The sequence below is a fragment of the Sceloporus occidentalis genome, unplaced genomic scaffold (genome assembly GCF_023333645.1).
Source record: "Sceloporus occidentalis isolate IW3139 unplaced genomic scaffold, rSceOcc1.0.p SCAF_43, whole genome shotgun sequence".
NCBI lineage: Eukaryota > Metazoa > Chordata > Lepidosauria > Squamata > Phrynosomatidae > Sceloporus > Sceloporus occidentalis.
In genome coordinates, this window is record NW_028317023.1 from 6,320,501 (window position 1) to 6,392,589 (window position 72,089).

The following is a 72,089-nucleotide window of genomic DNA, read 5'->3' on the forward strand; positions in this document are numbered from 1 at the left end:
GTGAGGCATTCTCTTATTATTATTATTATTATTTTTTATATAGCGCCATCAAATTCCATAGCGCTGTACAATGGGTAGACAGGACATAACAAGTAGCATGTAACATAACAAATTGACTAACAGAGACAACAGGTGAGGAGGGCTTACAATCTAGAGGGATTTAGGGTATATTACAGAATAGGTAAAAGGTAAAAGTGCCAATGTAAGGGATGGACCAGCCACACTAGTAAAAGTATTGCAGGAGAGGGACTAGGAAAGGTGAGCTAAAGAAATATGGGACAGTGTTAATGTGCATTGTTGTAAGCGTCCTTAAAGAAGTGGGTCTTGAGGGATTTTTTGAAGGAATAAAGGCACGGAGAAAAACAGATAGGCCGGGGGAGAGCATTCCAGAGGATAGGGGCAGCCCTTGAGAAATCTTGTAAGCGTGCATGAGAGAAATCAGAAGAGAGGATAGATGGATTGGATTGGATGAGCGGAGAGACCGGTTAGGAGTGTATTTAGAGATGAGTGAGGAGATGTAGGGAGGGGAACCGCTGTGAAGGGTTTTGAAAGTAAGAGTGAGGATTTTGAAATGAATCCTGAAGTGCACAGGAAGACGGACGTTAGTATAGCGAGGGGAGAGACGTTAGTAAAGCGATGTGAGAGGAAGATAAGTCTGGCAGCAGCATTCATGGTGGATGGTAGAGGGATGAAACGGTTAAGAGGGAGACCAGCTAAGACAGAGTTATTTCCCTTAAGGACATTTGTGCATGCTATGGGACAATGCATCAAGGAAGAGGAGATTTCACTTTTTTTCTGGCAGTGTCCTTTTGTACAGACTTTGTTGCAAACCCCCAAGAAAGAAATATCTCACCATTCAGTTTTAGATGGATTTTTCCCTGGAACTAACAAGGAGCATTAAAGAAGCCTGTTGTATTATGTGTTATGATAACAAAAATTTGAGGTCTGCTAGGAACTGCCTAATCCTGAGGAATGAACACTTCCCTGTCCAAGACTGTTGGAAGATAGTCTTCAGTTTACCTAAAGAGGAGAAGGACCGATTCCCAGACCTCCTTTCTTGAGCCAATAGCACCTGGATTTTTGCTTTAATCCTTTCCCCCTCCTACTGTTTACCTATCCCCCATCCCCAGGTATCATTCCTACCGTGATTTCAAAACTCAGTCTATGAATTCAAAACATGCAGAGTTTTCAATACACTTTAAGAATCCTAGGTAGAGATATGTAGATAAGATATCAAAGTATGTCACAATGCTACACAATGCCTGCTATTTTATATATTGCTTTGTACATTGTTAAATTTCATCCCACCTACATAAATCTATTTTAATATCATCAGAACATTTCTCTTCCACACGTGTACTTCTTTATGTTTATGATGAACAAAAATAAAATAAAATAACCACCTCCCAAGAATAGTCAGCAAAATAAATTATGCGTATGTTAATGTAGGTTTTCAATTCAGAGCAGGATTGATTCTAGACACTCTCATATCTACATAAGTCTATCCAGGGCTGACCTTTGGGCAAGGAGATTCAGGGAGCTGCCTCTGGCACCTAGATCATGTGGAAGCACCAGCAGCAGGGCTAGACTGGGGACAACTAAGTGGTCCTGGCATTTTAGGGTAGTTGATGCCATATATGTGGCTGCCAGCTGGATGCGAGTGGACGCACATCTCGGTTTTATACCGTTGCCGCATGGAGCATTGTGTATCTAGCTGACAGGCTCACACTGCAGGACCCAATCTGTAAATGAGTATTCACCCCTATTGGTCACTGGCCTTTGCCCAATGTGGGGGCCTGACCAGCTTCAGGTGCAAAAGATACCGCTTTAGTATATGGGGACACACATAAGAGGTCTACTCATACATTCGCAATCTAAATGTGGAAAAATAGCTCAACTGAGAGGCTTCATGCTTAAGGTGCTAGGGTAGTATACTCTCGAGGCCTGTACCAACTCAACAGAGTGCTCTACAGTGTTAATGGACCCCTGTCATGTGGCAGAAGAGCTGCTGCCCACCCTGACCTGCTGCCCTAGGCCTAGTTGGCCTAGACCAGGAAACAATCCTGCACTTAAGGTCCCCAAAAACCTAGAGCTACCCTTGAATGCCATGTCTCCAGAGCCCAATTAGGTATCGGATGCCCACGCTTGATTTACCAGGTCAGATAAACTTAATAAAATGTGACCTAGTGTCACGCTCAACAAACCAGAGGAAACACTGATGCAGGTTAGGACAACACCCCCTCGGGTTGAGACTTGTGGTTTCAAGCAGCTCTAGTGAGACCTTGGACAGTCTTGAAAGATACAGGCGCAGAGTAGGCAAGACAAGCCATAGTCAAGACAAGCTATAGTCAGGAAGCCAGCTTTCAGGGTATACCACATCCCTGTTGAGGTCAGGTAGTGTAACAAAGCTGAGGTCAGGTAGTCAAAAGACAGAATAGTCAGGATCAAGCCAGGTCAAATATGCTATGACAGGCACAGGTATGACCATAAGAGGACAAGGTGTAGAGGTTTACTGTGGTTTATATAGTGCTAGGTGAAAGGTAATGTTTAATAGTAACAACGTCATTTGGTACAGGATGTCTACTCATGGCCATCTTGTGTGGCGCGGCTGCAGGGATGGCCGTAGATGGCTACTGTAGTGAGCGTAAGCCAGGACAGATAAGGAGGACTTGTTGTGGGATGCTGCAGTGGAACAAGGATATCCCTGCCAGTGGACCAGAGAAACAGAACCCAAGGCACCAGCAGGAGGCCTACCTGTGTTTACATTTGGCATACAAATAACAGTATATATGTGCGAGTGTCCAGCTATGAATGTGTGGACTATAGTGTGAAATATATTTAAATGCAGGCGAAAACATTGTCCAATACTATGATACTTTGTAGTGCCATCAACGACCAGCACGCATTGACCTTTGCGCCCAAGCAGCATGTCTATGCCATCCTTGCCACCAAAAAAAAGATGAGTAGAAGAGAAAATCCTGGATGTGTGGAAGTGTGGAAGTGTGAAGCTATTTGTTCTTTAACTATATACCGTATTTGCTTGATTATAAGACGACCCCCCAAAATCTGAATATTAATTTAGGAAAAAAAGAAAAAGCCTGAATATAAGACGACCCTATAGGAAAAAAGTTTTACCAGTAAATGTTAATTCATGTAAACTATTACATTTTTTAATAAAAGCTATGATTGAGAAAAATATTTTTTTGTTTTTATTTCCTTGTATTTTCCAACCTGCCCCCCAGTTATGCACATCTGCCCCCAGGCTTGCCACTCCAATATGGCACTGTGGCCCATGATATGGGTTTTAACCCTCTATATGCCACTGTGCCCCATGATATGCCTTTTAACCCCCTTTGTGCCACTCTGCCTCCAGAAATGCCTTATACCCCTATATCCCATTCTGGCATTTAGGGGGTTAAAAGGCATATTATGGGGCACAGTGGCATGTAGGGAGGTATAAGGCATTTTAGGAGGCAGAGTGGCGTTAAGGGGGTTAAAAGGCACTCTGCCTCCAGAAATGACCTATGCCCCCATTTAACATCCCCCCACACACACACACACACACACACACACACACACACTTACAGGTGCTTCCAATTTCCTGTTGTATTGCCGGGGCAGCGGGTTGACGTCTACGCGATTCGCTGCAGCCGGAAGGAGGTGGAGTTGGCAGCGGGGGTTTGTCTGCATCCATCTCGCAGACCTTCCCCGGCACCGGTGCGGGGAACTCTGATCTCTGACAGTCGGGGAAGGTCTGCGCGATGGACGCAGACAACCCCCGCTGCCAGCCACGCCTCCTTCTGGCTGCAGCGTAAGTTGTCTATGCGGATCGCGTAGACGTCAACCCACTGCCCCGGCAATACAGCAGGAAATTGGAAGCACCGGTAAGTGTGTGTGGGGTGGGGGGGGTGTTAAATGGGGGGGAGACAGGAGGATCCAGGTCCCCTGCAGCGGTGCGGGGGATCTGGATCTTAGTCTCATAGTCAGACCTCTATTTGAGGTCTGATTATAAGACGACCCCGATTAGAAGACGAGGGGTATTTTTCAGAGCATTTGCTCTGAAAAAAACCTTGTCTTATAATCGAGCAAATACGGTATATTCTAGTGCATCTTACTTGTGAGTTCTGCTTGGCTTTTGCAGTTGCATTTAGCTTGGACACACAAGCGAATCCTGAGCTGGGGCGAATCTCCTAAGTGACATCTCTAAGTGAGGAGTTACAAGCAAAGAAGGAGAGTATATTCATTACTATTGCAAGGGGGAGCACTGTGTTTGTTTGTGTTGTGTTCAGTGTAAAGTTTTGTTGAAAAAAGCAAAAAAAAAAAGGGTAAGGGCTATTTCAGGTGTGTTGCTAATTAAGTAACCTTCTCTGTGAGTTCTGCTTGGCTTTTGCAGTTGCATTTAGCTTGGACACACAAGTGAATCCTGAGCTGGGGCGAATCTCCTAAGTGACATCTCTAAGTGAGGAGTTACAAGCAAAGAAGGAGTTAAAAAGCAAGAAGGAGGGTAAAGTATAAATCCTTGTGATTGCATATAATATATTTATATATATTTTGCGCCTTATTGTCTGTTTTTGCCAGTTATTGGAGCTATCCCCATTGCCAAGATGTCCTCCATGTTTGACAATGCGGTCAGGTGTACATCTTGCTCAATGTATGCAATCCTTGAGCAGCGCTTCGAGGGTGCATATTGCTGTGCGAGATGTGTGCGGGTTGCTCATTTGGAAGCACAAATCCTGAGTCTAGAGGAGCAACTGGCAACACTGAGATCTATTGACAACTTGGAGAGGAGTCTGCTGCTCACTGAGCAAGCTCTCTCGCAGGTAGAGGTGGGGGAGGATAGTGGGATGGAGGTACAGGACAGTCAGGCAGCTAGCTGGGTTACAGTTAGAAGGCGGGGTAGGGGGAAAAGCGCCAGGGAGGCTAGTCCTGATCTAGCACACCCCAACAAGTTTGCCCGGTTGGCAGATGAGGGGGATGTTAGTTCAGAGTTAGCAGTACTGCAGCAAGTCACTGCCTCTGACCACCAGAGGGGTGTCTGCTCCAGTAAGGAGGGAAGGAGGAGCGCAGGGCAGGCCAGACAGGTGCTGGTAGTGGGGGACTCAATTATTAGGGGGACAGACAGGGCGATCTGTCACAAAGACCGGGATCGCCGAACAGTGTGTTGTCTGCCTGGCGCTCGAGTTCGGCACATTGCGGATCGGGTTGACAGATTACTGGGAGGGGCTGGAGAAGACCCAGCAGTCATGGTGCACATTGGCACCAATGACAAAGTGAGAGGGAGGCGGAGTGTCCTTAAAAATGATTTCAGGGACTTAGGTAGCAAGCTTAAGGCAAGGACCTCCAAGGTAGTATTTTCTGAAATATTACCTGTACCACGTGCCACACCAGAGAGGCAGCGGGAGATTAGGGAGCTAAACAAGTGGCTCAGAAGCTGGTGTAGGAAGGAGGGGTTTGGGTTCATGGAGAACTGGGCCGACTTCTCTGTCGGATACAGGCTCTACGGTAGGGACGGGCTGCACCTCAATGGGGAGGGTGCAGCTGTGCTTGGGGAGAAGATGGTCAGAAGGGTGGAGGAGTGTTTAAACTAGGGAAAGGGGGGGAGGGAAACTACAATATAGAAGGGGAAGATAGTGTAGATAGAGAGCTGGGGCTTATAAATGTACCTGGGGGTGGAGCAGAGGGAGGGGTTAGAATAGTTAATAGGGATAGGCTTCATAGGGAAAAAAACCATACACCTCTAAATTGTATGCTTACTAATGCCAGAAGTCTGACCAATAAAACTGACGAACTGGAGTTAATAATGTCTGAAGAAAATTATGACATAGTGGGTATAACAGAGACATGGTTGGATGATAGCTATGACTGGGCGGTTAACATACAGGGGTATAGTCTATTCAGGAAGGATCGGAAAAAACGAAAAGGGGGAGGAGTTTGCCTTTATGTAAAGTCCAGCCTAAAGGCCACACTGCGGGAGAATATATGTGAGGGAAATGATAATGTGGAGTCATTATGGGTAGAAATATATGGAAAGAAAAATAATAAAATACTGATCGGGGTTTGCTATAAGCCACCAAATATAATGGAAGCAGCAGAAGATCAATTATTAAAGCAAATAAACAAGGCAGCTAATCACAATGAGGTGGTTATTATGGGGGACTTTAACTATCCCGACATAAACTGGGAAACCGAGACCTGTGAATCTCATAAAGGAAACCGGTTTCTGACTATAAGTAAGGATAATTATCTGTCCCAAATGGTACAGGACCCGACCAGAGGGGGCGCCCTACTGGACTTAATATTAACCAACAGACCTGACAGAGTAACTAATGTGCAGGTCAGGGGACATCTAGGAAATAGTGATCACAATATGATGCATTATAACTTGTCCTTCAATAAGGGAACTCTTAGAGGAGCCACAAGAACTATGCACTTTAGGAGGGCAAAGTTTGATCAACTAAGAGAAGCCCTTAACACTGTAAATTGGGAAAATGTCCTCAAAAACAAGAGTACAGACGCTCAATGGGAGATTTTTAAGAATATCTTAAATTCTCACTGTGAAAGGTACATACCGTATGGGAATAAAAGAGTCAGGAACAAGAGAAAACCAATGTGGATAAATAAAAATGTAAAGGGGGCAATAAATGGCAAAAAAAAGGCATTTAAGCTACTAAAACAGGAAGGCAGTGAGGAAGCACTAAAAAGCTATCGGGAAAAAAATAAAATATGTAAAAATCAGATAAAAGCAGCAAAATTGGAGACAGAAAGACTAATTGCCAAAGAGAGTAAAACAAACCCCAAAATGTTCTTTAACTATATAAATAGTAAAAAGGTTAACAATGAAAGCGTTGGCCCCTTAAAAAGTAATGAGGGAGAAGTTATAGACGGGGATCAGGAAAAAGCTAATCTATTAAATATATTCTTCTCTGCTGTATTCACAGAGGAAAATGAAATGCCAGGTAATATACAGCAGGATGAGATAAATGCCCCAGTACATGTCGCCTGTCTAACGCAGGAAGAAGTGCAGTGCCGCCTAAAAAAAATCAAAATAGACAAATCACCAGGTCCAGATGGCATTCACCCCCGCGTTCTAAGGGAGTTAAGTAATGTAATAGACAGACCCCTATTTCTAATATTCAAGGACTCTATAGTGACAGGGTCTGTTCCCCAGGACTGGCGCATAGCAAATGTTGTGCCAATATTCAAAAAGGGGACAAAAAGTGACCCGGGGAATTATAGGCCTGTTAGTTTAACTTCTGTTGTGTGTAAACTGTTTGAGGGTTTCCTAAGAGATGCTATTTTGGAGTATCTCAATGAAAATAAGTGTATGACTCCATATCAGCATGGGTTTACAAGGGATCGGTCCTGTCAAACTAACCTGATCAGCTTTTATGAGGAGGTGAGCTCAAGACTGGATCGGGGTGAATCGCTGGATGTCGTATATCTTGATTTTTCCAAAGCATTTGATACGGTGCCACATAAAAGGCTCGTACATAAAATGAGAATGCTTGGGCTGGGGGAGAATGTGTGTATGTGGGTAAGTAACTGGCTCAGTGATAGGAAACAGAGGGTGGTTATTAATGGTACATACTCTGAGTGGGTGACTGTTGCTAGTGGGGTACCACAGGGGTCAGTTTTGGGTCCTATTCTTTTTAATATATTTATTAATGACCTTGTAGAGGGATTGCATAGTAAAGTATCAATCTTTGCAGACGATACTAAGCTCTGTAACGTGGTTAACACAATAGAGGACAGCGCACGATTACAAATGGATCTGCATAGGTTGGAGGCTTGGGCTGGGATGTGGCAGATGAGGTTCAACACAGATAAATGTAAGGTTATGCACATGGGGAAGAAAAATCCAGGCTGGGAATATGTATTAAATGGGAAAACACTGGGGACGACTGACATGGAAAAGGACTTAGGAGTTTTAGTTAACAGTAAATTTACCTGTAGCGACCAGTGTCAGGCAGCTGCTGCTAAGGCAAATAAAATCATGGGGTGCATCAAAAGGGGCATAGATGCCCACGACAAGGAAATAATTCTACCCCTGTACAAGTCACTAGTCAGACCACACATGGAATACTGTGTACAGTACTGGGCACCAGTGTACAAGAAAGATATAGTGGAGCTGGAGAGGGTTCAAAGACGGGCAACCAGAGTAATAAGGGGAATGGGAGGACTACAGTACCCAGAAAGATTATCAGAATTGGGGTTATTTAGTTTGGAAAAAAGACGGCTTAGGGGGGACTTAATAACTATGTATAAATATATAAGGGGACAGTACAGAGATCACTCCCAGGACCTATTTATACCCAGGACTGTATCTATAACAAGGGGACATCCTCTACGGCTGGAGGAAAGAAGGTTTCTACACCAGCACAGACGGGGGTTCTTTACAGTAAGAGCGGTGAGATTATGGAACTCTCTGCCAGAGGAAGTGGTGATGGTAAACTCAATAAAAGAGTTCAAAAGGAGCCTGGACGTGTTTCTTGAAAGCAATAATATTACAAGTTATGGATATTAGATTAATAGGGACAGAACGTTGATCCAGGGATTTATTCTGATTGCCATATTTGGAGTCGGGAAGGAATTTTCCCCCTGGTATGGGGCAATTGGCATCTGCTTCATAAGGGTTTTTTGCCTTCCTCTGGATCAACACAGTAGGGACACAATATGTATATAGGTTGAACTTGATGGACTTTGGTCTTTTTTCAACCTTATGAACTATGTTACTATGTTACTATGTTACTTACCAGGGGAGCAGGGCACTAGGCCTGAAGGTGTCAGCCCTGGTATATAAACATAATCTGTGATGACCAAAAACCTACCGGTATTAAAGGCGCACATTTATAGAAATTAGATCCCCTAAGCATTAGAATGTAAACTCATAAGGCAGGGCCCTCCTTATCTTTTGCTCCTGCAAATCCAAAATGTTATTTTATGCACTACCTGTTATGTCTTGTTTTACGCATTGTATGCATATAGCTAATTTTACTTAATTTTCTAATATATTTTTATCTTGATATGTTTTCTTTATTATTTTAATTAGTCTATTGAAGGACACTTGACTAATAGTTAGCAACTATGACTGTCACCCTGCAACTATAATATTAAACACCAGGTGGCGGTAAATAACTTTATATGAATTTAAGGTCTAACAATGCAAATTGCTATTGTGTGGCCTACGACTATTGAAAATATAACGCCTGCTCTTTCTTTTCTACTCAACAAGTAGGAGGATATAGCAAAAGTTCTAACTTTAAAGTTAAAATTCATATTGTTTCCTGGAGTTGGGTATTACATAATATTTTGCACTTCAAAAATCTGTTTGGAATGTAATCATTAGCACACACATACTTTGAGTACTTTAAAGTCTAGAATGATTTTCTAAACTGGAAAAACCTCACATTGTTTCCCGTAGGCGCATAATTCACAAATATTTTTATACGACAAAGTCTGTTGGGAATGTAACTATTTAACCGTCTTGTACATTATTTATATAGGAAAATATATATCATAAATACAATGATATATCTCTTTTTTCAGTGCCTCATGTCAAGTTTTATGTAGTTGTTTTCCATATGAATGGGAATTTATTAGGGAAACCCCAAATAGGAATGGGAATATTTTGTTAGTAGTAAAAACAGTATTAATTAGTGAATTAACATGTGACTTCTATTAATTAGTTTGAAGGTCTAGTTAATGATAGTCCTATTCTTTTACATTATTGATATTTTTATTTTATTGGGGAAATACATACATCGTCTCCACCCTGAATTATTCATTTTTATAAGCATCGCCAGTTACAGACGATAAGAGAATAGTTTATAGCGGTCAAAGGCTCAAGAGATATTGAAAACAGAGTATGGAACAATCTTCCAGTAGAAGTATTGGTTGATAAAGTGAGGGAATTTAAACATACATGGGACAGGTATATGTCTCTTTTAAACATGACAAGGCCACAGGCCAAATAATGTAGGCTAAATGAGCAGGCTAGACTGATCAAATGTCACAAATCAGCTCTAAAATTATAGTTTATATGTGGCTACCCTACTTCTATAGTAATTTCTATTACACAATTTGCCTAGAGAGAGACATTTTCAAATGTGTGTGTTTAGCACCACACAACAAAAAACACAATGGATAAATATACAGAACTAAGGCATACAGAGTATAATTAAGGGTAATAGAGGGGAGTTAAGGTGTGGAATGATTAGGATAGATTTATAGAAAAATAGGATTAACAGACATGGATTTTGGTGTATTAGCAGATTAAAGCACATAACCAACATGGCTTGCAGGAGAGGGAAAACACCTAATATTAGTATGCATAAAGGCGTAAGAGACACACTACTTTATCATTCATTTTTAGACTCGATGTGTAAATTAATTTAGCATGTTGCCAAAAATGCACTGACCCAAGAGGCAAGGATTATGGGTCCTATACATTCATGGCCCCTGTCCGTAACCAGTCCCAGTGTAAAAGTTGTTAAGGTCCCACTATTATTTTAAGCACCAATACCAATGAGAGGGGCCTGTTTAACAAGGCTAATTATAATAGGATACATAACCAAAAACACCTAAAGCCGGTGGTTTAACAAGAACAAGAGCACTACTGGTTAAATGACTATTCCCTGTACTAAAGTTTAAAATCATCTGTAAAAAGACACACAGTCATACGTAATCCATTAATTCATTTTTTATCCACTAATTTTCATTTCATTTTGTGTATATTTTAGTCCACCGTGACTCAACAAACATAGGTAATTCACTAAGATCTTATGAATTCTCTCACACATACACATTCCTTTTTGTATCTTGCTTTGTATGGTGGCGTCATTCATATACCATCAATTATGGCAAGTAAAAAATCTTGGGTTTCTTTTTTTCTTTTATATGAAGGTTTTATTGATTTTGTGCTGCCTTGTGATACTTATTGTTGATGTGAATGCCTGGCTTGTTTTGTTACAAGTCACCAGAACACAGACATTTTCATTAGTTTCACATTATAGTGTCCAATCAATCCAAAATAGCTTAAAAAGTAATTTCCCTCTTGATTTGTCCCCTGCCACAATATCTGTTATACCGATTTCTTAGACGCAGTTGGGCAACTATAGTACTTGTACTTAGGAGCAGCTGGGATGTACATCTGAGTCTGATTGTGGCCCTTCGTGGCACACAGCAGGGCCTGCTTTAGACATTACTTACATGTATATTACAAGAACAAACAAAACATTATAGGTCAGCATAACACCAAGTTGACATGAGAAACAGTTAACATGAGAAACGTAGATTTGTAGCAAAAAGACAAACTCTTCTATAACAATGTCTTGTTAGAAACTGAACAGGACAGGGCTAAATAAGTTCTCTAGCTACTGCTGCTCTTCAGAATGGATTCTCAATTTTAAGTTGGAGCTTTTCAACATAAAACAAATTGAATTGTACTCCGCTGAACATATGGTGAGTGAATTAATATATTAAAAAAATATTGCATTGGTCCTAGACGGCATCTTAAGAAGTTTGCTTAAACATTTTAGTGGGCCCTCATATTGATACATTAAGATGTAGTCACATAAGCCTTCAAGACAACAGATGTGTCTTCTTCAGATTTAATCTGACTGCTAAAGTCTGATGACTCTCCATTTTAAATGTCATGATACAAGAAACTTCAAACTCACCGAGCATTGAGCTCAAAACTGTCCAAGTGCCCATACGTAACAATTACATAATGTTTATTTGCATAAGTGATATACGCATGCACATAAAACTTTTAAGTGGTGCTGTCCCCTTAATACCTAGTCTCCACTTGTATACTCTGGTGTCTTTTTTTATCTGCCCATTCCCTTTGTATTTAGAAATCCTGCACCACAATGATCACTTCGTTCCAACCGTAGAGGGAGGCATCTGCCCTTGTGATGTCCTTCTATTCTATTCACCATCAATCTGTCATTCTAATAAGGGCATGCGTTTGACATGAATCTACTTGCAACACATTCATTTAAGTTTAACAGCATGTCAGTGCTCAGACAGAGAAAGATAGGTTACCATTGCTTGCATCCAGACAATGGTTTTATATCCCCATGATGCCTAATTTCCTTGCATAAAGAAAGTTTTTCCCAATTTTAGAAGCACTGGCCAAGAAACCACAGCTGAACACTTAGGGAACTTGTTTTCTCTGCCGTCAATTGTTGTACATGTACATTGGGCATGCTAATCACAATGTTTAAAAGGTCACAGAGCTCTGTAGGGAACATTGGGGTTTTCCTTGATAAGCACTCAATTATTTCCTACTCAGATTGGTGGTTCTTTGAATTACCCTAATGGAGCATTAAGTGAACACAACAAGAATCACAGTAGATAGACTGTGATATGTTGCTGATTGTTACTTCAACTGATTGGTACTTTCTAAATCCAATCATTCTGTTTTAGAGGACTAGAAAAGTAGAAGTCACATGTTAATTCACTAAAGTGTTTATTCTCTGCTAAATGTCACTTTCTGAAAATGATTTCTTTGTTTGACTTTCAAGAAAAATCAATTCTCCTTCTTTCCTAGTTAATTGTTTTTGTCCTTCTCGCAGATGGCAAGTGAGTTGTTATTTTTTATTTTTAACAACTGACATCAACAGGAGGTATGAGTCTTCCCACATAGAGGGCACACTCTCACAATAGGACCCCTATTCAGTTTTAAATGCTTCATTAAGCTCAAAAACTGGTAAACTGTTACCACTGGAAGTCAATTAATACCAATAAAAAAATTCCAAAAAAGTTCACTCTGCTTTATCCAACCACCAAGCAGTTCTAACTTGCAAAAGCGGCCCTAGGAAGCTGACAGATGTAAAGGCATTTCACCCATATGTCTAATTAAGAATTTAGCACACAGGGTGGTATGCACTCAAAAAGGTTTGCATTGCAATTTTATGGTAATTAAATGCCCCCTTTTTTAGGAGACCTGGTAGACACAATAAATGCCCACTTAAGGCAACTGAAGCTTAAAAGGAAGGTATTTATAAAAGGCTGCAAAGGTAAAAATGTCATTAAAGTGTACATATTAGTGACATAATATCAAAACTGGGGCACCTCGTGCCTGGTAAGCACATATTGTACAAATGTACCTCTGTCTTTGTAGCCAAAACTGAATATGTTTTCACTGAAAAATCTCCAGGAATTGAGTAAAAATGGGGGGGATCACGTTCTGTAGCACCAGCTCTTCTACTCTGCATCCACTGCACTCTCCACGGTTGTTTCTATAAATCAAAGTCGTCATGTGATGAACTACTTGTTATGTCTTGTTTGCCTATTGCACGGCTCTGTAGAAGACAACAACACTATAGACATCGATAAATAATAACTTGGTAGTCTATCATTTCAGTCAGGATGTACTGTATGTGTTATTGGAACCAATCTCTATCTGCTTCCAAGTGCGTAATAATAATAGGTACTTAATGATTAGCAAACATAAACATGAAACATGAAATTGACCAGCTGGGGAATGCAAATAAAAAAAAAAACCTCCCTCTACCTTAGACAACAATGAGCCTAGACCAGGACAAATTTTCATCCATGCCGTGCTTAGCAGGCTAGCAAAGGGAAGACTGGGCTGGCAAGAAGCTCCATCAGAACCCGAGTGTCTCTTGCGTCTTGCATGCTAGTTATGTTGTGTATATTTAAAGTTACAAATAGATTTTTGGGGAGCAAACTGTGGCAATTATATATAAAAGACCCCCCAAAAAAGACCATAAAAATAAAGACTAGCTCCATTGGAGCACTTTCTGGCGTAAACCGACTAATTTAAGTGGCTTAACCAGGCAGACCCAGTTAAGCCACGTTCTAGGAACACAGAGAAACTTCTGCATGTGTTAATGTTAAAGTAAAGAGGGTTTATTTTTGTTGGTCTCATTTAACCTTCAGCAAAAGTTATAGGTCTAAGAATAAGCTCTGCAAAATTCCAGGAATTTTGAAAATGTGTGAAGAAGAATGAAAACTAAAAAATAGCTTGTTGAGTCCATATGGAATTGCAACATCATGAATAAATATGTTTTAAAAAAAACTGGGGGATACCTCATCACTTCCTGAAGAGTCTATGTACTGACATGGTTAAAGCAGACCTGTCATCTTAAAAATATAAAATATTAATCTCTTTAGCACCATCACGACAAAGCATGCACATATATGGGCTCACAATGCATTGGAAACGGATTAAACATTTTGTAAGATACATAAAAACTATTTCTTGGTACATAGGACATGTTTAATAAACATGTTCATAACCACTATTGCCAAGTCTCAAACCTCTGAAGTGCTCCTCTTTAGGGACAGTCTTTCTTTGGAGACAAATTCCTGTGTCCCTTCTTTCTCCTCTGATGTTTTCTAGTAGCTTAGATAGTGTTCTACAGCGCTAATAGTCACACTAACATGTACAGAAACAGCAGGATATGGAATTATACATTAAATCATGTAAATAAAATACTTTATACATCTTCTAGATGTCTCACCCAGTTAAATAAATAGCTGTCAATAAGTCACACGGTCACGTAAGAAATCCTAGTAAACAATTTGACTACAAGAATCAGCGAATCGCTAAAATAGAATGTTCATTATGACCCAATATGTTTGTATGTATAAATTTATTAAATGCTAACAGGTGTTCGTAATGCTTTACAGTTTATTGCATAAAAAATGCTAGGCATAATAAGTGCAGTTGTATCTGGGTACAATAGGTATGAAAACATTAGGAAAGGCGGTCTATGTCTTATACAGCTTACAGTCTAAATAGAAGTAGGGAGTGGGAAGATGTACACATACAATCAGGGAGTGGAGGTACTTTACAAGATTGCATGCCAAGTCAAAGATGCTACAATTAAAAAGCTGTCCCTTCAGAGGGTTGTTAAAGCTTGGTGATTGTCTGGTGTTAGGGAGTTCCAGACATATGGAACAGAGGTAGAAGACCTCTACCTGTAGTAGCTGTTAAAGGAGCAGATATACCCACTATGGATGAAGTATAGAGAGAGTGGTTAGGGATATGGAAGACTATCAGATATAAAATATAGGATGGGTGATTGCTAAAGAACCCTGAAGGTAAGAATTGGGATTTTGAAGGTGAGTCACTTTTTTGTAGTAATCCAGGGCATCGGTTTTCACATGGAGTAAAAAAAAAAAAAAAGAGTATGCTGGTGGCTGATTTCAGAAAAGGATTGTAGAGGAGAGATATGTGAAGCAGCTAGAATCCTATACATATGATTTGGATGTTTCCGGGTTAACATTTGATGATAGGTTCCTTTATTATCCATGTTCTGAAATCCCGCATTTGAGGAGGTCCTCTGACCACCTTGCAATGCTATTCGTGGACGTCTGAAATGCTGGAGGGTATAGATTTGTGGTCGGTACACTAAGTAGTTTCGGTATTTCATATTGCCACCCTATAGATTGTTGCTGTTTAATGTCACTACACATAGTCCATAGTAAAATATCACAGATTTGCTGATTACAACTTCTTTGAGCTTCTGACGCTTTTAGGCTAGGTTTCCACTTGTTTTTTTTTTGCTAAAAACGCCCATAAAAACGCCAATAGCGCCACCTGGCCTTTTTTTAGTGAAAAAACGTTGCAGCCAGATGTTAGCTGTTCTTCAATAGGAAATCGCAGAATTCCATATCCACTTGGCGTTTTTCTGTTCGGCGTTTTTTCAGTCCTCTTTGGCGTTTTTCTGCTTTTTTGGGCTCTGTGGCAGTTTTTCAAAATCGCAGCATGTTGACACTCTGGCGTTTTTTGCAAGGAAATCTTGGCGTTTTTCTCCAATAGAAGTCTATGGGAGAGAAAAAACGCCATGAAAAAGCCATATGGGTTTATTGCCTTGGCGTTTTTTATCTGTGTGAACTACGAGAAATAGGCTGGAAACAAACAGTTTCACACAAAACAAAGTTCATATTGAATTCTACACCATTTGGAACAAACATGCCATTACAAACAAACATACGCGACGCATCAACTGGATCCTGCGTGCCAAAAGCAACAGCAAACAATTTGCACCATCATTTGGGGCCAATCTTCCTAGAGGAGCAGACATTCGGAATAAAGTGACAAAAGGGTCCGCCGGGGCGTTTAAGTAGAACTCTACCAAGTAAATGACATCAGGGGGCAGATACTTGCCATTTATCCTAATCCCTTTTAGCTGGGTGAAACTTCTAACTTGTAAAGGCTGGAAAAACTGCCTAAGGTCAAAAAAAGCAATTTCCACAGAAAGGCTAAAACGCCAGAAAAAACTCCAGAAAAAAACGCCAAAACGCAGGAAAATGCAGTGGCAGTTTTCTTGGCGTTTTTCATCAAGAAAAAAAACGCAGGACAAAAACCCAAGTGGAAACCTAGCCTTACTTTAATTTTATGTCATATGGATGGATAGCTGCTACCATTTTGTAATTCAACCACATGCTTCGTCTCTTATGCCCAAGAGAATCTTATCCGCACTAATTTATGTGGGTACTTACGCATCTTATGTCAACTGTGTACCACTACAAGCGATGACACGATTATTTCTGTATGTAAACATTTTAATGAAATATTACGCACAAGGAACAACAGAACAGAAAGGAAATTGCACCTCTCCCTGAAGGGAAGTAATCACATGGAATATACAGTGTAAAACGAATGCCAACATTCATTTGATAAGCTATAATTTAATTACTCTTATTCTTATCATAAGTACATTTTACAACATAAAACAACACAATTTTCATACATAAATGTAGACAACCTGAGGGTTATTTAATGTACATGTTATACAAATATTGAAAGAAAACTTCTAGAATTAATAACATAAAACAAGTATTTGTGTATATTCCATATACAGTAAATAGGAAATTAACACTGTACAAAACGGGTCCTGTTAGTGTGTGGTGATTGCCTGTGTTTGGATATGTTAGTGTGTGTGTCTCGTAATGTTAGTTTGCGCGTGCTTGAATATATATATATATATATATATGTGTGTGTGTGTGTGTGTGTACTGAGTATGTTAGCTTGTGTCTGTTTATGTGTGTGGGTATGTTAACGTGTTCTAAGGGCGGGCCCAAGACATAATGCAGCCTGGGGCGAAGTTTAAAATGCCGCCCCCCCCTCTACCCTTCCTCTCCCTCCCTCCCTATTATCTACCCTCCCCCCTTTGTATTTCACTTGCCTTTCAGCAGTCCTGTGGTGACTCTCCCTGCTTTGCCACGACGCGCGCTACTTTACTGCTGAACGCTGGAAATTACGTCATATTCTGGCGCTCAGCATTACAAGCCGAGCTAGAGGGCTCGCAGAGGAGAGGGGCGCCGAGCGGGTACTGACAACTTGATAAGGGAAAACCACTCGGCGCCCCTCTCTCTCCTCCGCTTAAAAAAAAGGCGCTTGGGGCGGTGAAGTTCCGCCTCTTCAAAAGTGCAGCCTGGGGCAAATGCCCCACTCTGCTCCATGGTAGGGCAGGCCCTGGTTATGACCAAAGACCAAATAGGGTTTGAGGTTTCTACATGAATTTAAAATGGGAAAACTTGATAGGCGAAATGGTTATCTGCTATTAAAATCTGTTACTATCTTCCCTTTAGCATCCCACCACTGCTCTCTCCAGCTGTGTATGTGTTAGCATATGTATGTGTGTAAGCATAAATGCGTAAGTGTTATAGTGTTTGTAATTCTATGTGTCAGTGCATATGTTAGTTACTGGGGGGGGGGGCAAAGAGACAGTGGGACCCCTGCAAAGGGATGGATATTAAATGAATGCATCTGCTTTTTAAGAAGCTGCATTACGCCTTTGGGGTCTATTTACTAATGATAATAAAATAATAAAAGGTCTGGGTTGACTCTGTATTATGCAAAGGTAATACACTTAACCTATGAGTGGTGTTCAGCTCCTGCTCCTTTTGCCTCCTCTGCTTCAGCTCTGTATTCTCATAACTTATAGAAACCGTATAACCATATAGAAAGTGAGAGGGAGACTTCTGGGTCAGTATATCTTAAGTCCCCAGTTTAGAAATACACTAACATAATTAGACTATAACCCTTACCTGTTTGACCCAAAACGAAACTACTATACAATGCATAGCCCCCTTAACAGATGATAAATTCCTTCAAATATATATGTTGAATATGTGTCCCTATTCATAACATGTTTATCTTTAACACATTTCCTGCATGCATAACCAAATGTCACATGCTAGAAGCTGAAACAGTGATTGTTTTCCTTGTAAGAAATAGCCATGCATAACTGTATTGCCCTCTGTACAACATTTACATTTATGTCTTAACATGTCTTAAATCTACTTATGTAAGAAATAGTTAATGCCAACTACACCTTGGCATAGATTGGCAGTTCCAGGGGAGTGACAACCACTCTGTCCCAAAACAACAGATCACTGCTAATTAATAGGCAGAGATCTGCCTGCAACTCGCAAAGGATCCAGAAATGGCAGATATTTTACTATGAATTTACTATGAAGGTCTATGCCTAGCTGACACATCTTCCATAGTATCTGCCATGGTACTTCCTTCTGAGATGGAACACCCAGCAGAGAGCATAGCTGTCACCAAGGGAGGTCATGGGGAACCTTGTATTAGGTCAGGCGAAGGGCCAAACTCAACCAAAATACATTACTGATTTTGCAAACGCATACGATTTATTTGTCCATGCAAGTATTTTACACCTGTGCGTCTCTCAAACACCAATGTCAGTGAGGAAAGTTCCCACCTCATTTCAGGGAAGTAGACCAGATCTTACATTCTTTTTATCAAGCTTCTGTTTTCCTCAACAGCCTTATGCAATATTTTCCTCTTGATTTCATCTTATTTTTCTTCAAAGTGAAAAAGATAGATCTATAAGACTAAGGAGAAAGAAGCTACCAAAAAAGCTGCCAAAGCACACGCAGAAGAGAGAATTGATGACACTACAGATTTCCTGGAGGAATAAGCTAAATGATTTAGGTAAACTGGAAAATGGTCTGAGCTGCGGCAACTGGCATTTAATGTGGGTAAGTGCAAGATAATGGATCTGGGGCACAAAAACCCAAGGACAGAGGATAGAATATTTGATACTGTCCTAACCTCAACGTGGGAGGAAAGGGATTTAGGGGGGATTATTTCAGAGGATTTACAGGTAGGCCGACAATGCAATAGAGCAGCAGGAAACGCTAGCAGAAGTGCTTATGCCTTTGTACAGAGCACTGGTGAGAGCTCATTTGGTGTATTGTGTACAGTACTGGAGACCGTATCTCCAGAAGGATATAGATACTTTGGAGACATTTCAGAGAAGGGCTACTAAAATGGTTCACCGATTACGGGATAAAACTTACCGGGAAAAGTTAAAGGATCTTAACATACATAGCCTGGAAGAAAGACATAACAGGGGGCATATGATAGAAACATTTGAATACTTAAAGGGAATCAACATGATAAAGAAAGAGATGTATTTTAAAAAAGAAACGCTACCACAAGATGAGATAGTCTTAAGCTAGAGAGGAAAGGGTTTTTAAAAGTAATATCAGGAAATATTACATGCATGGAACAGCCACACAGCAGATGTGCTAGAGTTTATTACAGCGAAGATGTTTAAGCAAGCATGGGGAAAGGCATAAGGCTACGCTAGATATAAGATAAGGCCAGGGGCTAAGGAAAGTATTTTTTTTCTTAATCATCCCTCTACAACTTCCTAGGCGCTGTGTTTAGTATCCTGGACTTTTGAGTCACGTCTGTTGAGTTTATATAAGATCTAACGTGAAATGTGCTGTTCTACCTCCTCTGCTTAATTTAACACACGTGTGCGTCCGTCCGTATATTTTTAGCACTAACAGATGTGCGTTAGCACTTTACAGTAAAATAAGAGGTACAATGCTCTTGTATAAGAAACATGGCAGCCATAAATAGGTATGCATTTATTCGGTAAGGAGGTTTTACCGTCAAGGTAGCAGCGTAGGGTTTTTATGTGATTGCATCTTGTATACTTTTAGTGCCATTTGTAATTGATAACAGTAGATAAAATAACAAGATGGAAGCTTTTCATTTCGAAGGAGAGCAAGTCAAATAAAGAAGATACATTGATTAATTTTTCTATCCAAGGGGTTTTTGGTACCTCAAGTCCTGCAGCAATTTTGCCATTTTTGCGCTATGTTGGTTCAGCGATTATTCAGGGCTTTCTTTAGATACCATTATTTTTATCATATCATCTAATGTACTATAAGAAAAATGATAAAATATGGTGATTTTTTGTTAAAAATGACCTTTTCTCATGTTTTTTTTTGAAAAAATTTTAATTCATCTGCAAAAACTAATGAAAAAACCTGCTAAATAGATTCTACTGTTTGTCCTGAGTTTAAAAATACCCAATATTTTTATGTTTTTTTCTGCACGTTATGGGGCAATAAGTACCAGTAGCGGTTTGCTATTTCAAAACCATTTTTTCCCCAAAGCTGGTCATTCTGCCTCATGTGCTATTTCAGGTATCTTTAAAGCCGGCCAATGTAATTTACCCCATCAAACCATATATTTTTAAAAACTAGACACCCCAAGGTATTTCAAATGCTGGTATTTTAACCATTTCCATGCACTAGTTTTACCATCAGCCTTTGTCAAACTTTATGGTAGTAAAAAGATTTTTTATTTTTTTTTCACACACGTTGTACTCCAGGTATAAATTCAGCGCTCCTGGTATATGTCACTGCCAAACAACACCCCAATTTGTGTTCAGCAACATCTCCTGAGCGCAGTGATACTCCACATACATGGGTTTGTTAGGTTGTTCGGGGACTAAAATGCCCTTTTTGAGAGGTGTGCATTTTTCAAATTGGAATTTTGACATGTCAAAAAGTCTGCCCACATATCCTATTTCGGGTATCTTTGAAGCCGGCCAATACAATTTACCCCATCAAACCAAATATTTTTGAAAACTAGACACCCCAAGGTATTTGAAATACTGGTATTTTAACCCTTCCCATGCACTAATTTTACCATGAGCCTTTGTCAAACTTTATGGTAGTACATTTTTTTCACACACATTGTACTTCAGGTATAAATTTACCGCTCCTGGTATATGTTACTGTCAAACAACACCCCAATATTTGTTCAGCAACATCCTGAGCACAGTGATACCTCATAAAGAATCCTTCCTCAGATCCCGTCTGTTTGACTAACTACCGCCCTATCTCTGCTTCCTTTTACCTCTAAGCTGCTGAACGGATTGTGTACAATCGCCTTACTAACTTCCTCTCCTCTAATTCCCTTCTTGACCCTCTACAGTCTGGTTTCAAACCCCTTCACTCTACTGAAACAGCTCTAACAAAAGTCTCCAATGACTTGCTCTCTGCCAAAGCAAAAGGTCACTTCTCTATTCTAATACTACTGGATCTCTCTGCTCCTTTCGATACTGTTGATCACCACCTTCTTCTAGACTCACTTGCTTCTATAGGCATTCGAGATACAGCTCTCTCCTGGATCTCCTCATATCTGTCTAACCGTTCCTTCTCTGTCAACTTCTCTGGCAAGACATCATTGCCCCTTCCACTTTCGGTAGGTGTCCCCCAAGGTTCAGTCCTTGGCCCTCTGCTGTTCTCTCTTTATACTTCCTCACTTGGCAAACTAATCAACTCATTTGATCTCCAGTATCATCTATATGCAGATGATACCCAAATCTACCTGTCTTCTCCTGATCTCTCTCCATCTCTCATGTCCCATATTACCAATTGCTTGTCTGCTATTTCAACACTACCTGAAACTTAATCTTTCTAAAACTGAACTCATTATCTTCCTTCCCTCCATCTCCACTACCTGAATTCTCTATCACCATTAACAACATGACTATCTCTCCTACTAACCAGGCTGGATGTCTTGGGGTCATCCTTGACTCAAACCTCTCCTTCATCCCTCACATTCAGTCCCTCGCCAGATCCTGCTGCTTGCACCTAAAAAACATCTCTTGTATCCGCCCATTCCTCACCCAAGAATCCACAAAAACTCTGGTTCATTCACTTATCATATTCCGTCTTGACTACTGCAACACTCTTCTGGTTGGCACTCCACTGTCTCGACGCTCTCCTCTACAGTCTATACTAAATGCAGCTGCTAGGCTCATCTTCCTTGCACGTCACTCCTCTTCTGCTTCCCCCCCCTCTGTGAAACCCTCCACTGGCTCCCAATTACCTTTAGAATTAAATTTAAAATCCTGGTACGGACATAAAGGCCATCCATAATACTGTTCCTCCATACATTTCTGACCTCATTAGCAAATACTCTCCTACTCGATCCCTACGTTCTTCCCATGGGCTAAGGCTCTCCTCCTCACTTATCACCTCTTCCTTTTCCCGTCTACAAGATTTCACTCGAGCTGCCCCATATCTCTGGAATCTACTCCCAAGGAACCTTCAGCATTCACCCTCCCTCCCGACATTCAAGAAACATCTAAAAACCCACTTCTTCAGAGAAGCATACCCATCTTAGCTGCTAGAACTTCCTTGTCACCGATAAAACCACCACACTACCTCTCACCCTTTCTCTATGCCTTATGTTTGTCACCCCATTTCCCTCTAGATTGTAAGCTTGCGACCAGGGCTCTCTCCACCAAATGTATCGGTTTTTGTCTTAGTCTGTCAATTCTTGTCCTGTCATATCCCTTGAATTTATGTATTGTATTAAGCGCTGCGTAAACTGTTGGCGCTATATAAATAAAAGATAATAATAATTAAAGAGGGTTATGTTAAAGGGTTTTTTTTTCATGCTGTTACCTTTAGGTTATCCTACAGCTATTGGATCTCAGGTTTTGCAAAGATGCATTATTATTTATTGTCTAATATAGCGACATCATATTCCGTAGTGCTGTACAATGGATAGACAGGACATAACAAGTAGTAAGTAGCATAACAAATTGACTTACTGAGACAACAGGTGACGATAGCCCTGCTCAAACGAGCTTACAGTCTAGAGAGATTTAGGGTGCATTACACAAGAGGTAAAAGTGCTGTTAGGTATGGACCAGACACAATTATTACAGGAGAGGGACTAGGAAAGGTGAGCTAAAGGAATGCGGGAGGAAGGGCGTTAATGTACAGTGGGGCAAAAAAGTATTTAGTCAGCCACCAATTGTGCAAGTTCTCCCACTTAAAAAGATGAGAGGCCTGTAATTTTCACCAAAGGTACACTTCAACTATGAGAGACAGAATGGGGGGAAAGAATACAGGAAATCACATTGTAGGATTTCTAATGGATTCATTGGTAAATTCCTCGGTAAAATAAGTATTTGGTCACCTACAAACAAGCAAGATATCTGGCTCTCACAGACCTGTAACATCTTCTTTAAGAGTCTCCTCTGTCCTCCACGTGTTACCTGTATTAATGGCACATGTTTGAACTTGTTATCAGTATAAAAGACACCTGTCTACAACCTCAAACAGTCACACTACAAATCCCACTATGGCCAAGACCAAAGAGCTGTCGAAGGACACCAGAAGCAAAATTGTAGACCTGCACCAGACTGGGAAGACTGAATCTGCAATAGGCAAGCGGCTTGGTGAGAACTCAACTGTGGGAGCAATTATTCGAAAATGGAAGACATACAGGACGACTGATAATCTCCCTCGATCTGGGGCTCCACGCAAGATCTCACCCCGTGGTGTCAAAATGATCACAAGAACGGTGAGCAAAAATCCAAGAACCACACGGGGGGGACCTAGTGATTGACCTGCAGAGAGCTGGGACCAAAGTAACAAAGGCTACCATCAGTAACACACTAGGCCATCAGGGACTCAAATCATGCAGTGCCAGACGTGTCCCCCTGCTTAAGCCAGTACATGTCCGGGCCCATCTGAAGTTTGCTAGAGAGCATTTGGATGATCCAGAAGAGGATTGGGCGAATGTCATATGGTCAGATGAAACCAAGGTATAACTTTTTTGTAGAAACTCAACTCGTCGTGTTTGGAGGAGAAAGAATGCTGAGTTGCATCCAAAGAACACCGAGATTTTGAGTGAAAACTTCCTTCCATCAGCAAGGACATTGAAGATGAAACGTGGCTGGGTCTTTCAGCATGACAATGATCCCAAACACACCGCCCGGGCAACGAAGGAGAGTCTCCAGATCTCAACCCCATTGAAAACCTTTGGAGGGAGTTGAAAGTCCGTGTTGCCCAGCGACAGCCCCAAAACATCACTGCTCTAGAGGAGATCTGCATGGAGGAATGGTCCAAAATACCAGCAACAATGTGTGAAAACCTTGTGAAGACTTACAGAAAACGTTTGACCTTTGTCATTGCCAACAAAGGGTATGTAACAAAGTATTGATATGAACTTTTGTTATTGACCAAATACTTATTTTCCACCATAATTTGCAAATAAAGTTTTAAAAAATCAGACAATGTGATTTATGGACTTTTTTGTCTCATTCTGTCTCTCATAGTTGAAGTGTACCTATGGTGAAAATTACAGGCCTCTCATCTTTGTAAGTGGGAGAACTTGCACAATTGGTGGCTGACTAAATACTTTTTTGCCTCACTGTATAGGGTTGTACGCATCCTCAGTGAAGTGGACCTTGAGAGATTTTTTGGAAGGACCGAAGTACTTGTCACCTTTCATAATGTATGTACTATGCAGGAAAGGTGGGCCTTTAGCATCCCAACTGGAACATGGATAACCATGAATATGAAAGTGCTACCAGCAGAGACGGCTTCCAAAGGGGAACAACCTTTAATAGCTCCCCAACCATAAGCTGGTATTTAACCCCTTAATGACGTTTGCCGGTTCAGGGCCGTCATGGAAAAACGGTCACTTAACGACCTTTGACGGTCCTGAACCGTCAAAAAATTAAATAAGCTTAGAAGGTGATCAACGATCACTTTCTTCGCTTAAACGGCATTGCTGTAATGCCTCGATGTCGAGGCATTCAGTAACCCCCCTCCCTGGGGCATCAACATCCGCCATACATTGTATGGCAGCGGATTCCCGTTTTAAAAGCGCTAAGGAGGCGATCAACGATCACCTCCTAAACTTAAATGGTGTCGCTGGAATGCCTCGATCAGGAGGCATCCGGCGACACCAAACACTTACCCCGGAGAACGGTCACAGCGGCCACTGCCGGTGATCTTCACCATCCGCAAGATGGCGGCCGCCCTGTAAAAAAAAATAATAAAGATGAAAAAGTTCGCTAGATGGTCTCCAGACCCTCTAGAGAACTCTGGCTCCTCTTGCAGGTTGAATACAGGTACTGCATTCAACCATGCAAGTCAATGGAGCCCAGCTTTCTAATCACAATGTGATTAGTAAAATATTTAAAAAAATATATATATATGGGGGAAAAAAAATGCTAGAAAAAAAAATGCTAAAAAAAAAATGTGCTAACATTTAAAAATAATTATGCAGTGATGTCACCAGAGGAACCATCCAGTACCAGCAAAATGTGTAAAAAAAAAATAAAAGTTTATTATTTTGAGCAAGTGCTAAAATTTCTAAAAAAATTCTCAACATAGAAAGAGTTAAAATAAAAGCACTTCAAATAACCAAGGGGTGTCTAATAAAAAAATGGCTTGATGGGGTAAATTGGAGTGGCCGGGCTCGAAGATAGGGCATAGGTACAGACTGACCAAAATAAAGCAAAAAAAAGCACACTTCCCAAATGTGGGATTTTAAATCTCAATCAACCCGACAAACCCATGCATGTGGGGTATCACTGCACTCGGGAGATGTTGCTGAACACACATTGGGGTGTTGTTTGATAGTGACGCATACCAGGAGCTATGAATTCATTCCTGAAGTAGAATTTGTGTGGAAAAAAAATACAAAATTAAATTTTGGGAAAGGCAGGTGGAAGAATCTCATGCATAAAAGGGTTAAAATACCAGCATTTGAAATACTTTGTGGTGTCTAGTTTTCAAAAATATATGGTTTGATGGGGTAAATTGAAGTAGTCGGCTTCAAAGATGTTCCAAAGAGGAGATAGAGGCAGAATGACCAAATGACCACCTGAATTACGCGTGTCCCAAAAGTAGCCTTTTACCAGCCAAACAATCTGACAAACCTATACATGTGGGGTATCACCATATCCAGGAGATGTTGCTGAACAGATATTGGAGTGTTGTTTGACAGTGACATATACCAGGACCTTTTTATTTATAACTAAATTACAATTCATATAATTAGTGCATGGAAAGGGTTAAAATACCAGCATTTGAAATACCCTGGGGTGTCTATTTTTCAAAAATATATGGTTTGATGGGGATTAATTGAGTTAACAGGCTTCAAAGATGTTCCAAAGAGGAGATGGAGGCAGAATGACCAGATTTGGAAAAAAAGGTTTGGAAATCATAAAACGCTACTTGTACTTATTGCCCAATAACTTACAAAAAACAGCAAAAAAAACATAAAAACATTGGGTATTTCTAAACTCAGGACAAATAGTAGAATCTATTTAGCTAGTTTTTTTACTTCCTTTTTTAGTTGAGTAAAAGATTTTTCAAAGAAAAGCCCATCTTGCCCTGAAAAAAACAATATATAACATGTGTGGGTACACTAAATGGGTGATGAGAAAATTACAGCTGAACACAAGCACCACAAAAGTGTTAAAACAGCCTCGGTCCCACAGGGTACAAAAAGAAAAAATGAGCCCGGTCCTTAAGGGGTTAAGGTGCGATGCATGAGGTAACCTTTTATACTTGGACAATGGGCGGTCCCTAAACCCATTGAAAACAATGCATTTTGAGCCCGTACATGGGCTGTGCCATTAAGGGGTTATATTTACCGTATATACAATATAATGTGTTGCTGTATGCACACAGGCTGATGGTTTAAGTGATCATGCTACTTCAAACAATGTCATTTGGCCTTAAAAATACATTACAGTGGAATAAGGAAGAGCAATCTCTTTGCCTTTATCCTCCCTGTGGCCCCTAGGGCTCAATGACCCTACCCAGCATATAAATTTGCTAATACAGTACCACACCCCTCTTTTTTAATTTAGTCACGGTGAAAGGCGGTAAAAGTAATTGTAAAAAAGTATAATGAAAACTTCAGAAAAGAAAAGTTAAAAATAAAAAGTTTAAATACATATAAGCAAAAAAAAACCCCAGTACGAATAAATCAAATATAATGCCCGCATTTTTCCTTTCGCCAAAGGCAACCAACTCCTAAACAGAGCTGCCGTGAGCCGGCCAGAGGCCCGCTCTCTTCCCTCTCGTATCTACATGTCCCGGTACCTGAGTTAACGTCATTACCTCGGTTACTAGACAATCGAGGAACAAACGCTCGGCTTTCTCCGCCAATCAGGGACCACAAGCCTATTTAATGGGCGTGGCTTCACATGTCGATCATTTCTCACACATAGCATCACTCTAGGCTTGTGAACGCGCTTGGCCTTCGGTGTAGCGATGCAAGTGGCGGACGTGCTGTGCGCGGGAACGCGCTGCCATTTGGGGGCGTGGTGTCGCAGCTGCTGCAAGAGGAGGCGAGCCTATCGTTACGTAGGCTGCTTCCTTCTTTTTATTAACGATTTGTGTTATTTATCAGCATTGTTTACTTCTTCCCGGACCGGATGATACCTGTATATACTCCCTTCATCCAGCAGCACTTTCGTTAATTCGTGCTTTGCCCCTATAGTCCCCTTTAAAGTCATAAGCCTATGTAACCAGGCATTGAATCAAGCTAGGTATTTTTAATGTATTGATCTGCCCTTTTAATGTATATTTAATTTTAGTGCAATTTTTTTTATCACCGGTCACCTCCCCTTTATCTGATCATGAGGCTGTGCAGGTATCTTCTGAAAAACACCATCCCCAATCAGATTGAATATTATTCCAAGTTCTCTCCTTCACCCCTCTCCATCAAGCAGTTTTTGGATTTTGGTGAGTTTACTGTCAGTTAAAGCTGTTCTTTTAATTCTATGGTGATGTGTAACGGGTCTCATGTACTCCTATATATATATATACCTATATATAGAAAATACCTGCAATCACATATGTTAATAGGCTTTCCATTGCCAGATATATCTATACTTGTATACAGAACTTTGTTTTTTCATTAAAGTGGGTTATGTTAAAGTTTTTTCCCCATGATGTTATTCTACAGCTATTGAATCTCAGGTTTTGCCAAGATGCATTATTATAATTGTTTTATATAGCACCATCATATTCAGTGGTGATGTACAACGGATAGACAGGACATAACAAGTAGTATATGACTTACAGAAACAACAGGTGAGGAGGGCCCTGCTCAGACAGCTCACCCAGCGGACCATCCATGGTTGCCCAGAGTAGCATAGATCAACAGGAAATTGCTATTTGGCCAAAACCGGTGGAAAATCCATCATTTTGCATTGATATAGTAAATTTAGTTCTCCGTTTTTCCTCGGCTCATCCAGATGGTTTAAGGATTTGGGGAAGCTGGGACTTTAGTCATATTGTTGCGCTTGTAGCAAGGCATGTAGGGGGTTTCTTTTCTTATGCTAGTAAGTGAACAACAGTTGTCAAGTAATGCAATTAAATGGATCTGTTTATGTTTGGCTATCTTTTGCCTTTGTACAGTAAACAATTGAAATAGAACTCCAACTTTTCAGTTTTGTTTACAAAAGTTGTGCCTTTATTTTGTCTGTAAAGAGTTTATTTTGATTCTAAGTTCATTGTGCCACTTTACTTTCTATGCAAATGTTAAGTATGTGACTTGCAGGGCTGCAAGAAGTAAGGTTCTTGAAACCTGTAGAGTCTCCCTCCAGGCGTATGATCAGACCTGTTTATTAACAGACAAAGTCAAAGTTTGATACGTTTTTATTGGGCCAACATATAAAAAACATAAGTTTTGGGGTCCTCTATTTCATTCTATCTAAAAAAAACTAAACTACAGTAATGTGCAAGTGCAATGGTTACCTGTATTAATGGGAGCTAAATCTTTTACCACTAGCAAAATACTAAGAACATATATCATACATAGGCACTTCTTATACTTTATCACAAAATGGGACTTACGGAAAAGTTACCATGCTCATGGTGTCATTATGAGATAATATGGAACATGCTTGTGTGTGGCAGGCTATACCCAGATGAAGACGATCCGTCACACACCAGCCAAGGCAGTTGTACTGTAAAAGAATCACTTGGTTTATTCAGTAAACCGTGAGTCGTAGGTGAGAATAGATGGGACGTTTCATTTTGTGGCCTTAACGAGACACTCCAGGGCAGCTATGCAGCTCCACGAATGAAGAATGCATATTGAATTACTTTAACATGCATTCAATTATTTGTAAGAAAAGAGTTAAAATGCCTTTAGGGGAAGCTGCAATGCTCCATCCACTCTGTGGTCCTCTTTCTGCAGCCAATGAGTGGCAGGAAAGCATTCTCATTGACATTTGTGGTTTCTGCGCATATGTACCTGGAGTCTTCTTAGACCCCCAAGAACTCTTGCACAAGCCAGTGTGTACGCAGTGACAAGGTCAAGCAGTTAAACAGGTAAAGAGGCCATATGCATAATTAATATGCATTTGTAATGGGGTCAGAATGTTAATAGTGATGCGCTGTCACCATATGACATATGGTGGCTCCTGTATCTCTTCATATTTGCATCATGAAGGAGCAGCCCTTATGCAACAAGTGCTGAGCAGGCTTTGTAGGGGAATTTTGTTTAAAAAAATAGCAATGCATTGTTTGGGGCCTACTCAACCATGCTCTCAAGAGAATTTTTCTCCAGGTTTGCTCCTGCACAATGCAAAGTCTATTTGTTTCTCCACACCTGAATTCACCCACAAATCGGTTTCACTCCCAACTGACAAAGTAGTTCAGATAGAATAGTGTAGCAGGCAGCTCCACTCCTTGTCTTTAGTGTCAGTGTATTAACCTTCTGTCTGTGTTCACTAACAATAGTTTGTAGAACTTCAGAGTGATTACTCTGTGATGTGGAATGAAATGAGGGGGCTACAGATTCTGGGGCAAAGGTACCATGGCAACTAATGGCGTAGTTGGACCATTCCACTGATCGCTGTGATGGTAGGACTACTCTTCAAACTACACCAGAATCACTTTATACATAACTAAGTGTACATTTCTGTATTATGTTTCAGTGACTTTGTAAGTTCTGTTGGTCCATAGTGTTGGTATCTAGTTCAGCATTAAGCAATTTAAGCTGGTTGCTCTTGCATTAGTAACTTTGAATATACAATACAAAAGGTTGTGGAAGTTGACATGTTGATTCCAGCAATTTAAACTCATAATCAAATTCCATTTCCTTTTCCCACTTTTTCATAAGAGATTAACTTAAAAAAATAGTTGTGAGGTTCTCTGCATCATGTGTATACTTTAAAACATTTCTGAAAGAAACCTATAATATAGTGGCTTATCTCTTTGTCTCTTTATGGTGAAGGCTAAAAGTCAGGCAGGTGCTGCCCTTTTTGGCCTTTGGTTATCTTTAACTCCTCTCTGAAGGCCTGTTTGTCAGTGTACTTTTTCTGACCAAATGTTACACTGGCATCCCTTTCTTTTTGCAACTGCCAGTAACCACCTACCAATATTTAATGCCTGAATTTAAACTATCCTTTGTATTAAATATTAGCTGATTTATAGCAGCACAAACTGTCCACGGTGGTGACTCTTAACCTTTGAGTTGTTCCAAGAGCTGCTGGAGTCCAAATAAACTTTGGATAGATCAGTGATGTGTACCCCCCTGCAAATCACTTTACACATGGCTTCTGACATGTATAGTATATATGGTTTATACATATACTTTTATATATGGAAGGCAGAGCACTTTTTGCTTTGCATGTGTTACAGATTCAAGCAGAAATTTATTTTGCCCTGTTTGCCTTGAGGGCAACTTAATTGTAATGTGTAATCAGCTGTCCTGCTCAGTAAGTCATGATGTAGCAGTAATGAATCACCCCTAGCGGTCAAGAAAGAGGAAGAGTCGTAGCCAGTCAGCCACCTGTAAATACCTGAAATAGCAATTAAGTCAGACATGTCAGCACCACTCATTTTGATTTCAGTACGAAGGCTACTTAAAATGTTAGTGATCTTTTAATTAGATCAAATCATTTGAATCATGGTCTATGTACACTTAAAGTGACACCCCAGTGACCCTCCCCCAATGCAGATGTGGAGGGGTATATCAGAATCCCCTCTATGCATTTGTATAGTTTCTCCAGCTCTTAGGCATGAATGAGATCCTTTGAGTGCATGCTCAGAAAGTGCTGTTATTGATATCAATAGGATCACTTTCTTGTCAGTGATCATCTACTGACAACTTGCATCAAATGTGGACGCCAGAGGTGGTGGTGCACTGCAGCTTTAGGTAACTGTTTACTGCTTTCCAACAGGTAAATAATGTATATTAAATTATCTTTAGTACACATTCTTTATTAGTGCAGATGTAACTTAGTTGTGGAGCTATAAGGCTAGGTTTCCACTTGGGTTTTTGACTTGTGTTATTTTCTTGATGAAAAACGCCAAGAAAACTGCCACTGCATTTACCTGCGTTTTGGCGTTTTTTCTGGAGTTTTTTCTGGCGTTTTAGCCTTTCTGTGGAAATTGCTTTTTTGATCTTAGGCAGTTTTTCCAGCCTTTACACGTTAGAATTGTCACCCAGCTAAAAGGGATTAGGATAAATGGCAAGTATCTGCCCCCTCCTGATGTCATTTCTTTGGTAGAGTTCTACTTAAACACGCTCTTTTCTGTGGTTTGTAAGGCATGCTTTATTCCGAATGTCTGCTCCGCTAGGAAGATTGGCCCCAAATGATGGTGCAAATTGTTTGCTGTTGCTTTTGGCACGCAGGATCCAGTTGGGTATGTTTGTTTGTAATGGCATGTTTGTTCCAAATGGTGTAAAATTCAATATGAACCTTGTTTTGTGTGAAACTGTTTGTTTCCAGCCTATTTCTCGTAGGACACACAGATACTGGGTCCATCCTCTGCATTGTAACTGTGGGAAAAAACGCCATAAAAAACGCCAAGGCAAAACCCACATGGCTTTTTCATGGCGTTTTTTCTCTCCCATATACTTCTCTTCCAAGATTTCCTTGCAAAAAACGCCAGTGTCAATATGCTGCGATTTTGAAAAACTGCCACAGAGCCCAAAAAAGCAGAAAAACGCCAGAGGACTGAAAAAACGCCAAACAGAAAAACGCCAAGTGGATATGGCATTGTGCGATTTCCTAGTGAAGAACAGCTAACATCTGGCCGCAGCGTTTTTTTCACAAAAAAAATGCTGTGTGGCTGAATTGGCGTTATTATGGGCATTTTTAGCAAAAAAACACCCAAGTGGAAACGTAGCCTAACTGTGTCGCTGTGGCAGTTTCCTTTAAGTATGGGACCTAAGGTCAGCAACTCTTGAAGTGTAAATGAGTCCCTCTGAAATTAATCAACACCACCTGTGACTATTGTTTTGAGATTTATTATGTTCATCATCTATTAGGCGCAATTCAATTAAAGGGACAGTTTTCTGTCCCTGAAAGCCCCACTGAAGAAAAATACATATTAGAGCGCTGTATTCTTAAAAAAAATGTAAAAACGAAAGTGCTCCTGTTGAAATCAAATAGAATAAAAAGACCTTATTATTGACTCCAATATTATACCCTTTACCCATTTCACATCACAATATAGCTTATCAAACTCTGAGATATAAAATTTTCTTAGGATACATTATTTTCTTAGTATTTATTCAAGGATTTCAAGGAGTAAAATGAAAACATTACTATCGGATGGTTTTGATTAACATTAAAAAAAAAACCCAATATGGTGCTATATATATATATATATATATATATATATATATATATGGTCCCTATGATACATAAATGGGGAAAAAGATTTAAAACTAAACTGACTCAGTAGGAAATCGCGTTCATATATGGTCTGGAAGCCTACTCGTAAACAGGACTATGCATAGGACACGTGTCACGCATTTAGACTGAAAAAAGGAGATTTAGTCTAAGCCAGAGGAAAGGGTTTTTTTACAGTAAGGACAATAAGGGTGTGGAATTCTCTGCCTGCAGAGGTGGTTTTATCGGAGTCTGTACAGACGTTTAAACAGCAGCTGGATGAATACTTGAAAAAACATAATGTTCAGGGATATAATTTTTAAATTATAGGGAAACCACTTCTTGATCCAAGGAGAGATCTGACTGCCATTTTTTCCCCCCTAGTTTGTTGCAAAATTTTTTTGCCTTCTTTTGTATCAACAGCAATTAATAGATATGGCAAAGGCTGAGCTTGATGGACGCATCTTTCAGCCTAAATTCCTATGTAACTATGGTGGAATTTCAAACATTTTAAGAAACTTTGGGGTGTGATATTTGACTAAAAAGAACAGATAACATATTTAGAGAGAGAAAAAAACTGGACTAGCCTTATTATTATATCGATAATGGCCGCCTTTAAGTTTAGAAGGACTGTTTTTGACGACAAACTACTTTGAAACGGTTAAAATCATCATGACAAGGGGGTGGACACAAAGCACTGAATTTACAAGATTTCAGTTGATAAATCAACTAAAATGGCAGTTGTCTATGGAAAAAAGACTTAGTTGGATACATAATGCATGCGAAAGATCCTTGAAGAAGCTCCTCTCTGTGTCATCTAAAATCCTTGTCATTTTGTTTAATTTAGTAAGATACAGTTAAGGTTGAAGTTAGAATAGGACACTTACCCCCCTCCTCTCTGCAACATGTTTTGTGTGATATGTTTCGCACATTTTGTATAGCTTGTTTTGCGTGATATGGTTGATGCAATACGCTTGATGCAAAATGCTCTGTGCAATATGTTTTGTATGAACTAATATGTTCTGTGGATCCTATTTCTGCACAATATGTTATGTGCAACAGGCTTTGTGTTTTCTGTATTTTATTGTGTAATTTAGAAATAGAAAAATTCCATGGAATAGACCTTGAGAGTGTTTGAGCTGACTGGCGGTAAGTATATAACATGCTGGGATATACACATCTCTTGCATGGGAAATAGCTGGGGGAGTTGGTGGACGAAGGGGCAAATGCATATGGGGGATTTACAGAATCTCTCTATACATTGGCATAGAAATAAAATTTAAAAGGAAATCTCAACTGAATTAAAGTGGATATGATGGCTGGAGTTTCCCGTTATATTCCTATTGAAATGTTTGTACTGATTTGGGTTAGAGGCAAGAATGTCCTTAGTTTAGTTGCCTAAAGCTGGTTTGTTATCTATGGAGAACTCTACTCCTCCCAGTTGTGATTGCAATCACATTACTAAGAAGCAGATTATAGGTTTAATTTGTTTTTAAAGGTGCCAGTGATACCTTCAATGCTGTGCCCAAAGGATCCATTCAATGTTAATTAAAAGGAGGCTTAATTCTACCATAAACTGCTTGGGCAGGCATGTACATAATATCTTCATTGAATCAGCGGGGACGTTTGTGGGCTTCATGGGTGCATTTTATATATACGTGATGCTTGTAGTAGGTCATAGCGACAATAAAAAAATTTGACTTTTGGATTTTGCAAATTGTGGTTAATAGTGTTGAGATGTTCTGGTACTATTTGTCCAGTTTATAATTATTATAATCAGAAGTATCAACTTAACTGGTGGATCAAAATAAAAGTCATATATATACCGATCATCCATAACATTATGACCACCTACCTAATATTGTGTAGGTTCCCCCTTTGTCACCAAACAGCCCTGATCTGTCGAAGCATGGAATCCACTACACCTCTGAAGGTGTGCTGTGGTATCTGGCACCAGGACGTTACCAGCAGATCCTTTAAGTCCTGTAAGTTGCGAGGTGGGGCCTCCATGGATGCATCCTGGTGCCATGTGTTCTCCAGGTAAGCGACGAACACGCACCTGGCCATCCACATGATGTAAAACAAAACATGATTCATCAGACCAGGCCTTCTTCCATTGCCCCATGGTCCAGTTCTTATGCTCACATGCTCATTGTAGGAGCTTTCGGCAGTGGCATGACTGATCTGCGCCTATGCTGTGATGCGCTGTGGGTTCTGATGCCTTTCTATCAGAACCAGCATTAACTTTTTCAGCAATTTGAGCTACAGTAGCTTGTCTGTTTGATTTGACCACACAGGCCAGCCTTCGCTCCCCACATGCATCAATGAGCCTTGGCTGCCCATGATCCTGTGACCGGTTCACCACTTTTCCTTCCTTGGACAACTTTTGGTAGGTACTGACTGCTGCAGACCAGGAACACTCCACAAGAGCTGGGGTTTTGAGGATGCTCTGACCCAGTTGTCTTGCCAATTTGGCCCTTGTTAAAGTCACTCAGATCCTTACGTTGTCCATTTTTACTGCTTCTAACACATCAACTTAGAGGATGAAATGCTCACTTGCTGCCTAATATACCCCCCCCCGACAGGTGCCATGATAATATAATTATCATTCACTTATTTACTTTACCTATTTACTTATCCTGTCAGTGGTCATAATGTTATGGTTGGTGTAGAGAAGATGGCTATATTAAACCACCTGGGACCCTCAATAAGACAATCGTACAAATTGTGTAGAAGTTAGGAGCCAACGAGAAGGTTGGAGCTAGCTTATATAATGAGCCAGAAAGTAGTATACCCATAGACTATAAACTTGTACAAAAACATTACGAGCCTGAAGTAAAAATAAAGGAGTCACAGCTACAAGCCCTAGTTCTAGCAAAAGGTGGCCAGGGGAGTTGGTTTCTTATAGTCTGTTATGTTCATGTCTTTAAAATTAGTTTTAAATTGTGTTGCTGGATTATACAAAGAGGTTACTCACAGCCATACCATCATATAATAGTGACTTGTAATTAGCCTTCATATCCACCCAACACCCATCTTCACTAGCATTTGCAATCGGCTATAATATGGATAAAATATATCATCAACATATACTCAGCATACAACAATCACTGTAATTACATTCTTTCAGGCTGGATAATTGTAGTTTTTTTTCCTTCTTGTAAATTACTTTCCGGTTCATAGCTCATCTCTACATGATTCCATGAACACTTCTAGCCCAGTCAATTTAGAGAACAGTAAATAGCATAATCTTGGACAAGTTAAAGAAACATGGTAGTTTTTCCAAAGCTATTGTACCCAATATGTATGTTTTTCCATGACCCCATATTTCAACATGGAAAAAAGGATCCTATATTTAGACAAATGGTGTTTGCGCAGGGGTTTGCTGGTAAATTCTATATTGACCAGAAGACAGAGACTATACTCTGGAACAACTGCAGGAAAATATGGTTCTATTACTATACACAATCAAATAAAGACCTGAACAATCCATTACATAAAATCACCATTATTTTTAAGCAGTGCCCACTCACAATGTCTTCTATTTATAATCTTGTAAAATCAAATTTAGTTTGAGATTCCCAAAAATAAGGGCTGGCATCCTGGAAAAAATGATCATCCAGAATCGGCTTGTTGATGCTACCATACTAAACTCTAAAGTTATGGTGTCTCGATCATTTTGTGAAATCATATTAAGAAACATTTACATAGAGTTTACATTATAAGTTTGGAGGAACATTCTATGTGCACAAGATGCCAATCACATAATGCAGGCTTGTTTCACTGTCTGGTCGTGAAGTTATACAATTGGGCTTCTGACCAGAAGGCCTTAATATATATCTCTACCAAGCTAGGTCTAAAGTATCAAATTTCAGTTGCATGGGCCATTTTTGGCATCCTTCCTTTAGCAAGCAATCAGCCCCTCTCAGCAAAAGATAAAACAATACTGCTTACTATCTCTGCGGTCAGTAAAACGGCTATCTTATCACAGTGGATAGATTCTCATCAGCCAGATAGACATCATATTATCCAGGTTACATTCTATATTCCACTGGATAGAATCTGTTCTAAAAAAAACAAACACTTTTTTAGTAAATGGTCTCCTACTGTACGAACCCTGCAAAGATTATTGTACAGTGCATTTAGAGGTGCAGAATGCTTTTGTCTGCAGATATTGAAAGGTGCTCATCCGATACAGAGTTTTTAGCCTTCTGATTTAGATAGTATTTTATTCCATCTTGGTGTTTCCAAGGGTTCTGTTGGTAAAGTAGGAACTGGGTCCCAGAGATATATTCAAGAGTTTATGTAGTACCTACCGGGCAGGTGAGATAAGCTCATGATCCATTGGCACTAATCTCAAATATGGGTAGAACTTTAGTCATAAGCTTTGTTTCAGTTATGTTGGGCTTCATTCACATTACTATATGCCTTAACTACCCAAGTTATCTGGAAATGGCAAATTAAAGTATCAATTTATTCTGCTAGATTCTTAAGTCGTCATTTTGATTCTATGTACTTTGTGCACATATATGTGCGGTTGTTGATTATGTACTGTTACGACTGTTTTGATATCTTGAAGGAAAGAAATATGGCATTCCCATACAGCTTTCTCGGTTTTGCTTGAAAATCAATACAAGTGGAACAAATTGAAATAAGCTTTGATATATTTTTGATACATGCATGGTTTTATGACTGGAATTGTCATCCAGTAACTCCCTGATTGATGTTCAACAACAATACAAGAGCTGCCTTCTGGTTCCCTTGCCATATGAGATGTGAGTATCGATTTATCTGGATGGCACAGCAACACCTACAATGGCAGACCACAATATCACATTTAGGTTTCTCCAATTGTATCCATATGCACCAGAATTTTATGTGTATACTTTTTTTCATTTTCTCATCTCTTCAGCGCCTAGGAATACTACAGAACAATGGTTGCCTCTGCACGTCTCTTCTTGTTTTGTTGGTATCGTAGTTGTTTTGTAGTCTGTTGTTTATAATTCTCTGAGGTTACCCAAGAGGTCATAACGCTAAATGATTAAAAAGTGAAAGTTTTACTTGGACTTCCTTACAATGGGTAATGTGCCCAAAATAATGCACTTTGCACCAACAGATTGGCCTTATTCCCAGGATTTTGCTACAATTCAGCGATTTATTTAAAGGTGCACTCCAGCCAATCATTGTTATTGAACTCAATGGCAGCACTTTCCACGCATACACATGGAGACACATCTTTAGACCCCCGTCCACGGCTTTCCATGAGATGGAGGTAATTTTATCACGTACATGGACATTTAGCTGGGGTGGAGAAAAGGGCAGATGCTTATGGGGCGGCGGTGGAATCTTTGCATTTGCATACCGGCCAACACAAAAATGTTAAGAGAAATTAACATGAACATTTCATGTATAGCATGGCACTCCAAAAATAGACTTTAGGCAACAGGCAATTGGTTTGTGAGCTTAGAAAGGGTAGTGAAATATATAGTGTGTAGTGTGTTATATATTATAACAAAACTGAATATGGATTATTTTTTATCCCTTTAAAACTATGGTGCATGACACTTACATGACAGTCCCAAGTACTAATATTGCTTTGCCCCTCAGCTATATTGCTTATAACATGGATCATATACCAAACTGTTCTGGGTTGGAAGAAAGAGTCGGCTCACATTGGGTACTGTAGCCCAGCTAATATTACTTTGCTCTGCTCTAAACAGACAAACACACCTCACTTTAGTAAATGGCTCTTTTATCAAAGATTCTGCAATTATTTTATTGCTATCTGCACTATGCAGTTTGGTGGAAGTTTTTCCCAATAAATATCATATATGGTCTCTCAAAGAGAGACAAAGTGACTCCGTCTGGCTGTGTGCGTTGGAGCTGCTTTTTGGACAACTACTAGAGATTGAGATAGGCTGCAGTATATTTACCACGATTTTAGACCGGACTCGTGGCCGTCATGCTCATTGTGGAGTGCCGGGATATGATGTCGGGATAAGACGTGCAGTGTCTGTTAATGTATCCCATGGAGTCTGTGCCTGGGCGAACATGTGAGGCAAATTTCCCCTGCGCAAGGGAACCAACAACCCCAGACGTATGTTTCGGCCTTCATTGGCCTCGCCAGTGGGATATGGTTGGTATCCCTCTAGGCACAAGAGAGCAAGAACTTTTGTTTTTGTTAAAAGTATTTGAATTATCACGGTTTGTCAGGGAAACAAATTGGTCTGTTAAATTATTGCCTAAATTGTTCACGCTGGTTGTATGAGATCACACCATCTGCCATACAAATCAGCACCTTGGCTTAACCTCTATCTACAAATTGCCTGTCAATCCATTAATCAATTTGCTTTGATAATTTAGCTAATGCAGGGCAGCTCATCTATGTAGTGCTGGTGTTATATTGTTTGGTCAACTTGCTCACCTGGAACAAAAATGGTAGGAGTGCAGAGTGTGTTTGTATAGGTAAAATGTATCAGGTATTAGCCTGTCATAAAAGAATGCATTTGTTGAGCTTGTCTGAAGATCTTTATACCTTTCAGACTATGTAAACACTAATAATGTTCTGGGTACCAGGGAAAACCTTGCACGGAGTGGCATATTTTTAGCCGAGGCCAACTACACCTAGGGAAGCAGGTCCTGAGGGGAGGTAGCCCCTCTGTCTCATAACAAGGAGCCGATTGCTCAGGGGTGGGGATCATTGACCTCTCCAACTAACCCTTTAAAACTATGGTGGAGGGCTGTGTCAAATTGTATAGTATTTACGACCATAATATTTATAAAGGCTGTTTATTAGGGGTAGGCAGAAACATTCTTTGTGAAGGACATTTGACTCAATGATCCATAAGCAACAACTGGTGTCGGGGTACGGGCACTTTTTACCTACCCCTGTGGTTAATTTTGTTAATTCATATCGTCATACTTCAATGGGTATTGCAAATATTGCTCACTTGTGGTATCTAAACCATTAATAATTGTATACATGGAAAAAAAATCTTACGTAGGCTGATCATAGGAGTTGAAGTCCGAGAAGAAGAGCTCTGCAGCTTTTCTTTGTAAGAATGAATCCACTTTCTTGATTGTGCTTCACTTGTATGGCCAAATGCTACATTATGATATTGCTTACTGTTGCAATGTCAAATACCGTATTTGCTCGATTATAAGACAAGGTTTTTTTCAGAGCAAATGCTCTGAAAAATACCCCTCGTCTTGTAATCGGGGTCGTCTTCTAATCAGACCTCAAATGAGGTCTGACTATTAGACTAAGATCCAGATCCCCCGCATCGCTGCAGGGGACCTGGATCCTCCTGTATGGTAACCTCAGCTGCTGCCGGCGTCTATCACCGAGCACCGGTGAAAGCAGCCAACAGCAGCCGAGGTTGCATACGCGCGTACCTTCCTGCTCCCGGGATAGCCCGTCCACTGCGGGGAAGCAGAGCCGGTTGGGGAGATTCCTCCAGAAGCAGGACCGGTCCCAAAGCAGATCCGGTAGACCTCTTCAATTTTCTGGAGGAGGCGGGTCCTAGCGGGGTCACACAGCGTCATGCCGTAATCCCTTTGGAGCTGCAGCAAGCGCCTGCTGAGGCATCGCGGTGAGTGAAATGCCTGAGTGGGTATATTAGTGTCTGGGTAGGGAAGTGTCTGGGTGGGTATATTAGTGTCTGGGTATGTAAGTGTCCTCCTATATGCCACTCTGTCCCATGATATGCCTTTTAACCCCCTATATGCCAGAGTGGCATATAGGGGGTTAAAAGGCATATCATGGGACAGAATGGCATATAGGAGGGTATAAGGCATGCTTGGGGGCAGATGTGCATAACTGGGGGCAGGCAAATAAAAGGAAATTAAAAACAAAAAAATAGTTTACATGAATTATTATTTATTTACTAGTAAAAACTTTTTTCCTATAGGGTCGTCTTATAATCAGGCTTTTTCTTTTTTTCCTAAATTAATATTCAGATTTTGGGGGGGTCGTCTTATTATCAGGGTCGTCTTATAATCGAGCAAATACGGTAGTTTTTCATTAGGTGGACTCTATGATGTAAACATTTTTGCCCCGTTCTACCAAGAGAGATTAACAGATGCATGGTTTAGGTAGTTGCCATATTGTGTAGGTGAGAGGTGCCTTTCTGGGATTTATAAGAGTTCCACAATTGTCAGGTGATGCTTTAGTCTGTTTCTGATCACAAAACTAGCATCAAACATAAATTGGAGAATATATACGTTGAATTACTATAGTAGTTGAATTCAAAATGTAAGCCAACCTTCAACCGGAGGACTCCTTGATCTTTGTGAATGAAAGATTTTATTAGGGTTGTATAATCCTTTGTATGGTGTTGTCCAGAGCAGTATTATTGGTACACCTTTTATGTTTAGTGTGTTGAATTACAAATTGAGGCATAGTCTCTTGCAGCTAAGGTATGTACCAGGGACTGCATTTCTTACTGTACTGTAATTGTATGTACACATTTGTCAGCATATCTATAGGTTCTTCCCCTGCTATTCAGTAGATGTTAATGGGGTGTTGTCTGGCAGAAACTAACTACCAGTAATCAATGTAGTTTAGCCTGTAGTTTAACTGAAAATACCAAAACTGAAATCATTCTTCGCAGCCCTTACAAAAAAAATACTGCAGTTTTTCTGAAGTAATACTGCAGTTTTTTGGACATGAAAAAACTGCAATACTGCACTTTTACTGCAGTATTACTGCACATTTACTGCACTTTTACTGCATTTGTACTTCACTGTACTGTAGTTGTACTGCAGTTATTTTTGTACGGAAGTACAAATGCAATAAAGCTACAGTACTTTGAAGTACAACTGTAGGTTTGCAGTATTGCAGTTTTTTCATGTCCAAAAAACTGCAGTAATTTTTCGTAAGGGAGTGTTTGCTCTAGACAAGTCAAGACAATTCAGGACCCTTTACTTGATTTTTTTTATTAATAAAAACCTAAGGACTGAAATATTAGAAACTAATACTGGTGGCCAGCATTATTTTTTATATTACCAACAGAACCCCGTTATACATTTGCAAAGGAGAGAAACAATGAAGGGGTTACTCGGCTATTATATGCATTAAAATTCATATGATGACCAGATTGTCCTATTTAGGTACCTTTCCCCATAGTATACGCACTAGGTGGGTTTTTCATATGTATGTATTGCTTATATTAAAATGCAACTACAAATGTATATGTTTAATGTATTGAACATTTGATAGTAGGGGATGGACAAAGGTTAATTGGAATACTTGTTGTTCCTGCTGTTCCCGTTAACAGTGTCTTCACATAGTTCACTGAGAGTGGTACAGAATAGCTGCTGTTTTATTGCTGTCAGCTTTTCTGAACTAAACATAATGTATAGCCTGACCTCTGTAACCACAAGCCTTACAAAAGACATACACATGCTGGTGCAATCGGTTCTCTAGCAGAGTTTGTTTTCTAGACAGTGATAATTACCAATGTATTGTAATGAGAGACAAGTTATCTTGGTTGTCAGTGATTTATGAACTTCTCAGATGGTAGACTGACCCACTGAGACTGAGCTGATTATTTATGGCTGTACTAGTGAAGTCCTGCTTGTACAATGAAATATTTCTCTCCATAGACATTTCAATCGTCGGGGTCAGGCTGGTGGTTATGGCTGAGGTATTCTATTGTTTTCCACAAAGCAGTAAGATATGGAGTACAACTTTAGATTATGACGCAAGGTCAACTGCAAGCTGATGTGATCCTAAAGTGAATTCCCTGAAACGCAGTCAGTAGAAAGTGATCCTTATGGTCTGTTCTAATCATTCTTTACAATTCTACGTATCTATGCATTGATAATCGTGGTACATTTCATGCAGTATTGGAAAATTCTGTCTATAGGGATACACCTGTGTTTGCCAATGATGTAACAGGCTGGAAATGTTCTATTTTGCTTCACAGAATTGTAAAGGCGAAGAAAGTGAAAGGTACTTTGGAAACGTGCTTCAGCTTTTCGCAGTGGTTCTGAATAAAGCATGGTTTCATTTCATTGCTGCTAATCTTGGCCAGTCAACCCTTAATTTTGCTGACTGCTGCCAGGGGTCTGGTAATTCCATTGAAAATGCATCCATTTGCTAATTAACCCTCATTTTACAGCCTGTCAGTTTGTCAAAGTAATTCTTGATTAATTGCTGGAATTTCTGCAGATTTTAACTCCTTGCTTGCCAGAGGAAGCAGCCGCATACTTGTTGGGCCTTCGCAAGATAGTGTTTTATACTAATTAATATTCCAATAATAGAAGTAAATTGTAGTTCTGTCTTTTCTGTATTTTAGTCCTTCCTTGTCTAGCTCATCTATCATACTTGAAAATTAAGTCAATAGGAGTCTAACTCGCAGTCTTGTGAAATAATCTGAAATAGGGTATTACGTGTAAAAAGGTATTCTGGTGCACAGTCTGAAAAGGGATCTCTTGACCACTTGATCAGAAACATTCCTTTGGTTGCTACGGTAATAAGACCACTTTTCCGACAGTACCAGAATCCATTTTTTATACATACTATATTCCACAAGTACTCCTACATCAGGCCTCTGCGTGTTAAAAAGTTACCCCTAGGCGTTTATATAGGTTATACTCTGGGATTGGTGAGTAGACTTCGGTGAATGTTTGGTACCTCGTCTCCAGCTTGTGCTTCCCTGTCAACATGACTTGTATTTCGTTTTTTTCAGTACCTGGTACAGATACAGCCTTTCCTTTAACACCCTTTCTATCGTATAAATTTGTTAATAACTGATTTGTGCTTTTTTTAACACATCTGTTGATCATTCTAGTTGCCAGGTTTTCACATTTTTATCTACTGCTTTGGGGTTTTTTAAGCAGATCACTTTTTAATTTATTTGAACAATGCGTAATTAGAGTCAAAGTACTGCTCACGGATTAATGATTGGCTGGGGTTACACCAGGCCAATGCCTTTGGCAGTGAATGGGCAAACAGGGGCTCGCCTTGGCCTCCTTTGCCAGGTTATGCAGTACTTGGTGGAGTAATTGCATGTTCAGTGATTGTGCTGCTGGGTATTAAATGTGTGCGCTAATGATGTATATTTTCCATGCGGAGAGCCGGCGACAGGTGTTTCATTTATTTTTAACTTTTAACCTGTCCAGCTCCAGAAACGTTGGGCCTACAAGCTTAGCTAATGTATTTGTAATAGGACCTTTTTATCCTAGAAAATATCGCTTGAGCTCTGTAGAATCCTTTTTATCAGCAATTGTACTGTCAGATACTTACTTTAAAAAAAAAAAAAAAAAAAAAAAATTGTGCCCCGTAGTGTGTTAAGAAAATAAGCCATAACATATCAGTCATTCACAAACAAATGTTTAGAAACTTTTTCTGTTTCTATGGCAACAACCTATAAGTTCCCGCGTTTTGTATCACATGACAATCACACACTCCTGACAAATTATGACTGAAGTAAAGGTTTCAGCACCATGAATTATATTTTTAACGCTGCATTAAGCTACAAAAGCCCCTTTAAAGTTTTTCAGCAGTGAATCTGTGACCGGTACCAGCATCTCTTCCCCTATGGATCTGTGAGACGGGCATAGAACGTTAATCGATATAGGGAAAGGAAAACAGGATACCTATAGTATGGTGGATGGCACAGAGAGGCTGTTTAAGTAAGTTTCACAACAATTTCAAGGTAAATGAGCAGATTTTCAGACTATTTTGCTAACAGGAAGTGCACTGGTGTTTTTGAACTATTAGTCCTATCATCCTCGATGCCATTTGGCTTATAATTAGGGAACAATAAATTAGGGGGCTTTGGTCTACTCATGGATTATCACAACCTGCATAGAATGTTTGTCATTATTGTGTATTGCATGTTATGAAGGGGCTTTTGTTCCGTTAATATAGAAAGATAACAAGAATGGCAGAAAAGCACTGTGACCCCCCAAAATTGAAGAAAACAAGAGAAGTCCAGTAAATGAATAAATGACACTATTTGCATCCAGGTAACTTCAAATCACCCCACCTATTGCTGTACTGCAACCCCCTTGACATCTAGCTAGTCCCTTTGCAATATCAGCCCCAGCAACCTTGAAATATGAGTGTGTGTCAATAGACAGTTACAAATATCTAAGAAACTTAGATGAACATTTTTTTGTTGTTGTGTGATGTAGAAAGCCGAAGCTGTTTTGACACGTCTTGCTGCCTGTTTCGTGTAAAGCTGCTGTCGCTGGTCTGGTAACCGTAGATCGCTCTGGGCTGATACTGGAAAGTCACATGAATGAAGTGCGTGTTAAAGATGTCCTTTCAAAGTGAAAGCTAGTTTGAGTATGTGTTATAAAGCGAAGTGAAACCTGGTTAGGAAGCCAGTCCTCTGCTTTCTAAAGACTGCGTGCAGCAACAAGTTTCAGCTGCAGCAGCTCACGTGACAAGGAAGCGCTTGCTGGACAGGCATACCAAAATGTTAAAGGACCCGTCATATCAAAATGCTTGCTTCTCGAATGTAAAATTGAAGTCCGTGCAATCTGCTTTTTGTTTTGGTGAATATGGCTTTTGTATTAATGGTATGGACTGATTGCTGCTTGTTCTTTCCATCTTCAATAGAAGAATGCAATGGTAGTTCATCGGCGCACCCCACATCCTTACAAGAAAAAAAAAAGTGCACACACACACAACTAAAATTCACAGTCCACAGCAAAGGCTGGGGTGTAGTATAAAGGAAGATTACTGTTTTTTTTGTTAAAGGTGCAGTGCCAATCCCAAATCTCAAGCACATTTTATGGCTTCTTATTTGTACTGTTTTAGAGAAAATGGTAGCCGATAATCATACCTGGGAACTTTCTGAACGACCTGACCCTGAGACTGCTGAAACGTGTTAACCATATACTGGTCCTCATTGAAATCTTGTCTTGGATATCAACCATGAGATACCGGTAGCAAAAGCACCGATTGGAAGTCTTGTATATGACCCCAGCAGTGTAGAATAGGAAGGAGTCACCACCAGGTGGTTATGGTTTGAATAATTATCTTGTAGCTACTGGGATTTCCAAACATTTCTTTACTGTTCATGATTTCTGGAGGAGATCACTGTGTTTTCCCTGCAAAAGGGTGCCATCTGTGCACTGGAAAATGTGGGGCTACGCGACCCTCATATAATAAGGAAAAAGGAGTGTACGAGTGTTGCAATATACATGTTCTCCCCATGTATTCAACTTAATTGCTTACTTCAACATTGAGCCCTCAAAGTATGCTATTTATTCAGATAGCATTGTCAGGGTAAGGAGCTTCTAGGAGCTAAAAGGACATTTAACCCTGGGGAAAAAAAAAAATTGGCATCTGTATTTTTATCGTAGGGTATTTTTTCACAGACTTAGTATGCTTTGGTGATAAAAACAATAATGCATCTAATCAGCATTTTCTTTTTTATTATTATCGGTGTTATAATGGACAATGCTAATGCCCCCATATAGCCCCACTAACCCATAATACATATTAAAGAGATTTGTTAGTATATGCAGTCTTTACCTATGACAAATGGAAAAAAGAAGCACCTGGTGGAAACGCTGCAGCCCCAGAGCTGCAGCTTACTGCCCTTATCTGCTGGTGCTTGAAGCACCTGGTCAGCGTCAAGAAGGCACTCGCGTTGTAATCAACAGGCTAGCCTGTGTATGCGTTTCACACTAGACCCCGTTAAACTCTTGTGCAAGCTAAAGCTGAGTTCCGTCAAACCCATCTCCTGTAGGCCAAGGAGCTGGGGAAATGCCCCAGATGTATAGATAGGCTAAGCTTTGATGTAAAGGTGACACTTGGCTATCGTGTGCGCTTTCACAGTTTTAAAATGGCCCCATGGAAGTGTTTAACAAGTGAAAAAATACAATAAAAAGAACTATTTGAGCTTCTGAAGGTTCTGCATGATATCCTACACGGAGGAATTTGTCCAGAAAAGTTATTTATTCGTTCTATTTCCAAGCCAGTGTGTCTAAGCTCTGCATTTTAATGAAAAAACAAAATTATTTTAAGAGACTTCACCTTGCCGTTAAAGAGTATGTTATCATTATTGTTTAAAATGCCGAAATAGGCAGGGTAGCAAAAATACAACCCTTTTTCCGTGGCCATTGAAACAGAGAGATTACAATTACTTTCTCCGTACTTCAGCAAATTCCTCCAGTAATATACAGAAATTGTGTTTAGTAGGATGGCGGGGAGAGTGTAGAAAATTATGTTACCGTCTGTGCTTTAGCTCCAGTGAATAGGACTGTAAATGCCTTTAAAAATGATAGGTTATAGGGATTATTTACCGTTGTGGTGTTTTTATTTGGCATTGTGAGTCTGTACTTTGGCAATGGAATGGATATTGATTATGCCATTCGTTGGCTATCGATAATGCAAGAGTAATAGAGCCCTCCTATCCAGCATGAAAAGTGAAGACATTTTGAATCCGAAGTGTTTTTGCTATGAAAGAAACCTTTGATTAGCTAGAAATAAAGGGAAAGAAGCCGATATAGTGAGGTTTCGGGGCAAAATTTGGTTCACTTAGCAAATACTTGTACTGAGCATTTTATTGAATAGGCTAGTATAATATCCAGTTAATTCTTGTACTATTACAAGCAATCATTTTTCTACTATGTCACTCATATTTAGAATGCAGGTGTTTTAGGTATAGCAAATATTATAATTATAGTCAGAGGTGCTACTTACTTGAATAATGTGATAACTGGTTAGGTGTCTGATGATGGTTGGCTGCTTTGTTCACCGCTTCCATTGGTTTGTATGCTTCTGTATAAAAGAATGGCATTGGTTGTGAATTGGTGTCTTTCATGTTGACTGGAAAGAAGTTGATAACCTGGTTGAATCCCTTGATCTAGATCACAGATGATACAACATCTAATCTCAGAATTTGGACGGCAGATAAATCACATTTTTCTTGATGTAGAGACTCAGACCTTAATCAGCCCTTGGTCTTGCCTTAGATTCATGATCGTTTTATGCCTATCCCATGCATGTTTAACTTCCTACACTGTATTAGCCTCTACCAGCTTTAGACTATGGCCTCTTCTAACATTCCTCCTCTGTTATAAATGTCCCTCCTATACTTTGTTAAATCCCTTTACGGATTTAAATATTTCTATTACATCTCCCCTCCCTCTTCTTTCCTCTAAGTTCTATCGAAGTCAGTTCCTGACGAGGTATTAAGATCCCTTAGCCTTTCCTGGAAATTTGTATCCGGCTAAACATTCACCATTTTAGTAGCCCTCTTCTGAACGCTTTCCAATATGTCAGTATGCTTGTGGAGATCGGGTCTCCAGAACTATAGACAATACTTGACGGTGGTAATAGATGGTAGCTGTTATAGTCTAGTGGTAATTAGAGGACCGCACCATGGACTGCTGGATAAGCCTCTGACTGTCAGAAAGGTATGCCTGATCTACATTGGCTACATTGGAAGTGAGACACGTTTCCTTTGCTTTTACAGTAGAAGTCCCACAGAAAAAAATATTTTCCTCCTTGATCATAAAATATAGTGCTGTATGCCGCAGGCAAATATCGACAAAAATATGGTTCTCTCTCATTTTTTTCCAATAAACTTCCGTTATCTGGGGAGACCTAAAGGCTGCCATTGTCATGTGAAAATATTGGTGACTTTCGTGGCTGGGACAAATGGCTAATATGCAACATTATATTGTGGAAAAACTAGAACTGTTTAACAAAACTTGGAGGGGTTCCCCTTTCAAATAGATAAATTGCATGACTTGTCCCAAAATACATTGATCTCCTCTGTAACATTGATCTGCTCTGTAACACCTGAACTTGTTTGTTTTTTTAGGACGCAACAATGCTTGTGAAAAGACATCATACCTCTTTCTGCGTAAGGAATTGCCTGTGCGGCTTGCAAACACCCTCAAAGAAGTGAACCTATTGCCTGAAAGCCTACTGCAAAGGCCATCTGTGAAGTTGGTGCGGTCCTGGTAAGGTCAAGCCCCACATAGGGCCTAAACGTTGATCTAAATTGTTCTCCAACCAAGTAAGAATTTTGTTGAACCTCGTGCCAGAAGGTTGAGAGGGACTTAATCACATTCATTGAGTAGAATTTGTGTGTGAGCTTTATTGCTGTGCAGTGCAGACCTGCCTATTGTTGACATTTTGGTACATCCAAGGCCTGTGACTCGGTGGCCATGGTGAGTGGCAGCTAGTGAGTCAACCTGGTGTGCTGTCTCTCCTCTTTTGTGTTTTTTTATAAATACAACACATTTAAATGTCTAAGGCATACTTAAGGTAGACTGAAAGCCATTAAAAAAGCAGTCAAGGCATCATTTGTACAACCCCATTGTAGCAGGTGTCTGGAGTACTGTTGTAGTACTATCATTTGATGGTTTAAATAAATAGAAGGCTATAGTCGCTCAAAAAACCCCCAAAAAAACCCTTAACATGATTTATTTATTATTTTGACCCTTTTGTAAAATTACCCTAATTTAGAGATCAAAACAAGGAAACTGTACAGCTGTAACCAGTGTGACTCCACTCTTATTTTGTTTTGCTTGCCTTTCTTATAGGTATATGCAGAGCTTCCTTCAGCTTTTAGAATATGAGCATAAAAGCCCTGATGATCCCGATGTCCTGTACGAGTAAGTATTTCGGGTGCTGTTTTCTGATGATTTTCATATGCTCAGTGGGATTGTTTAATGATCTCGCTTTTTTGGGCAGCATGGCATAACCGTGATTAAAGGTATAAGAGACAAAAAATGCATTGGCAGCCACAAGCAATTAAGTTTTCATTTGACCTTCACTGCATGGCGCTGATACTTTTAATCTACTTAAGTACCGCTTACACAAATCAAGGCTCTGGTTTTATTCCAGGAGAAATGCCGATTCTAACACTTTCTTAAGTAAACATTTGTTGCAATGAAGTTTTTTTGGGGGGGAGGGGGTTCCTCTCCAATGGAGATGACCTCAAAATATTCAAAACACTGTTATACAACATTGCAATTCAAGAGTTTCCAAGGGGATCCAACATTTCAAAGCCCTGACTTAACTATGCAATACGAGCAAACCCCAGTGAGCACGTCCTGCAAGAAGGGCTGAGCCGGTCCTGCATAATGCATTGTTAAAACAGTGATACCACTATCAAGAAATCTCTCCATAGTCGTGACTGATCTATAATATTTTTACAGTTGATACTTTTAAAGAATAAGGCTGCTGCCAGATGGCTCTGGTTTGAATAGTACTGAACCGTCCAAACGTCATAATAACTATGAAGACTCAAACAAACTGCCGGTTTAGTGAATATATACCTCCTTGTCCTCCAGGTGAAGCTACGTTAAGATATACTAATCTTTAGTGAATACAGCCCTCATTGTTTTTGGTGTACAGCACTAGGTGAAGCTACATTAGGATATACTAATCTTTCCCCTTTGGTGGAACCCATGTAGACAATTTTACCTTGAGTTTGGGCATCTGGGAAAGTGTTACAGATTCTGGACGTGCAGCTGGGTTGTTACAAGGGGTGACTTGCTTACCCAGGCGAAAACATTGGTTCCCAAGGCCTTGGGGTTAGTGTCTTTAGTCTCTGGACATTTGGCCAAACCCAATCCCTGTATAGGGTCCCCCTACTCCCCACCTTGTGATCCATTCAAAGCCTAACTTGGGCTAGTCCTGCCCCTATTATCTCTGGGCAGCCATTCACAGAAAGTTCCCAGGTATGTGAAGGGGTCTGTTCACTGGCATGCAGGGCAACATTTTTTGGGTAGGTAAATGCACTTAAGATGCTACAGCGGGGCCGACCTTGCGCTTTACGTGACAGGGGGCAAGGAGGCTTTTCAGTTCTCTTTTTTTTCTTTAGAAAGAGTCTCTAAGGGTGGCTCAGTATGTAAGGATCTCTTAGTGGCTAGGATTGGGTACAAAACACAGTCCCTGTGACATCAAATGGCAGTCCAGTTAGCCTAGTTGCACCTTATATGCCCCTCAATCACCATTTGAGAGTAAAAGGAATGAGGAATGAGGGGGCACAAAAAATAAATAAAATGCAATTACTCTCCAAACTTCTATTTTCCCTTGCAAAGAAAAAAATGCTTTTATGTCAAATGCCGTGTGTATTAAACTATTATTGAAAAGGCATTTCCATGGGATATAGTGATTGTTTTTGTGAACCCTTCTTACCAAGACTCATTCACTCGCGCTGCACATTTACATTGCAGAAACAGAGTGTAAATGTGTCAAATTACCATCACTAAATCCCATGATCCATAACAATTAGGCGTTATGAGCAGTGTTGGAAAATATATCACCATTCATTAGTCAGGAGGAGTAAAGTTACAATTCCGTTTTAATTATACATTCTGAACAGTATGATTTCTTTACATGTTACAGAGCAGTGGAAAATGCCCTCCCTGATTATGAGGATCTATTATCAGTCTTCCCACGGCACAATCTGGGCGAGAAAACTGCACTAGATTTATCAAAGTAAATTATGCCAATTAAAAGCAATAGGATTTTTTTGTTTTGATCACTCTGGAAGGATTACACTAGGGAGGTTGCTAGCACACTTTAGCCGACAGGCGTTTTTGTGTAATCAATGCAACGGTTTAATTAACAGTTCCACAATTTATGTTTTCTTTTCTCCTTCCAACAGCTTTTTAAATCTTCTTATTCAAGTGAGAAATAGACACAATGATGTCGTTCCCACCATGGCCCAAGGAGTAATAGAATATAAAGAGAAGTATGGATTTGACCCCTTTGTCAGCAGTAACATTCAGTACTTTTTGGACAGATTCTACACAAATAGGATCTCTTTTCGAATGCTCATCAACCAGCACAGTAAGTTCAGCTATCTCTGTTAACACCGAGGTACCTAACTGCGTTCTAGAGCAATAATATTTCATAATACTCTATTGCGATGATACAATTTTCTTTGTTGTAAAAATTGTTTGATGATGAGAACTGTTGGTGACTTCTCAAAAGTCCACACTATTAGTCTATATGTGTGACTTTGAATTTAAATTTTAAATGTATGCTTTCGTGTTAGAATGCGGTAGAAATAATCCTATGTTGCCCTTCCGTATGTCGGAATTTTTTCTCAAAGATAACAATAAATGAGGATGTTCTGAGAAGCAGCTACCTTTTTTTGTTCCAAGCTCACAAGCAGGTGCAGAGGTTTTTGGGTGCGGTAATTTTAGTAACCGTAATAGTGTTGATCTGCGACATCCAGGTTTGAGGTCATATCCTAAGCAGCTGTAACTAGTTATTTAATTGACAATTACACAGCCCTAAACATTCCCATGAACTTTGTGGCAGTAGATTGTGCAATAATGTTAACGTATTGATTTAACATTATTTCTTTGTATCCTTGCTTACTGTCTACTTGAATTTCAGTGGGTGTGTGTTTTCTCCTAGACCTTTAAAAGCCTCTGTACTCTATTCCATGTCATGAATTCCAGGGTATGCTTAACATTTCTTACAGCCTTTATCAGATGACTTTTCAGGGTCATCTATCATTTTTCAACTAACTGTTGATACTTTTCTGCTTTGGAACTCAAAAAATACCTTTCTAGGATGTCCATTTGGCGTCCTCCATCTCCAGGACACTGGGGATGATAGTGTTTTGAATGCATCTGTTCTAATAAGTAAGCATTGTGTTAGTTTGGCTGACAAGCATTGTGTCAGTTCATTTTGGATATTACAAACTATTGTTTTTATCATTAAAAGATAGACATTAGTTCCCAGGCTGTTACATTACAGTTACTACCGTATTTGCTCGATTATAAGACGACCCTGATTATAAGACGACCCCCCAAAATCTGAATATTAACTTAGGAAAAAAAGAAAAAGCCTGAATATAAGACGACCCTAAAGGAAAAAAGTTTTACCAGTAAATGTTAATTCATGTAAACTATTTTTTTTAATAAAAGCTATGATTGAGAAAAATATTTTTTTTGTTTTTATTTCTTGTATTTTCCAACCTGTCCCCCAGTTACGCACATCTGCCCCCAGGCTTGCCACTCCAATATGGCACTGTGGCCCATGATATGCCTTTTAACCCTCTATATGCCACTGTGCCCCATGGTATGCCTTTTGACCCCCTATGTGCCACTCTGCCTCCAGAAATGCCTTATACCCCTATATGCCACTCTGCCTCCAGAAATGCCTTATACCCCTATATCCCATTCTGGCATTTAGGGGGTTAAAATGCATATTATGGGGCAGAGTGGCATATAGGGAGGTATAAGGCATTTCAGGAGGCAGAGTGGCATTAAGGGAGTTAAAAGGCATTGTATAGAGCACTCTGCCTCCAGAAATGCCTTATACCCCTATATGCCACTCTGGCATTTAGGGGGTTAAAATGCATATTATGGGGCAGAGTGGCATATAGGTGTATAAGGCATTTCAGGAGGCAGAGTGCTCTATTAAATGCCCCCTTAACGCCACTCCAGAAATGCCCTATGCCCCCATTTAACACACACACACACACACACACACACACACACACCCTATACCCCCATTTAACTAACACACACACACACACACACTCTCCCCTCCCCTCCCCTCTCAGCCCTCTCTTACCGGTGCTTCCAGCCGGGGCAGCGGGTTGACGTCGCCTTCTGCTGCAGCCGGAAGGAGGTGGAGTTGGCAGCGGGGGTTTGTATCCGTCCGTCGCGTATACTTTCCCCGGCTGTCAGAGATCAGAGTTCCCCGCACCGGTGCGGGGAACTCTGATCTCTGACAGTCGGGGAAGGTTTGCGACGGACGCAGACAACCCCCGCTGCTAGCCACACCTCCTTCCGGCTGCAGCGGACGTTGTCTACGCGGATCGCGTAGACGTCAACCCGCTGCCCCGGCAATACAGCAGGAAGCACCGGTAAGTGTGTGTATGATGGGGGGGGGGTGTGAGACAGGAGGATCCAGGTCCCCTGCAGCGGTGCGGGGGATCTGGATCTTAGTCTCCTAATCAGACTCTATTTGAGGTCTGATTAGAAGACGACCCCGATTAGAAGACGAGGGGTATTTTTCAGAGCATTTGCTCTGAAAAAAACCTCGTCTTATAATCGAGCAAATACGGTATTTTCTGTTCAGATTAGGGATGATGGAAACAGTATAATCCAGTTAAATATCTCAAATCATCAGGTTTATGAATTTGCATAATTTAATTGATAACCTCTTTTTTCCCAATTTAAAGCTTTGCTCTTTGGAGGGGACATCAATCCTGCTCATCCCAAACACATCGGTAGCATTGATCCTACTTGCAATGTACCAGAAGTAGTTAAGGGTAAGAGGTCTACTGTCCTTGCCTTTTTGTTTGCATAAAACAAAATTATTTCTACATTTTGACCCTTTTTTTTTTTTTTTTTTTTGTTTACAAAATTAGTTGCAAGTGTGATTTGTTTTTTCTATTTTTGCTTCACAGATGCCTATGAAACGGCAAAGATGCTGTGTGAACAATACTACCTGACTGCACCTGAGCTGAAAATCGAAGAGTTTAATGGTAACAACCTCTTGCACATATATAAAGTTAATTTGTCATCTACTTTTATATTTTGTGTAGCGGATACGTGTTGACCATTGCATTTGTTACGGTCTTGGATCTTCAGGACGAATGCCGAGCTCTCGCTAGGTTTTTTTGTTTATGCATCCATTTTAAACTGTTTCTAAAAAACTGTATTTCAATGCTTCTGTGCCAATAACTGTTTATAATGTATTCGAGTATACTGTTAGTTGTAAATATGTAATGGTGCTTACTATTGTTTTGCAGCTAAAAACCCTGGTAGACCCCTTCAGGTAGTCTATGTGCCTTCTCATCTATTTCACATGCTGTTTGAACTCTTTAAGGTATGTATTAATTATTGTTTTTAGTGCAAACATTATCTTTCTTTATTTACTGTTTTTAAGACCTACATATTACAGTATTGCTGTTTTGACTCAACTATAATCATCAATGATCCTAAAAAAAGGCAGATTTTCATGGTGGGCTATCTAGCTGATCAAAGGAAGATCCATCTGAAAAGTGGCTGCTTTAACTGACTGTTCGGACATGGGAAGATACTAAACCTGAACGTTTTTGAGAGTTGCTGTAGTAGACGTTTATGTGTTTTCTAAGAGATCTGATATTTCCCTGTGCAGCTTACATTGAATTGTACTCCAGATTGTTTTATTCTTTAATCTTAAATCCATCTGTAAACCTCCCCAAATCTTTTGTTTGTACGCTGTAATACTAGGTCAGAAAAGGCAGATGGTTTTTATTCTTTTAATTTCCCGTGTTAGCATTTTGGTCTTCTTTTCTTATGTTCTCAAGTCCCACCGTAGCCACTAGAACAAAATATATACAATTACATAAAAAAGAAACCTTTAGAATACAGAAACCAGACTACTAAATGATTTGAATTAAAAAGCAATGCCTATCCAGATGTGGCTTTAAAAATGCTTTAAGGCATAATGCACGTTGTTTTATTTGTCTCTTACTATGCTTTTTTTATTTATCTTGTATTTAGGATCGGCAAAAACAAGTAATATAAGTCACATATTAAGTTCCATTTGTGAACCCGCACAAAACTTTGATTTGTCTGGGAAAACTAGTTTTTTTTCTGGGTTGCCACATTAATCTCTCTTTCAAGCAAATTAATAACAGTGTGTATCGGAATCTGGTTTGGATAAAATGCCTTGCCATAATTGTTCTGAATTATTGGTATCGCTATCCTGAGCTTGGCGACAGTTCAACGTGGTTCCAGGGTAATTTACTGCTATAATAAGGGATAACGCGACTTGGGTGGTAAAAAGCAGCGAGCGTTTCATTTGAGAAGAAAAGATTGGCAGGTTCCACAATGATATATTGTGGTGCCTTCTCACACGTAGACCTCAAGCAACAATTTTATTAATAATTGGGCATTTAAATAGCTACTTTATTCAGATGTTAAGCCTATTACCTTGTTATTTTACTTTTATAATTAGTAATCATAGTAACAGAAAGTAGTAATTTTGACTTAGAGAAGACTTGAGTTCAGTTGTGCCGTGCTGTAATTACAGAGATGCCAGGAAAGGCACATAGAAACACGATCTAGCAACAATATTCATGTGCTAGGTCTAAGAGAATTGTGCATGGCAATTTTAGCAGTGTCACATGTGCATTGAGGTTCTAAAACCACCCTGGATCAACTACCAACATGCTCAGCCGTCCAAAAGTGCAACTTTAGTTATGGAATTTCAGTCATGATGAAAAGGCCATTATTGGAATTATATGCTGTTCAAAGAATGTTTTTTATAAGGCTTTTTTTTTTTCTTTCTTACCCATTTGCATTCTGGGAAATATATGGGGTTTTTTTCTTAGCCACTGTATCCCATACCCATTGTAAAAATATTAGAGCTTTGTCTGCTTTCCAGAACTCAATGAGAGCAACTGTTGAGCTGCATGAGGACAGAATGGAAAGTCTGCCACCCATAAGGACCTTGGTCACAATGGGGAAAGAAGATTTGTCTATAAAGGTAAACATTTTCCCTACAAAGAGTATAAATGCGCTGTGACTCTTAACCTTGTTTCGAAGCAGTTTTCATTATTTATACATAAAAATGAAGAATTACTTATGAAGTTCTACTGTTGTAAATGAAGTGTGAAAAACCACATACCACCTGGAGAATTTCCTAGAAGCCCACATAGACTACATGTTATAATGAAATGTATTGCTTGTGGATATGGCACAATATGTGATTATTATATGTGATATAATTCATATATATGTCCTTCATTGCTGCTGTTATTCTTTTCTTCTAGATAAGTGATCAAGGTGGAGGGGTGCCATTAAGAAAGATTGACCGTTTGTTTAATTACATGTACTCAACTGCCCCCAAGCCCAGCCTGGAGCCGAGCCGGGCAGTTCCTTTGGTAAGTATTCAATGTAAGGGCATTATGCACGATGCATAGACTAATTTTCTACCATTCTACCAACACATTATTATTATTATTATTATTATTATCTTTTATTTATATATAGCGCCAACAATTTACACAGCTCTTAATACAATACATATATTCAAGGGGTATCAAAGACGAGAATTGACCGACTACGACAAGCCCTTCATAGATTATCGTAACTGTTACAACCGTGAAGCACCCAGTTATAGAAGCTCTTATTTTGAATTCATGCCAGCTGGTGGAATATTTTCTGTTTATATTGTTTATTTTCGTAATGTTTTTAGGCAGGATTTGGGTATGGTCTGCCAATTTCTCGGCTATATGCTCGATATTTCCAAGGAGATCTCAAACTCTACTCCATGGAAGGTGTAGGAACCGATGCCGTGATCTACCTGAAGGTATCATGTCATGAAACAAATGCAGTTCTTAATATGAAATAAGATGTCTTCCGTAACAAATCTTCCAACTTAACCTTTATAAGAAAATACTTTATTATGCAGCTCCCCATGCATACAAATTAATCCATACGTGATAATATTGAGTTTTCTGCTATTGGCACTTCCTCTCCTGATGTAGTGAATATGGTTTGCTGGACATGCCAGTGGAATCAACGCCAATTACGTCTCTCTACTTTTATATTTCAGGCTGTTTCAGGTGAATCTTTTGAAAGGCTCCCTGTGTTCAACAAATCGGCTTGGCGACATTATAAGAATGCAGCCGAAGCAGATGACTGGAGCAATCCGAGCAGAGAGCCAAGGGATGCCTCCAAATATAAGGCTAACTAGTACCGCAACTGCTGCCGGCACCTAGAACATGCTCGTTATATGCAAGGGATTAGCTGGCATTATGCAACAATGCCACAATTAGATATGGGATCTTATTGGATATTTATTTAGAATAATATAGGTGGAGGTGTGCTAGTTTTGGGACTTTACCTACAACCTTCACTTCTCATCAGGGACCCTGCTTATAAGTTCCTGTGTATAATCTATGCTTAGTTCTGTTTGGCTGGTGAAATGAAAAAAAAAAAAGATGATTTTGCACTGATTTTTTTAATCATGTGATGAAAATGGGTAACGGCCGTTTTGTTAACATTATATATTTATATAATTTTAACAAATGGTAATCTGTTGTAATAGATATTTGTCGGTTAAAGAGTAATCACACCTTTGCTGCTGGGGTGTGTTAGGAGAAATACCTCCAACAATATTTTATGATTTTTCATTAGAATATTGTGCAACAGTCACTTGTATAATAGTGCTTTACACGTAGCAACACAGGTTATTTTTGGAAAATTTCCCTTTTATGTATGGCTATTTGCAATATCTGTGATGCATGCACCTTAAAATTGCTGTTTGAATGGCTTTTATGTACTTCATCGGGTATAATGGTCTTACGAGATTTTCATAACTTTTTCCACATTTCCATTTTTACAAATATTTTGTACTTCTGCCATTTACATAGCATAATGTAGGAAAAATAGGAATACCCCAGCATAATGGTTGGTATTTATAATATTGTTTGTAAATGGCTTATAATGCAGGGGGTTTACTCACTAAACAGTGAATCGGAGATCAGTTGAAATGCAATGTGATTGTCTCCTTTGAGAAGGGTCGAGCTGGCCCTGCATAACCTAGGTGAGATTAACGTCAATAATTCAAAGAGATAGATCCATCTAAAGCAGGGGTTCTCAAACTGCGGCCCTCCAGCTGCTGCAGGACTACATCTCCCATAATGCTCCTTCAGCTAAGGGGCTGGCTGAGGAGTATGGGAGATGTAGTCCTGCAGCAGCTGGAGGGCCGCAGTTTGAGAACCCCTGATCTAAAGATAAGAACTATTCCGCTGTTCTAGTATGGCCACTTTTTTTTGTCTGAAAGACTCATCTTAGCTGAAGATGAAATGCTGTCATTCATTCTCTATGTAATTTGGCTTTATTTGCTTACTTAAATACTTTATTGTATACACATGCGTATTTGCTGCTATTCTGGGATATTTGACTTGCCCCTGGCACATCATCACAGCACTTCTACCTCCCTGTGTGGGTAGCTGAGACTGAATGATAGAGCTTAGTAGGACCCTTTTAGACCTTCAGATCAATAGAGATTTTCGATGGTAGAGAACGCAGGAGAACTAGTAACTCTCACCCCAAAATAAAAACCAGTAGATATAGGGAGCATATGGCGTCATCACTCAGCACTTACACAGCTTAGTGTATGTATCTCTTAACGTATACAAAGCAAAATATATAGGTATATATAATTGAATTTAAGCTAATTTGCTGTGCGTTATACAGGGCAAACTCGGTCTTTCTTACAGGAAACCTAATGCAATGTTAAATCAGTAAGATGAATGTGATGGCTTGACTCAGGGTTTAGTGAATAAACCTAAAAATCCTTGCTGGTACTTGATGGCTGATGACTTTCCTACAGTGGTAATGTCAAAGTCTCTCAGTTTGGAAACTCCTATACTTTTAATTGTTTACTGGCCCAACTGTTTAGTGGAAAAATCTTACTTAAACATATCTGCCCTGCGGCATAAAAAAATATGCTGGGAAAACCTTTCCATTAAGTCTTTCATCTGAGAATTCTCACTAGCTGTTGAAAAATTATTAATTTGAGGTTTTACCATTAGAGGGGCATAATAAATAATAAATAAATAACTAAAACAACCAAAAAACAAACCTTGTTCTTATCGTTACTATAGGTATGTTTTGTTTGACTTTTTTTGGCTTTTCTGAGTTTGAAAAGGTCTGTTTAACTTGTAGAAAGGTGTATCTTGTCCAGCAGGGGTTATTGAATGCTATATTTAAAGACTCCTGCCTTCAATCAATTTTATAAGTTCCTTTGTGTTTAGAAGAGAAACGAACCATGTTCTTTTTACATTGTCTATATTTTACACCAAAGATTCCTTACTCGTTCACCTATACTTTTGTTGATCCTGTGGCTAGTCTTGTCAGTGACTAGATGTCCAGTAAAACATAGGAAAGCTTGTGCAAGCTTTTTTCCCGCCAAAAACACTCCTTTCTTCATCTTTCCATGTTTTAAAGAAGTACCTGACCTCAGGGGAATTAATCATTTTTTTTACACAAATTGATCCACCATTGGTGAGAAACGTGTTTTGTGGAGTTTTCTTTTTGTCAGTTTTCTCCAAAACAAAGATCTTCCGTGAGTATCTCTGGATCACTCAACCCTGCTTGAACCAAAGTTATATAACCGTTTTCTAGAACAGAGCATTAGAGAACCCAGAAAAAGATGTTACCAGAGCTTACGGTATTAGGATTTTAGGCTTTGCTCAAAAACAGAACATGGTTTGAAGTACCACAGAATGCTTGTTGTGCTGCCTGTCATGTTGTGTTGTTTTTTTCTGTTATGTGTTGTTGGTGTAACCTTTTAAGAATTAATTTTCTCCTATGAAATTTCTCTCTGGAAATGTTGTAAATCTCCAGGGTTATATATTTATTTTGTAGAGTGTATGTATATGGTGGTTGCTGTTTCTTAATATAATATTCTGTTTTCCCTTCTTTACAATGAATGTGTGTACTTTCCCATGAAAAAAAAGCTAGCAAATAAAATTTTTTTTTTTTAAGTTTTGCAGATTGGTATATTTCACAAAAATAGTTCTGTGCTTTATTTTTTGGGAAGCTCAAAATACATATTTGACTTACAAAAATATTGATCTTATATTTACACCTCAAATTTGTTATAAATCTTTTTATTTTGTTTATTTTTTGCATATGTAAGATATGACAATTGACAACCATTATTTCCCTTTAGAATTGTGTTTTAGAGGTTTAAAATATGATTTCTCTCTGACACACTGTAGATTTGCCGGAAATCGTATGCTTTTTTGACTTGGTTGTGATTGTTGCACAAGTAGTGGGCTTTAAGATCTGCTTTATGGCATATACTATTTACATTTTTTTATTTTATTTTTGATAAAACCCACCAAGCCCAAAGAGCTCATATACATTATGATGTTACCTAATATACACATGATATTAACCCAACAGGATTCTTTGGCACTTGACATGATTAGTATGACGTTTGGCAATGCTGAAGAGGATTTTTCCAACGTATTGTTAAATGTTATTCAGGATGGAAATATTAGTGAGCCCTATAATTTTATAACATATATGATGGAATCTTACTGAGAGAAGTGTCTGATTATCTAATATTGGCCATTTTAAATCTAATATAATTAAATAAGGATATGATTTAAAATAAAGAACAGGTGCAATGATATATATAACGGGTAAAGTAAGTATTGCTGACGCTGCCATATTCTTATGAAAGCAGATTTATTTGCAGTGGAAAACGTTGTTGACCTGAACAGTGTTATGTTTAGAATTTAAAATTTTGAGGAAGTTGAGAAAGTTTTAAAGTGGAATATAATGGTGTCCATGTGTCAATGCTAAAAAAAAAAAAGTCATCACTTTATTTTCATGGACAAAAAGTGATCCTGATTTGCAAATTATATATAGAATTTTTAGGGAAAAGCACAAATGTATTAATATACAATTGTTTACATTAAAAACAGGCATTATGTACATTTAAAAAAAAATTTACAAGTTGTGTGCTGGTCATCCTGTTAAGTCAAAGCTTTAAAGGGAAGTCGCACCCATTTTTTCAGTGACGTAAAGTAATTTTGCTCCACATTAATCGCTGTTTCTGTGAAAGTACCATTTCATTCAGAAACGCTTGTTAAAGCGTAGCTCTAAAATGAAAGTCTTCATTACGACAGCCCTTTTAGTGTTTCATTCTGCACAGGGAGCTGCCTCTTCAAACAGTTCATCACTCTTCTGTATGCAATATTTTGATACATAACCATTATAAATTGAGTGAGCCCATTTAGAGTGTTACAGTAAGTGGTATGGAAAAGTGTTTTTACAAAGAGATTCTGAATAGTGATGCTCAGTAGGAAAAATGGCAGGTCAAACCAATCCATTTACTAAGCAGCTAAAAGCTAGAGAGAATTTATTATTTTTTTTGTAATTTGGCAAACCAATAGTTACCCGATCCTATTGAAAAAGTGAGAGGTTTCACCAAAGTATAAAATTATTATGTTTTTCCCCTGTAATGTATTAAAAAAAAAAATCAAGCACATAAAGCATACCTTAAAAAGACCCAAATACATTTTTTAAAAAAAATCATTGCTTTTTAGGAATCTAAATTTCTTTGTATATAATCCATTTTGAAGTTTCATTTGAAAGTGGCTAGAATTTTTTTTTAGTGTTTTTCAGATTCTGAAGTATTACTTCTTTCTTTAGGCCTCACTAGTTTCTTTTAGTGGTTTCTTTTCCCTTCATTCGATGTATAATACACCTGTAGTAAAAACTGCAAATAATAAAGGCTGATAAATGTTTTCCAGTGGGGAAAAATACAAAGGTATAAACAATTTTTCAGATTAGATTAGGAATGAAAAATTGGGCAAAGATGCCATAAAATACGTCTACCGTGCATAAATATTTGTGAGCCTTTTGTGCTGAAAAATGACTAAATAAACCACTATTACTCAAAGTGAAGGTCTTACTTGTGCAACAGACATATGTATAAAAGTTCATATGTATTGTTTATCCTGCAAGCATGAATGCTGTCTCTGTGGTTGTTGTACTTTAATCACCCCAGTTAGTTGTGTTATAAAGAGGCACATGTCCAGCCAGGGTAGAGTTCGACTTCCAAGTTCAACTCATTGAGCTGTGTATAAAATAAGCCGGACACGACTCGCCTTAACATACAAAGGTCCTAAGTGAGGAACGAGTTTGAGCTTGTACTCCTCCACCATTTCTGAGCTAGAAACTGGGCTCTGGCTCATCCTGAGGCCATCGCGGTCAATAATAACACAGATTCTATAACGAAGGGCATTAGCTGCAGACGTTCCAGTGCCGAAATGAGAACCTGACTTGACTCAGCAGTGTGTCTGAATATAACACAGCAAGAAGCCAGAGAAGGAGATTGGAGAAATTCGATCTGCTTACTATAAAATGCTAAGTGTGCTATAAAAAAAAGTAAAAAAGAAAAATGTTTACCAAGGGACTTGCTACATACATAGAGATTTTTGAAATCTTTAACCTTTCTCGTCTTGTGAAAGACAGAGTTAATAATGCATTTTTCTGGATCTGCTTAGTCCTTCTACCAGGGATAATGTTCCATCTGTGGCTCATTATAATCTCTAGTGAGTTAAAATACTCAACTTGCCTGAAGACTCTCACTTTGATTAGAAAGTTAATCTTGTATTATGAAACTCACCAAATGCTGTACATACACCAAAACACATTTAGCCCACAGCATATGTATATACAAATTAATTGGGCTGAGGTGTTTTATTCACTGAACCATCTCCCCGTGTACCCCTACGTAGTACCCAGCAACATTAAGCCATCTTCATCTTTGTTACTGACTTGTCATATGTTGAATTCTTTCTAACTTTTACAACTAGTGCAGGTCTCAGGGGAAGGGGACCTTTCTAGAGAGAGGAGTTGTTCATTATACATGCTTTAAAATTGACAGATTAGAATGTATTGATAAAACAATTTCCGAAGCCGATAAGCTTTTTAATAGAACACAACATATAACCAGTTGTATACACCACTGTTTAATGTTTTTAGGTTGCACTAGATAAAATCACTGTAAAAAGCAGAACAGAGTCCTCTAAAGGCAAATGATAGTTTAAAAAAAAGTCGCCATTAAGCCTCAGATGATTACAGTTGTGCATGTGTGGTGCGCAAAATAGACAATGTATGAGCAAAGTGTGTCAGGCATTAAATGTGGTCGGACCTGTAGCCGTTGTTCCCTGGCTGGAGACAAAGTTTTAGGTTAATTGTAATATGTGATGGATAAGCTCCCGTTACACGATTTGAAATATTATTGGTGCCGCTTTTATATGGTGCATATAAAATAAAGATGCCATACTAAACAGAAGATTACATTGAGTCTCCCATTATGCCATATTAAACGGGACATCACATGGAAAATATTTTTTTGAATTAAATGTAGTACTTTGTACAATAATGCAGTGCCCCCCCACCCAAATAAAAATAAAACGGAGCTGAGCGTTTCTGGCAGAGCCAATGAAATCCTTCTTATGCTGAGGAGGTTTCTTATGACCTATAACCATAGACCTTCATTATAAAGAGGGTCCCTTTAATCAGCAGATTAAATGAAACTCACACGATTGCATTTCATTTGTGTTACTAATATCAGATTAAAAATATGTTCGCAAAAACATTATTTTTTTTCACAATATTATTATATTTTTGGCCAACATGTTAGCAATTTGTATACCTTAAAACATAGCAGTATTATCTTAAACCAGTCTACAGGAGATTATATTACCAAATCAGACTGACTAATGAAATTCTATAGAGGAATGGACTTCATTAGTATTGCCATAAAGAACCAGCCCAAATGTGACACTCCAAAATAATATGATTGACAATAACAGCAGTTTCCAGGTCTGCAGACAAAGAAAGTTTATTGGAACGGAATAAAATAAATACAACTTTTTGTCAGTTGTAACTGTTACACAGCTCTTAATTTTATGCTCAAAGAGAATAGTTTTTTCCACGGGACTTACTCTTTAAGGAATTGGCGTGTTTGTGGAGTAGAATGGGAGTTGGGACAGACTGCCAAATGCATCATGATCAGGTAATTTATTAAAAAAAAATAAAAAAAGAATTACAAAAAAATATGTTTTCCATTACAGCCACTACTACAAACTATTGTTCACCACACTGTAGTTAATGGTCAAATTGTGGTTTAAAATAGTTTTGGGTTTTTCTGTTTTTTTGTTGTGTTATTTTCTTCCTTTCTGGGTTTTTTTGTTATTTGTTAAATTATTAGTTTACTGAGAGAAATGAAAATATTGAATGGTTTCTGTTGGAAAAAAAAAATCAATAAAGGCATTAAAAAGTGATAAGTGGAATTTGTCTAGTTGTTAGAAATTGTATTGTTTTCATGAAGATTGAACAATCAAAATGACAGGGAAAAGGTTTTGGAGAAATACAGACTACATGTGTATATACAGACCTAGAAAATGCTTAATATGCATTTTTTTTATACCCCCAAACCTCCAGACAGTCAATACCATCAATCAAGTTTCAATCAAATGACAAACACTAGACTTTAGTGTCATGTGTATTTAATGCAAAACAAATGACCATCAGACGTTTTCAATTCAGACTGGCATATTGGCATTTTGATCTTGATAATGCCACCATATTCCCAAAACTGTCCCACTATTTCTGCATGAAAATTATATTACTGGTATAGTTTTACTACAGGTCAGAGATAATGGCTACCAATTGAGTGCATTCAGTAGTTTTCAGTAGCAATTTACTAACAAGTAATAAAATACATAAACCTTGCAAAAGTCAATAAAAACCCACTTACCTACAGAATTGCAGCTAAATGTTTCAAGTACCGTATTTGCTCGATTATAAGACAAGGTATTTTTTCAGAGCAAATGCTCTGAAAAATACCCCTCGTCTTATAATCGGGGTCGTCTTATAATCAGACCTCAAATAGGTCTGACTATGAGACTAAGATCCAGATCCCCCGCAGCGCTCCTGTCTTATGCCCCCATTTAACACCCCCCAAAAAACTTACCGGTGCTTGTGACTCCCCGGTGTGTAGCTGGGGCAGCGTGTATTTACCTACAGTAACTGTTCCAGCCAAGTGAAACGAAAACACAGAACTTGACAACCATTCAGGCTATCTAGTCTGCCCATTTTTCCTCATGTTAAGCCTCAGACCTTAATTGGTCCTTGGCCAGGTCTTCTATTCAGCAAAGCCGTATGCCTCTTCTGTGGGGATTTGCCTACCACTCTCCAAGTAAAGTAAAATTTGCTTCTATTACATCTAAGCCTCCGAGCCTTTGAAACAAACTTCCCCCCTGTACTTTGTGGAACCGGGGCTGCCTTTAATATTGATTGGACCCTGGGAAAGCATTTGCTTGACACCCCCACCAGATTGGCGGGGACACTGTCAGAATCAGCGCGGTCTTTCCTCCTTCTGACCCTAGTGTGACTCCGGCCGAGACATCCTCACGCCACTTGTGCAGGGCAGGAGCACAAATCTATGCACTGCATAGCAAATTAATGGTGCGGGTCATGTTGAGGACAGGCTTTAGGGGTTCAGGCATTGACAGATTAAGACACACATTAACTGTATACATGGTTCGGCTAAAGACATTTTTTAATATACATTCATTAACAAGGCTTCTATGCAATAACAAGTGTGGAATATACCTTTTTGAATTATCTGTATCCCATCCATGGAATCTGCTACTTAAAGGTAGCGTTTCTCCTACCTTTCTAAATATAACATTTTTAAAGTACATTCCCAGTAATCTTAAAATAGCACATATTTAAAATAGTACACATATTGGGGTCCAATTTGCATGGACTCCAGGGCATTTTACTGCATGCCAATCGACGCAGACTTTCCTCTACAACAAACAGGAAGCATACCTCAGTATGCCTCTTGCACATGCTGAACAGAACCCCCAGTCTAGTCAATGGAAGCTGAGCTCCTTTGTAAATCAATGGGAGTAGCAGCAGCTAATTACATGTATGCTCTCTGAACACTGATATTTTGGTAGCATACATGTGACTGGCTACTACTTCAATGAAAGTGCTACTGAACATGTGCAAAGACCGTACTTACTAAAGCTTCCTGCCTTCTGCAGTGAGAGTCAGCAAGGGAGTTTAATGAGACAGAAGTGTGCTCCTGATACTAATATTTCAGCGTGAAGTCATGTGATATAAAGAGAGGGAACTGATATGCTGAAAGAAAAGCTTATTAAAACTGATCTATTTCTCAGTATTAAGATGTGGATAAATCTTGAAGGTATTTCATCTAACCATCTGGGCCAGCTCTACTACAAATCCCTAATTATTCACCTGAGGACAGATCTTCCCAGCTTGGGGCAGAAGTACAACTGGAATAACAAGTGCTTCAATGTGCCTCAGATTATAAATATTTTAATGCGTTGTTTATACTGAAAAGGGGTAGCTATCTATCTGGTAAGAATAATCGGAAGCAAGTACATTAAATGTCTAACTATACAACTTTAAAGATGCAAGTGCATACAATAATATCTTTAGCCTAGGTTTGCCTTAAATAATAATTCCCACACATCAATGTAAAAATATTTATTTTATCAAACTAACTGGTAGGTGCTCTGCATTTAATATGGCTTTATTCCTTAATAGTTGCCAGCATAAAGTAGGGTACATTAAAAAGGAAGCTTTCATTATTGTGCTAAAGATGCACTAATAACATATTAATTTATATCATATTTATATTATGAATTCTGTGTCCCCTAGTGAATGAGAATGAAATATGTAGATATCTTAAGTATTACCAACACAGTGGTGTTTTATTTACAGTAACAATACTCCCCAAAGCATTAAAATGATTACAAAAATAATGAAGATGTAAATTTCACATGTAAATGTCATTTTAAGTGTTTCTTTTGGGAACATTGCATGGACCCTAGCTGTAACTCTTTTACTGGTGTTGGCACCAAATCCGGTGGACCTCTTACAGTAGGAGCAGGGGGAGGTAAGCAGGATACCATCATCTCACATAGAAATACTGTTTGTGAATACTTGCCAATAAAATATCTAATGTTTAAGAAGGTGATGGGTAATACTGATAGTAGTATTGGTACCAAAAATGAACAACACTTCCTTGTTGAAATCATATAAGCAAGAACTAAGCAAGCATTGTGCTGTAAAATGCCAGGGAGTGAATACTAGAACCAGTCACCTTAGTATTAAATCTCCATCATGTAGTGCTGGCATCTTTCAGTGTGGGGCAATGACATACTAGCTGACACTAACATATAGCAGCCCTATACACACGCTATATGGACACAATTATTGGGACACCTGACCATTACACCAACAGGGACTATTATGACATTGCATTCTAAGTACATAGACATTAATATAGCTATACCAGCTTCCATTCCTCTTGGAAGGCTTTCCACAAGATTTTGGAGTGTTTATGTGGGTTTTTTGCCGATTCATGTTGGACAAGAAGGCCTGGTTCGCAATCTCCATTCCAGTTCATCCCAAACGTGTTCGATGGGGTTGAGGTCATGGCTCTGTGTGGGCCTATCACGTTCTTCTATACCAAACTAATCCAACCATGTCTGGAATGGGCTATAATTTCCAGAGAAATACCCCAACATCTTGTGGAAGGCCCTCCCAGAAGAGTGGAAGCTGTTATAGCTGCGGGGGGGGGGGGGGGCAACTTCTTATTAATGTCTAGGTATTTAGAATGCAATGCCATCAAAGTCCCTGTTGCTAATGCAGTATTGGATCTACACATTAGCACGTACGTAGTGATCAGACTAGAATATTAGCATGTAGGTACTGTCAAATCATCATGTACTAAGTGACCAGCCTGAACATTAACATGTGTCAAGCTATCGTTTCAAGACTTCAGCAGGTATCTAGTGAACAGACCAGCACATAAGTGTGTGCCTACAAAACCGCAAACTTACTGACCTTAATAACACCATCTTGTTATCCTTGAAAACCCCTTTTCCTGACAGGTTCAGGAGTTATATACTGCTAGCTACACATAACTATCAGTTATCAGGAACAGTGATGGACTTCATGTTTCCACCAGTTTCTGCCGCCTGAAAAGAAGAGTGATCTTCATGATATGCATGTAGATCAATGCCAGTAGTGGAACATATAAGCCAGTGTGTATATATAGTTTAACTGTTTGCTAACATTTAGAGTTGATTTTAGAGTGATAAGATCATTTTCAGTTTCCATATTTTTTGTAAATTATATATTGAAATGTAAATATAATTATACCAAATATTTATGATAGATCCCTTAGATTATGTACTTAAGTCTCTAAACAAGTTTATTGGTTATCCCTCTAACAATCTAACAGTTGAATATGAAGTAACTTTGAAATATTTAATTATTGAAGATTTGAATGGCTGGAAAGGAGTGTTTCTTTCTAGCTCATCTCTAACATTCATGCTTCCACCTCTTTACTCAGGTGTTGATTAACAGTTAAGAAACAGAAAACAAATTTCTTGAGATGTGAATACATGCACATTCTTACGTTACTTAGTATACTAATTTGAAATTATTTAGATTTCACACAGCGAATAAGAAAACCTGACATATGCAGAGCTCCACAAGTGCCAATGCATTCCCACCCCATTTAATTGAGGCATTTAGAGGTCTACAGTACAGTAGGACCGAATCATAGGTCTGCAAATGTACCCTGCACCATATAAAGTAAAAACTATAAAAAAAACAATAGGCATACAATAGAGTTCTGTTCCAATTGCTATCAGTAGCACCAGTAATTTAGAGGGTACAATACAATCAGTGCAACAAGAAATATAAATAAAATAAAAAAATTTGAACGTTTAGCAATTTTCTATTGATTCTAAATCAGAAATAGTCATAGCCTAGCAAGCAGGTGCAAGTATAGCAGTAGATAAAACATTTCTGTCAATGTTTTTGGGTAAAGTGCTCTCTTCACTGTTTGATCATATAGTGGCTTGAATTTGAAAATTTTCCCCTAGCTAAAATGGATTAATTTTGTGTGCACTGATGCACCATGTTTGAGCAGTTACAGACCCATGTCATTAGTATACCCAAGGGTATATACTTCACACTTCGTCGTTCTAGTTGTTATATAACCAGCTTGTACTTTAATTAGCATGGATCAGAATAACCATGCTAATCATTCAAGTTAAGTGCTTGACTCTGGGAGCATCGCTTCAACTTACTTCTAAAGCCCCCTGAGAAAAACTGATTTTTTTTGCTTTCTTACAGACATTCCTGAAACTGTTCTGCATTAAACCTCATTTCACTTTTTATCTTTTTTAAAAATCATATTCAATCCCTTTACTCTAAAGGCCCAACAAAGTATTACTGGTTGGTCCATCTCCTTAAGGAAAGTCTTGCCTATTTCTTAGTTATACATATAAATTATTTTACTTTTACATTATAAATTACTTTTCATCCTCATCCCCTTCACTCAAACTACTGATGGAGGCTGAAGCACCCTTGGGAGATGAAGGAGGGGACAACTTGTTAATCACCCAAGGCATAGTGGGAGATGGTGAACGTGATGGAGAGCGTTCTCGAGTGGGACTGCTGGTAGGGCTTTGTCTTGGTGATAGAGCTTGAAGCATTCGTCCACTCCGCTCCTGAAACATCTGCTTCTAGAAGAAAATGCATCCTGTTAATCCATCTTAATCATTGGGCATGTGGTAGGGTAATATACAGCCGTGTGAAAAATAAAGTACACCCTTTTTGAATTCAGAAGATAATAACAGTCATCTGTTCCTTAGCAGGTCTAAAACCTAAGTAACTACAACCACAGATGAACAACAATACATGACATATTACACCATGTCATATGTAATATGTCACGTGTTGTTGTTCATCTGAGGTTGTAGTTACATACATTTTAGAACTGCCAAGGAACAGATGATTGTTATTATGTTCTGATATGTAAAACCATAGAATTCAAAGAGGGTGCACTCTCTTTCACACGACTCTGTGTTGTCGATAAATGGGGTTGCTTAAGAAGCACTATTTAGGGTACACATTATTTTAATGCAAGCATATTTTTGCTAATGCTAGGGCAATGGGTATAGAAGTATAGAGGGGGTCCAATGGTATTAAATGTGCACCTATCAGAGGTTGACTGCCTAAATTCAATAGTACAAGAGCAGCCCATATTCTTAACAAACTGCAGACACACCATTGCCATTGCCATTACCATTACAATGCAAACAAAAGATTCTCCTACATACATAACATGCTGGGACTGTTATCATTATACCCTGAGTTAGTGGCTCTGCACTGCTGTATGCCTTCCTTGAAATGTTGTTCCAAGAATCAAGCACAGAGCACCGGCTGTAGGCAAATATTGAGGGTTATGTTATGTTAATAAGCAGAGGTCTTATCACCATAGCAACCAATGTTCTTGTCCTGACGACTGGACTAATCAACGCATTAATGGTAAAATTAAATCTAATACTTACCCAAGCACCATCAGGTCCAAATAACTCCAGAAAATTTCCAATAAACTCCCTTGATTTTTCCTCCCACTTTTGAATTAGATCATGACTCTTTTCTTCTACTTTATAAACAAACTCTTTTGATTTTTCTTCTACGTTTTTCACTTTTTCTTTCATTTTGTCTACTTGATTTTGAAATCTATATTTTTTCTCCTGGTTTAAAAACAAAGAAATGTAAAAAAAATAATATCTGTAATGATTTTTTTTTTATTCTAGAGGCCATTCTCATCTATTAAATATAAATAAATAACATTTGCATCTGTGTTGCACCTCTACAGCAGGGCTGTATAATTCAAATCCAGTATCCTGTAACTGCTTGCCCTCCTGTGTGGTCCTCCATGAAGGGCTTGGAGATGGTATGTCCCAACACTCAGCGTCCATAGGGGTCCAGTGAGTTAAATCTCTATGTTCACCCTTGGCTGACCCAGGCTGACTACCCGCGCTGACTGATCAGGAGCTCATCATCTCTCCTCCATATGGGTGGTGGAGTCAAGTTGACAAACACATCAGAATTGGGTTTACGGTTTGAGTGTTAATCCCCACCAAGAATATGGTACATACCCTGGGGGACAGGAGTCATCTGCAGTACCCAGGGGGTTCCCAAATGTGTCAATTATATTTTTGGTATCTGATCGATCTATGTTTTCCTGATAATCTATAAACTGATAAACTGACCTGGCAAAACCATTGCAAAAGTTATTAAACCATAATTTAAGTATTACTTATTCCTCAGCTATATAAATAGATATATAAAACAAAAACTGAGAAACAACTTAAACACTGAGCTTAAAAAGGGGACTTAAATGAAGTCACTCAAACAGTAGTCTTTATACTTACATTTATATAACTAACATTTAGCTCTTTTGCAGTGTATCCCCTCTCAAGGTTGCGTCTCGCATAAACATCATAATCACGTACAATTCTAGTGATTATATCAGAAGTAGAGATACCTTCTGTCCTTTGTGTAGGTACAAACATGCCTTTAATGGGAAGGGAAAAAAAAGCACTTCAACATATCCATTATAGTGGCTGCAGGCTGAACTGAACAACTTTCTTAAAAAGCAATAGATAACATGACTTGTTAAGGCAAAAATAGCTTATTTGCCCATCATATCCTATGCATTTGGCTTGTGCTGTACTTTTTGGGGTGTACTTACTAAAGTGTTAGTTTGTTGGAAATTCACTGATATTGTGATGAAGAGGTAAATTAGTCATTCATGCAAGGTAAATAGGCATTGACCTTTATAATACATAGTGATTATAGGTCAGTAGGTAACACGTGGTCAGTAGGACAGGGCTTAATTGTAGGTCCAACATTCTTGCAAAAAAAATGTTTTACCTATTTTATGAGGGTCTACTATTTTTAGGGCAAGTAGGGTGCCAGTGTTTTTTGTGCCTAGTACTTTGAGGTGTAAATTCAACCTTTGTCATATCA

The 72,089-nt window shown here is 39.1% G+C and overlaps 2 protein-coding genes across 3 annotated transcripts in view; one reads left to right on the forward strand and one right to left on the reverse strand.

Annotated features, from left to right (window-relative positions):
• The first annotated feature begins 27,722 nt into the window (after window positions 1-27,722).
• LOC149289821 (pyruvate dehydrogenase (acetyl-transferring) kinase isozyme 3, mitochondrial-like) lies at window positions 27,723-57,366 on the forward strand. The gene is made up of 11 exons (XM_089490203.1): window positions 27,723-27,828; window positions 48,515-48,656; window positions 49,242-49,313; window positions 51,317-51,501; window positions 53,858-53,947; window positions 54,086-54,163; window positions 54,431-54,507; window positions 56,053-56,154; window positions 56,441-56,551; window positions 56,866-56,979; window positions 57,226-57,366. Exons 1-11 carry the CDS (start codon window positions 27,723-27,725, stop codon window positions 57,364-57,366), a joined length of 1,218 nt encoding a protein of 405 aa, XP_089346329.1.
• Window positions 57,367-69,577: 12,211 nt separating this feature from the next.
• LOC149289822 (choline-phosphate cytidylyltransferase B-like) overlaps window positions 69,578-72,089 on the reverse strand; it is a 15,382-nt gene continuing 12,870 nt past the window's right edge. Inside the window, exons 6-8 of one of the 2 annotated variants that reach the window (XM_089490309.1) lie at window positions 71,492-71,634; window positions 70,619-70,807; window positions 69,578-69,790 (exon numbers count right to left, since the gene is read on the reverse strand). In XM_089490309.1, coding sequence (XP_089346435.1) covers window positions 69,578-69,790; window positions 70,619-70,807; window positions 71,492-71,634 — 545 coding nt within the window. Of the gene's footprint in view, window positions 69,791-70,618; window positions 70,808-71,491; window positions 71,638-72,089 lie in introns of both variants that reach the window. The other variant, XM_089490308.1, reaches the window with a different exon arrangement.

Bases quoted from the DNA above. Each gene is read 5' to 3' on its own strand.
- LOC149289821 (XM_089490203.1), top strand. From the start codon at position 27,723: ATGAGGCTGTGCAGGTATCTTCTGAAAAACACCATCCCCAATCAGATT. The intron at 56,552-56,865 runs GTAAGTATTCAA...TAATGTTTTTAG, and splicing joins CGAGCCGGGCAGTTCCTTTG to GCAGGATTTGGGTATGGTCT. The intron at 56,980-57,225 runs GTATCATGTCAT...TTTATATTTCAG, and splicing joins ATGCCGTGATCTACCTGAAG to GCTGTTTCAGGTGAATCTTT.